Raw genomic sequence first — 69,320 nt, 5'->3', positions numbered from 1 at the left:
GAAAAAGACTCCTGGGTCTGGCCTCAGCTCCCTCTCGTTGGCTGTGCCTGTGTTTCTCACTCAACTGGCCAACCCACAGAAGTGGGCAGAGCTGGGTCTGTGCCGGGCTCTGGGGAGCATCTGAGGAGTTACTGCAGAAGCAGCACTTTCAGCAGGAAGAACAGAAGTGTCTGCCTGTCTCTCACTTCCTTTTTGGGGCCTGGGAGGGTTGGCCTGTGAGTGGCCAGCTGCTATTTATGGGACTTGGCGGCTCTGTGTGAAACCCCAGTCTCTCTCGAGAGGGAAGAGTAGTGGGAAAGGGTGGTGCCAGGTGACATTGCCCCTGGTCTGGGGTACAATCAGCCCAGGTGCAGCGGTCACAACGTCAGAGTAGGGGGTGTAGCTCAGGGGTAGAGCATTTGACTGCACAACGTCAGAGTGAAACCCATCTAGGTCAAGATGGGCCTGATGGGTTTCCTAACAAAGCGATTCTGTGTACCTTGTGTTTGTAGAAGCTTGGTGTATAGAGTGGGCTTTTTGTTGGGTGACCACATCCAACCCCCCTGATTTGGACAGAAGGGGAAACTGAGGTCCACGGAGGCTAAGTGCCTAGTCTGAGGTCACACACTGAGCCTGGGACATGAAGAGGACTAGAGTCGAGAGTCTGGACTCTCATTCTAGTGCTCTTCCTTTTCATGGGGGTGGCAGGGTCGCCCGTTTGGAGCAAAAATGAGCTGAGTTTCAAGGGCCACTGAGCGTCTTCCCCAGCCCCAGCCATTCCCAGGGTCCTGAGAGAAGGACAGCTGTCTCCTGTATTGCCTTGAACCCTTGGTGGATGGGTGGGGCAGGGGGTAGGAAGGGGCAGAGAAGGGGCTGGCCAGATGTGACACATCTGGAGTCTCCACATCTGCCCCAGGGCTGATGAGCAGAGCTGCCCTCTCCCGCCCATTCATGGTGGCCTTTGGTCATCTTTAATTTTGTACCGCCCGGGTTGCTTTTGGGTGTTCCTTGTAACCCGTTTTCACTGGAATGAAATGGCCTGTGCATTCTTCCCTTCCTCCTCCTCCCCCTCCCCCTCTTCCTTCCTCCTCCCCCATACGCGTACTGAGCCCACACTCTGTGCCCCTTGCCTTCGAGATGAATGGCCAGGGCTATCCTAACTGAGGAGCCAAGATCTGAGCAAGCTTCCTAGGAGGCGAGCAGTCACCCAAGCACACGTCGGGGCAGAGAGCATTCCAGGCAGCGGAACGGCACAGAGGGCAGTTGTCAGCCTTGGCCTGGTGTAAGCAGGGGAGAGCAGCAGACGGCTCAGGGAGAGAAGGCCCAGGTTCAAGGCCCAGGGCCATTATAAGGATCCAGTGCCCAGTCAGAGCAGCTGGGGAGTGGCAGAGGGTCCTGGGCAGTGGAGGGCTCAGCTGTAGCTCAGGTACTAACAGGCACCTGGGGGCGGAGGGCCACTGAGGAGGGGCCGGTGGGGGATGGCTTGAAGCAGGCATGAAGGTGGTGAGAAGTGCTCAGATGACTGGGCTTATTTGAAAGTAAAGCCAAAGGTGTTTGCTAATGGATTGGTGGAAGGGAAGGAGACAGGGAGAGAAAGAGAAGTCAAGGATGACTCCAGGAATTTAGGGCCTGTCTTAGTCTTAGGCCCAACTCCACAATTCTGGTGGGCATTGCCCTAATGGGGGCTATCCCTCTGTGGCATTCTTTGAATTCAGGTGGAGGCAACGATACCCCTAAAGCTCTTGCACTCTGTGTGCCTGCAGAATTAGCACCACATGCACGCTGCCAAGGCTCACAGCTTGCACCTTCTGGAGCAGCAGCCCAAGCCACACCTGGGCCCACCTGAGCCACAGCTAGGGTGGCCAAGGAGCATTGTGCCAAAACACAGGGAGCAGAGACCCAAGGCAGCCATTCCCCCAAATCATTCTGCCCTCAAGCTCCAAGGGTTCTGGGCTTATGATGAGATGAGTCATCCAGATCTCTCAAATCCCTTCAGAGTCTATCTTGATGAACAGCACCTGGCTTCTTTCTAGCCATACTCATCTCCTTATCACATGGGCACTTGATCGTACCCTTGGTATTTTCTCCTAAACACACCTTTTTATTCTTTACACTGCCAGGTTGAGAATTTTCCAAATCTTTGTGTTCTGCTTCGTTTGTGGTTATAAATTCCATCTTTAAATCATTTGTTCTCTCGCATTTTACCATGAGCAGCTAAGAGAGGATGTATAGCATCCTGCACACTTTCTTGCTTAGAGATTTTTTTCTGCCACATATCTAGTTCATTACTTTTTCAATTATTATTATTATTATTTTTTGAGACAGGATCTCACTCTGTCACCCAGGCTGGAGTGCAGTGGCGTGATCATAGCTCACTATAGCCTTGAACCCTTGGGTTCAAGTGATCCTCCTGCCTCAGCCTCCTGAGTAGCTGGGTCTACAGACATACTCCACCATGCCTGCTAATTTTAAAAAAATTTTGTAGAGACAGAATCTTGTTATGTTGTCCAGGTTGGCCCTGAACTCCTAGCCTCAAATGATCCTCCTGTCTTGGCCTCCCAAAGAGATGGGATTACAGGCATGAGCCACTGTGCCTAGTCATATATCACTCTTAAGTTCTGCCTTCCATGAAGTCCTAGCACATGGACATAATTCAGCCAAGTTCTTTTCCACTCTGGAACAAGTATCACTTTCCCTCCTGTTTTTAATACACTATTCCTCATTTCCATCTGAGACTTCATCAGAATGGCCTGTACTGTCCATATTTCTACCAGCATTCTCTTCATGAGCACTCAAGTAATCTCTAAGGAGATTCGGGCTTTTCCTACAGCTGTCCCCTTCTGAGCCCTCACTAGGATTACCCTCAATGGGCTGTTCATGGCAATACAGGCTTTTCCTGGCATGCACTTCCATTCTGTCCCAGACTTTGCCCATTACTCAGTTCCAAAGCTGCTTTCACACTTTTAAGCGTTTGTTACAGCAGCCACATTCCTGGTACCGATATTTGCCTTGGTCCGTTTTGTGCTGCTGTAACAGAATTCCTGAGATTGGGTAATTTATATAGAATAGGAATTTATTTCTTACTGTTCTAGAGGCTGGAAGTCCAAGATCAAGGTGCCAACATTTGGTGTGGACCGTCTTGCTGGCTCCTCACATGACAGAAGGTGGAAGGACAAAAAGGGATGAACGAGTCCTTACATGGTGGAAGAGCAGGAGAATGGAGAGCCCGTTCCCACAAGACTCTTTATAGCAGCATTAGTCCATTCCTGAGGGTAGTGCCCTCGTGACCTGACACCTCCCCAAAGACCCCACCTCCTAACACTTTTGCATTGGGGATTAGGTTTCCAACACATGGATTTCGGGGGACACATTCAGACCACAGCCGGGCCTGGGCCACCAGAAGAATGGTGCCAGCTCCTGAGACCAGGATGGCTGAGACACAGCAGGTCGTGGAGCTGAAGTCAGGCGCTCACTTTGGTGAAGCTGTGCTAAGACTGAGATGCCCGCTAGGAATCCTAGAGGAGACACAGAGGAGGCCAATGAATCCTCAGTTCTGAAGCCCAGAAGGAGGCCCAGACTGCAGATAGGAATTTGGGTGCTGTCACTGAACACAGGCCAAGTGTATCAGGGTTCTCCTGAGAAATAGAACCAGTTGGGGGTGTGTGTGTGTGTGTGTGCATGTGTGTGTGATAGAGAGAGAGAGAGATTGATTTTAAGGAATTGGCTCAGGTGACTGTGGGGCTAGTGGATCTGAAATCTGCAGGACAGACCATCAGGCTGGATACCCAGGATAGAGCTGATATCGCAACTCGAGCCTGAAGGTGTTCTGGAGACAGAATTTCCTCTTCCCCAGGAGAACCATAGGTCTTTTCTTGTAAAACCTTTTAATGGCTGGATGAGGCCCACCCACATTTTGGGGGCAATCTGCTTTTCTTTCTCTTTTCTTTTTCTTTTTCTTTCTTTCTTTTTTTTTTTTGAGATAGAGTTTCGCTCTTATTGCCCAGGCTGGAGTGCAATGGCATGATCTCGGCTCACCACAACCTCCCCTCCTGGGTTCAAGCAATTCTCCTGCCTCAGCCTCCTGAGTAGCTGGGATTACAGGCATGTGCCACCACGCCCAGCTAATTTTGTGTTTTTAGTAGAGATGGGTTTCTCCATGTTGGTCAGGCTGGTCTTGAACTCCTGACCTCGGCCTCCCAAAGCGCTCCATCCGCCTCGGCCTCCCAAAGTGCTGGGATTACAGGCACGAGCCACCACGCCCACCCTAATCTGCTTTTCTTAAAGTTGACTGATTTAAATGTTAACCTCATCTAAAAAATACCTTCACTGGGATATTTAAACTGGTATTTAACCAAATAGCTGGATACTGTGGCCTAGCTGAGTTGACATATAAAATTAATAATCATATCAGGAGAGGCAGAGGGCAGAAACATGGCACCAGGGAAGTAGGGAGCCCAAAGGTCAGAGATCCAGGTATAATCCCTAAGAAGAAGTAAAAGTAAAGAGGAAGATGACATAAATTATTTCAACCATTTTTCCTATTAAATGTCTATCCTCACAAGAATACAATACCTGACCACAATTCAGAGGGAAAAACACAAACAAACAACAAAAACAGGTCCAAGGGGATCCAGATAGCAGAATTATCAGACACAGACTTTGAAATAGCTGTGAGTATGTGTGGAATATTTGTAAGTAAATGAAAGACATCGAGTCATGGGTTTGAGAAGGACTGTGAACACTTAGCAGCATACATAGAAAGAAAATCACCCGGCTGGGCACGGTGGCTCACGTCTGTAATCCCAGCACTTTGGGAGGCCGAGGTGGGTGGATCACGAGGTCAGGAGATCGAGACCATCCTGGCTAACACAGTGAAACCCCGTCTCTACTAAAAATACAAAAAATTAGCTGGGCGTGGTGGCGGACAACTGTAGTCCCAGTTACTCGGGAGGCTGAGGTAGGAGAACGGCGTGAACCCGGGAGGCGGAGCTTGCAGTGAGCCGAGATCACGCCACTGCACTCCAGCCTGGGGTACAGAGTAAGACTCCGTCTCAAAAAAAAGAAAATCACCCCTAGGCACAGTATAACATTACAGGAAATCAAAGACAAAGAAAAAAATCTTACAACTAGACAGAGAAAAAAATAAAGGCAATGAGAAGCCATTAGAGAGTTTTCAGTAAGGGCTGACACGGCATCTGACTTAGGTTTTAAAAAGATCACCTGCCACTGCTGGAGGAGAATGGGTGGTAGTCGTAGGGCAGTTAGTGGCTCAGCAGAGAGCAGAGGGTGGGTACAGTGATGGCGACAGCAGGGAGGAATGGAAGAGCAATAGCCACGTTGAGGACATCCTGTGTTTTGGAAGATAGAACAGATAAATTGGTGATGGGTAAGATGTGGGGGTGAGGCAAAGAAAGAATCAAGGGTCACCCCCAGATTTCTGGTATGAGCAATTTAGTACAGTAAGGGGTGGTGTCATTGACTGAAATTGGAAAGACTCGGGAAGGAAGCGGTTTGGGATGTCTTTTTTTTTTTTTTGAGACGGAGTCTCGCTCTGCCGCCCAGGCTGGAGTGCAGTGGCCGGATCTCAGCTCACTGCAAGCTCCGCCTCCCGGGTTCACGCCATTCTCCTGCCTCAGCCTCCCGAGTAGTTGGGACTACAGGCGCCCGCCACCTCGCCCGGCTAGTTTTTTGTATTTTTTAGTAGAGACGGGGTTTCACCGTGTTAGCCAGGATGGTCTCGATCTCCTGACCTCGTGATCCGCCCGTCTCGGCCTCCCAAAGTGCTGGGATTACAGGCTTGAGCCACCGCGCCCGGCCAGGATGTCTTACATTTAGTAGGTAATTTACTCTCTCTGAGCCACATTTTCCTCATCTCTGGGTGGGGCCATACTTATACTCACCTCATAGCTTTATTAAGATGATTAGATGTTAGCTCCTGTTATTATATATAGTTAAGTCAATGATTCTGGCAGGCAGCTGGAAGCAGGATCTTACCATTCCCACCCCCGGGCTCCTGCATCCTTGGCCAGTTTGAATCCAGAGCTGAAGCAACTAGGCCAGCCCAGCCATTAGGGATCCCAAAGCTGGTTTAGTTCTTGTACCAGAGACAACTCCTCATTTATCTGCAAAAAGGGAAAAATAGATAAACCTTCAATAGCAATGGGAGATTAAGCTCAAATCCTGCAACATAGAAGGTCTTAAGTGGGGCCAGGTGCAGTGGCTCACGCCTGTAATCCCAGCACTTTGGGAGGCCAAGGCAGTGGATCATTTGAGGTCAAGAGTTTGAGACCAGTCTGAGCAACAGGATGAAACCCCATCTCTACTAAAAATACAAAAAAAAAAAAATTGGTTAGACACGATGGTAGGTACCTGTAATCCCAGCTACTCGAGAGGCTGAGGCAGGAGAATTGCTGGAACCCAGGAGGCAGAGGTTGCAGATCATGCCACTGCACTCCAGCCTGGGTGACAGAATGAGACTCCATCTCAAAAAGAAAAAAAAAAAGAAGGAAAAAAAAGATCTTAAGTGGATTTTTGTTTTTTTACCCAAAATGTTTAAATTCTGCCTCTGCAACCTGCAACCTGAGAATTGCTAATCTGCCTTATTCCATCTGAATTTATTGTTTTGGTTTGCGAAAACCAGAAGGTTCACCTTCATCCTCCTCCCTGAAGGAAATTTTTATGTGAGACAGGCTGCACCAGAAATTGTTTTTTTGTGTTTTTGCCAAGTGGGGCACTGACCTGATCCAATTCCATTCATTGCAGACATTTCTGGAGGGGCTTCTCTGTGCCAGGCACTGGGGGAACCCAAGATGATATTTCAATATTTGTTAGCTCAGTAACCGTTTCCACCTTGCTCCCCACCCCTGCCCCCACGGGCCTTCTTTTCTTCTCCACTAGTGTGCTAGGTCCACTCTCTCCTAAGTGCACCGGCTGCTGGGCAGCCCCTCACCTGGGCTGCTGCAAGCTGGCTTCTCCTCTGCAGAGAGGCTGCCTGACTCCCCACACCCAGGTCCCCAGCCCCAGCTCTCCTGGTCCTGTCCCCTGACTGTCCCAGTTCAGACCAGTATCTGCTGCCCACTCCTTTGCCTACTTCTTTGTTATGCCCCCTGCAGACTGTGAGTTCCACCAGTGCGTGAGCTTTCACTTAAGCCCTGCTGGATCCCCGCACCCCTGCACACTGTAGGTGTTTAATACGTGTTTGTGGACTGAGTGAGTGGACACTCTGTTTCTGGGCCTGTCTTCTCTCTGCTCTGAGAGGGTAGGGGGTCCCTGGGCAGAAAGAACAGCAAGATCAGCGGGAAGTTAAGCTGCTATTCAGGACCTGATGAAAATTGGTAACAACCTCAGCTATTCATTGCCCACTAGAAAGAACCTGGGCTCTGGGGTCAGGTGTTTGTGGGAGTACATCTCATCTCCCCACACCCCAGGCTGGATGCAAAACGCTCAGTCTCTCTGGGCTTGGACTCCCTTGTCTGTGAGAAGGAGGTCACGGCAGCATCTGCCTTATTCTGAGGATAGGCTGATTTAAAAATCAAGTTCGTGTCTGGCACATAGTAGGTGTTCAGCTAACTGTGGCCACTTATTGTTAGTCTAACACCTGCCGTGCACACACATGCATCATCATCATCACCTTCATCATGAGCCACGTGGCCTTTTCCAGCTGGGGCTCCTCACTGCTCAGAGATAAAGGTTGCCAGAGGCATCAGCATGGCGCTTAGCCCCAGCCTCTTTTTCTTTCATTCTTGCACCAGCTGTCTGTTGAGTGCCTGCCACATGCCAGGCGCAGCCTCAGATGCCGGGGACATAGTGATATTCAGATGAGGGAAGCAGATAGCCCAACAGCGAGCACAGGAACGTGCCAGGTCAGTCTAAGCAGGAGCAAGTTCTCAGGGAATAAACCAGATGGGAGTGGTTGGGGGTGGTCAGGGTGGGAACTCTGGCCAGGATTTCCAGGAAGGCCTCTTTAAGGAGGTGCTGTTGGAACCAGGACTCAGTCCTTCAAAGAGCCATGGGCTGAGCACTCCTGGCAGGGCAGCAGCAGGGGCAAGGCCCCGGAGCGGAGAATGGGCCTGGCTTGTCTCAAGACCGAGATGGCTGTGGCTGCAGCAGAGTGAATGGGGAGAGGTGGGAGAGAAGAGCAGGAAGGCAGGGGCCAGGCAGCCTGGGGCCTCATCCAGACTCTCAGCTTCTGTACTTCTCCCCGGGGACATCTGTGAGTCGCTGAGCTGTGGACAGGGAGTGCTCACTGAGTCACCCAGGGCCTCACGGCAGGACCTGGCCCCATCTTCTCACGAAGGACCCGGTTCATTGATTCTCCTTCCTCAAATAGGTCCCCTCCACCCATCAGAACCCAAAGGAATCAAAAGCTTGGGGGTTTTGTGCAATTGTTTTAAGTTTCCAAACTTCTTGTCCTTTATTTATTTATTTATTTATTTATTTATTTATTTATTTGAGACAGATTTCGCTCTTGTCACCCAGGCTGGAGTGCAATGGTACGATCTCATGTCACGGCAACCTCCGCCTCCCAGGTTCAAGCAATTCTCCCGCCTCAGCCTCCCAAGTAGCTGGGACTACAGGTGCCTGCTACCACGCCCAGCTAATTTTTGTATCTTTAGTAGAGACGGGGGTTTCACTATGTTGGCCAGGCTGATCTTGAACACCTGACCTCAAGTGATCCGCCCACCTAGACTTCCCAAAGTGCTGGGATTACAGACGTGAGCCACTGCGTCTGGCCTTGTTGTCCATTTATTTATTCATTCAACAAATATTCATGAAATGTATGTTGTAAGCTGAATACTTTGCTAGGCTCTGAGGACCAGTCAGGAACTTTGATGTCCTTAAGCAGCCCAGGACCTAGAGGTTTCAATGCCTCTGCTTTCCTATTTATAAATGGTCAGACTGGACCTGAAGTCCTGAAGGCTCATCCACCTGGAAGCCACCGCTCCTCTGGAGTTCTGATGACGCCAGAGAAGCCTGTACATATCTCTACCCAATACCATATGTACAACAGAGGACTTTAACTAAAGCGAGTGAGAGAGAGATTCTTTTTTCCCAACTTAGGATCTAAAAGTTTCTTGAATGTTCAGTTCTGTGGCTCCATTGCACACCCAGATCACCCCCCCCCCCGCCGCCCCAGGCAACAACCAATCCAAAAACTAGAAGAGATTGAGTTTACCAACCCACTTTCCTTCCTAACCTGGAGTGAGAAAGAAGCACAGTTGTCCCTCAGTGTCCACAGGGGATCTATCTGGTCCAGGTCCTTAAGAATATCAGAATATGCAGATGCTCAAGTCTCTGATATAAAATGGGTAGTATTTGCACATAACCTATGCACATCCTTCCATACAGTTTAAATCTCTAGATTACTTATAACACCTAATACAATGTAAACGCTATATAGATGGTTATACTATATTATTTTCATTTGCATTATTTTCTGTTTCTTTTACTTTTCTTTTTTCTTTTTTTTTTTTTTGAGATGGAGTCTTGCTCTGTCACCCAGGCTGGAGTGCAACGACGCAATCTCTGCTCACTGCAACCTCTGCCTCCTGGGTTCAAGCAGTTCTCGTGACTCAGCCTCCCGAGTAGCTGATATTACAGGTGTCCGCCACCACGCCCGGCTAATTTTTGTATTTTTAGTAAAGAAAGGGTTTCACCATTTTAACCAGACTGGTCTTGAACTCCTGACCTCAAGCAGTCTACCCACCTCAGCCTCCCAAAGTGCTGAGTTTACAGGCATGAGCCACCGTGCCTGGCCATTATTTTCTATTTTCTACTTGTGGTTAGTGGTTGAATCTGTGGAGGCAGAAACTGCAGATATGAAGGGCCGGCTATACTATAACTGCCTGCTCTGCTTATCTCCTACCCAGAAACCTGGGCAAATGGGCTGGGAGTTATTTGCAAGGCTATAATTTTTGGTTAACAAACAACTTCTCTGCTCATAGCCATAGGAACCAGGTAAGGAGACCAGAAAACCAGAACAAATCTTATTCTTTCAGTGTGAAACCATCTTTTATTCTCCCTGGGAACTGTCTGGGCATCTGGGAGGAGTGTGGAGGAGCAATACTGTAGAGGGAAGGGTTTGGGCTCTGGAAGCAGATCGCTTACCAGCTCTCTGACCTTAGGCAAGTCACTGTCCCTCTCTGACCCTCTGTCTCCTTTTCAGAAAAATAGAAATAATAAATCAATTCCTAGGCCTGGCAAGGTGACTCACGTGTATAATCCCAGCACTTTGGGAGGCCGAGCTGGGAGGATCACCCGAGCACAGGAGTTCAAATCCAGCCTCAGCAACAAGTGAGACTGTCTCTCTACTAAAAAGTAATTTAAAAGTTAGGCAGGCATGATGGTTCACACCTGTCGTCCCAGCTACTCAGAAGGCTGAGGTGGGAGGATTGTTTGAGCCCAGGAGGTTGAGGCTGCAGTGAGCTGTGATTGTGCCACTGCTCTCCAGCCTGGGTGGCAGAGTGAGACCCTATCTGAAAATAAATACATAAATTTCTGAGAGGATCAAATAAAGTGAGTAAAGTGATAAAGCCTGGCACATAGAAAGCGGGTGATAAGTACTAGGTGACAATATTATTCATGCAAATATAAGGGCAATGACAATGGAGAATAATTTCATTCCCTTCATGATAGCCACCTGATTGTTAGTGCCTCGATTGGCTGAGAGTGGGCTTTCTAGGGGAGAGACCGAGTATTCACTAGCAGCTCAGATCCACAGAGCAGAGCATCACCACATGTTTGTTTGTTTGTTTGTTTGTTTGTTTCTCTCTCTCTCTCTCTCTCTTTTTTTTTTTGAGACGGAGTCTTGCTCTGTCGCCCAGGCTGGAGTGCAGTGGCCGGATCTCAGCTCACTGCAAGCTCCGCCTCTTGGGTTTACGCCGTTCTCCTGCCTCAGCCTCCCTGAGTAGCTGGGACTACAGGCGCCCGCCACCTCGCCCGGCTAGTTTTTTGTATTTTTTTAGTAGAGATGGAGTTTCACCGGGTTAGACAGGATGGTCTCGATATCCTGACCTCGTGATACGCCTGTCTCGGCCTCCCATAGTGCTGGGATTACAGGCTTGAGCCACCATGCTTGGCCCTTTCTTTCTTATAAGAAAAAATGGAAGGTGAATATGCCAAAATTCTAACACAAATTCTGGGTGGTGAAAATATGGATGTTGGTTATATTTTTCATGGTTATTTTCTGTATATTTTTTTCAAAGGGGAAAATAAAAAGAAAGCTCTATTTACAGAAAAGCACCAGCTAAAAAATGTAGAAGGAATCTAAAAGGTTTAGAAAGTTACCATCAACAGAAGGGTCGTCCTTTCTGTTGGGAACCAGAACGCTCACAAGGCATTGCCCACAGGGGACACTAATTGCAAAAGGGACAGTGTGCCTCCACAGGGGGCAGCTGGTGTCACCATCTTAACAAGGGATCTGACAGCATCACTGTTGGGAGAAAAAGCCAACATCATGCACCTCCAGGAGCTCTCAGAGGATAGAGGAACACGTGAACCAACGCCAGGAGGACGCAGCCTGAGACATCAGTCATGGGACATTTCACAAGACCACGGCCAAGTCTCTTCACAAAGTCAATGTCAAACACACCAAACAAAGGAAAAGAAGATAAAAGAGAAGAAAAAGAGCAAAAGGGAAGGGACTGCTCTAGCCAAAAAAGGACTACACACATACAATGACCAAATGCAATATGTGACCCCCAGTGGGATTCCAATTCAAAAGATATAGCCATGGAAAACTTCTTATAACCACCAGGGCCATTTAAATGTGGACTAGACATCAGATGATCTTATTGAACTGTGATTGACTTTCTTAGATGTGATCATGACAGTCTATATGAGAGAATGTCCATTTTCTTAAGAAGTGTCTGTGGACACACTTAGGACTGCAGTGTCGGGATGTCTGCAAATTGCCTTCGGGGTCTCAGCAGGAAGGCAGGAAGGAAGAGACAGAGATGGATGGAGCCATGCAGACACCAAGGTGAAGAGCTGTTGAATCTCAGTGGAAGGTCCCTGAGTCTTCATTATATTTTTAACTTTCTTGAAGTTTTGAATTTTTCATAATAAAAAGTTAGGAAGGAAACATTTTAAAGTAGAGAAACTAGATCTTCCCACAGAACACTGGGGACCCTTATTATCATTTTTTAAACCCTGCTTGCTTTTTCAAAGTGAGTTTTGCTAAAGTAATGATATCTAGCATTTCTGAGAAATTAACCCAAAGGAACAGCTACATTAGCAACAGGAAATTCAGCACATCTGAGTCATCTATGTAAATGGCAATAATGAAAATGAGGGCTTTCGCTGCATGTCTAAGAAATGTCCTCTTTTGGAGACTCTTCCTTTTGTCTTACACCCAGAATTGTCTCAGAGGAGGTTCAACAGCAGGGCCTCAAGGGACCAGGAGTAGGTGGCAGACATGAGGGAGCTCAGAGAGACCACAGCACCTGCACATGGGTCTTTAGGGCCAAAATGCCACGGACATGTGAGTGCAGAGTGGAATCATCTCCCTGGGAAATATTGATCGACAGAATAGTGTTCCCTTTCATCAAACAATTTCACTTAAGGAGCTCATGCCCTTCAAGGTGACACAAAAACGGTAAAATGTGAATTAAATGAGCAGATGTTACGTGTTTAGAATAGTGCCCTAAGTTTTCCCTATTGTTACTCCCAATGACCACTGTAGGAGTTCATTTAAAAAGTTAAGAACTGTCTGGCAGGCTATACTAAATGGAAAAGGTAGCATGATAAACAGCGAGCTTGATCTGTATAAGCCAGCAGTTATGTAAAAGAAAAAAAAAAGGTATGAAGGGGGAAAGGGAGGGGAAGTACATCCTCTAGCGACACACACGTGCTCAGAAATGCCTGGGCTTTGCTGATGGGCCTAGGATAACTAGATAGGAGAGAAATTTACTTCTGCCACATTCTTTTACACTGCTTGAATTTTTTTCTTTACTATGTGTGCATTTTAACTCATTAATTATACATATATAAATGAACCAGATCCAAAACCTTAAGGTATATAAGTTAGCTCTACTCTGGGTTCTAAATCTCTTTTGTCACCTTGGCTGTGGGGCTTAAAATTAGAATCCTGCATCCTCTTGGGAGACAGCTCAAAAAAAGGCTGGTCTCAGAATGAGGTTTAGAAACCTCCAGCACCTGTTCAGTCTTCTGGGGGAGCCAGTGCAGAGGGGGAATCTATTTTTGTGTTTCATGAAATGATTCCATTTGTATGTTTCCATTTATACAAAGTTCGGGGAACAAGCAAAATGAATCTGTGGTGGTGGGAGTCAGAATCGTGGCTCTTTTGGGGATGGAGTCGGGTGTGCTGGCTGGAAGAAGGCAGTGAGGGGCCTTCTGGGGACTGTGCATGCTCTAAGTCGTGATCTGGGTTGTGGTTGCCTGGGTGTGCATGTACGTGAACACTTACTGAACTTCCCATTTTAAAAGGGTGCATTTCACTGTCTGTAAATTACCCCATCTAATTAAAGAAAATAGAAAGCAAATTAAATCCATTCTCTGTAAACTGCATTTGAGCAAAAGCATTAACAAGCTGTGATTGGCAATGAGACATTAGGGAACCCTGCCATTCAATTCTCAGCCACTCCCCAAATCAGGCTGGATTTTGTTTTTCATTTCATGCATAACAGGTATTGGCTTTAAAACTCCAAAGTGCTGTAGATTGACCAGGACAATGTGTGTGGCTGCAGAGAGCGGCAGTCAGTCCCATGGAAGCACAGTCTGGAAGCGCAGTCTGCTCACTGGACAAAGCTGAACTTGCTGTATTTCCTTCTTCTCCTTCCTTCTCCTCTTTCTCCTTCTCCTTCTTCCTCCTCCTCCTCCTTTTTTACAACAGGGTCTCCTTCTGTAGCCCAGGTTGGAGTGCAGTGGTGTGATTGTAGCTCACTGTGGCCTTGAACTCCTGAGCTCCAGCCCAGGGTTGCAATCCTCCAGCCTCCCAAGTTGCTAGGACTATGGGTGCACACCACCACACCCAGCTAATTAAAAAAAAATTAGGTCTGGTGCAGTGGCTAACGCCTCTAATCCCAGCACTTTGGGAGGCCAAGATGGGTGGATCACCGAGGTCAGGAGTTCGAGACCAGCCTGGCCAATATGGTGAAACCCCATCTCTACTAAAAATGCAAAAATTAGCCATGAGTGGTGGCTCACACCTCTAGTCCCAGCTACTCAGGAGGCTGAGGCATAAGAATCGCTTGAACCCAGGAGGTGGAGGTTGCAGTGAGCTGAGATCACGCCATTGCACTCCAGCCTGGGCAACAGAGTGAGACTCAGTCTCAAAAGAAAAAAAAAAAAAAGTAAATTATAGAGACAGGGTCGCTATGTTGCCCAGGCTAGAGCTGAGCTTTCTAACCATCAATGCTAACCCCCAGCGAGCCAGCTGCTCCGTGAGGTGGTGAGAGCCCTGACCCTGGGGGTGTGCAAACAGGAGGTGATGGGGGACACAATGAGGACATCCTGTAGTGACTTTGGGCTTACTCATTTCAACAGGCAGAAAGTTCCTGGCAATAGGATCTCTTTCTTACCTCTCTCTTAGAAATCCACCTGCCAGAGCCCAGCTATGGTTTTGTTACTGTTCATTGACACAAGTAATTAAATGTAAAAGTTACAAATAGGGCTAAATTCCCCTTTGACGGTCACCCCCAGTCCTGGTTCCCTCTTGCCCCAACCGATGAGAGCCAGAGTCGTCATGCATGTCCTTGCAGACTTCTTATGCTTCACAGTTATGTGTGCGTGATCACGGACAACACGGTGCTGTACTGTGTGTGTATCTGTGTGTGTGTTGTTTGTTTTTGTTTTACTAAAGGCATCATGCTGTAAGGCTCATGCTATAAGCTACTTTTATTTACTCAGCGTCTGTCCCGACAGCTTTGAGATGTCTCATTCTTTTAACTGTGGCATTGACTCCTGGCTCTGCCCTGTGCACCCTGCTTATTCAGGCATCCTCTGCTGTGTGGACATTTACATGGTTTCCAGTGTCTCACTGTCGTTAGGAGGCTCACTGAGGAGGAGAATTTCTGGGGAGTGGGTAAGGTCTGTGTTCTGCATTTAACTGACCCTGGCCAGTTGCCCTCCAGAACGCTGCTGCCAGCTCCCTCCCTCCAGCGGGACGTGAGGTTATGTTCTGTAGATCACCCCCTGCTCTTGATGTTATCAAACATTAAAACTTCGCAACCTGGTGGGTGAAAGTTAGTTTTTCATTGTTCAGTTGTGTTTTTCTGATTTTTGGGAGACTGGACATTTTCCGTGTTTGCTGACCGTTTGCATCTCCTCTCCTGCTCTGTGCTCCATCACCCTGCTCCAGCTGCTTCCCGGAGCCTCCCTCTTTACTCTCCACCTGCCCGCGTCCTCCTCGTCTTTCAGTTTCTTCCTAAGGGCCCATGGGCTTTCTTTGGTTTTTACGTTCCTCTCACTCTGCCTTTGGCTGTTTCTGGGCCTCCCATCTCCTGGGAGGTTTCAGAGGATGGGGAAGACACAGGAGTGTAGTCGCCATGCAGTGCAATATGGGCTGTAGTGTTCATCCTCCATGGCCTTTATTGAGGACTTACTGTGTGCCAAGAACCTGCTCTAAGAACGTAACTGTGCTCCCTCACTTCATGCTCATAACCACTTGTGAGATGGGCAATGTTCTCATCCTTTTTTTTTTTTTTTTTTTTTTTGGAGATGGAGTCTCTGTTGCCCAGGCTGGAGTGCAATGGCACGATCTCGGCTCATTGCAACCTCCGCCTCGCAGGTTCAAGCCATTCCCCTGCCTCAGCCTCCCAAATAGCTGGGACTACAGGCACAGACTGGGACTACAGGCCACCACACCTGGCTAATTTTTTTGTTTTTTGTTTTTTGTTTTTTAGTAGAGATGGAATTTCATCATGTTGCCCAGGGTGGTCTCGAATTCTTGAGCTCAGACAATCCACTCACCTTGGCCTCCCAAAGTGCTAGGATTACAGGTGTGAGCCATCAGGCCCGACCTCATCCTTGTTTTACACAGAGAACATGGAGGCACAGAGGAGTTCCATAAATTGCCACCAAGGCCTTCCACTGGTGTGCAGCAGAGTCAAGATTCAAACCCAGGCTGTCTGGCCCTGGGGTCCAGCCTCTCCAGTGCTCTGCTAGGTGCTGGACAGGGTCAACGAGACACAGAGAATGAGCACCACCTGACAGACTGGGACAGTCAGGGACGGCTTCCTGGAGGAGGTGACACCTCAATGGAGCCTTGAGGGAAGAGCAGGAGGGGCTGACCAGGCAATGAATAGAATAAGTATAACCAGGAAGAGGGAAAAGCCTGAGTGTTGCTGGGAGGCTGGAGAGCTGGCCTGGCTTGGGGTGTGCGCCAGGGGGGCAGGACCAAGGGATGGCCAGGGCCAGATCTAGAAAAGCCTGGGCCATCCCATAGTCAATACCTCATCGCAAGGCCCGGCAGGCCTTCCACTGCTCTGTGTGTACCCCATGGGACGCCAGGAGCCTGGGCTGCAGCCACCCACCTGGGCTCCTTAGACCCAGTGCACAGGCATGGGGGCGGGAGTGGGTGTGGCTGATTTACATCCAACAGGTTGAGGGGAAAACCCAGGAAGTGCAGCCCAGGCACTAATCAAATCTAAGACTAATAATAAGCATCCTGAGTAATGAGTGGCCTGGGCCGGAGCAGGCGAGGTGGCCGGAGCCGTGTGGACCAGGAGGAGCGGTGTGAGTAGCCGGGCAGGAGGGCAGGAGGGCAGGTGTGAGGTGTGAGGAGGGTTGGGCCTCAGTGCTGTGGGGGTTGGCAGTGTCTGGTGGGTGCAAGGCCCACAGCAGATCCACACACTGGGGCAGTCCCAGCCTCCCAAGCCCCGGCACATGGAGAGCCCTGGATCTGGATGCCTCTGGGGTGTGGGGCTTGCCTTCCGGGAGAGAAGCCATCGAGGCTGCAGGGTTGGCCACACCAGCAGGAATTCCCTTTGTCACCACGGCCCTCTGGACACCCCCTATTTTCCCCCTTACATGCCCGCTGGATCATTTTAATGCTAATCTCAAACACCAGATTGTTTGATTTGTAGAGACCACAGGATCTATTCCTTAAGAACACAAACTCTAAAACCAAAACAAAAAACGAAGCATCATACCATCACCCCTGCTGAAACAACAATTCCTGAACATCATCACATAGCCCGCCAGGGTTCAAACTGCCCCGACTATCTCATCTATGTCTTTCTCAGTTGATTTGTTCAAATCAGCCTGGCCCACATTAGACTTTTGGCTATGTTTTAATCTATAACAGTTTCCACCCATTTTTTCCTCGGTTATTTATTTGTTGACAAAATTGGACTATTTATCCTATAGTTTTTTTTTTGTTTTTTTGAGACAGAGTCTTGCTCTGTCACCCAGGCTGGAGTCAATGGCCTGATCTTGGCTTGCTACAACCTCCACCTCCAGGGTTCAAGCTATTCTCCTGCCTCAGCCTCCCAAGTGACTGAGATTATAGGTGCTCACCACCACGCCCGGTTAATTTTTTGTATTTTTAGTAGAGATAGGCTTTCGCCATGTTGGCCAGTCTGGTCTCAAACTCCTGACCTCAGGTAATCTACCTGCCTCAGCCTCCCAAAGTGCTGGGATTACAGGCGTGAGCCACGGTGCCCGGCCCTTATAGCATTTTTATCAGAGTGAGTTTCTAAGGTTTTATGAAAGGGCCCCAGGTCCGTCACTGTGCAGACAGAACCCATGGCCAGATGGAACGGGGCACAGCCTAGATTCACAGCCTCTCCCTGCTGCTCTGTCCTACACCCCAGGCAGGGAGCAAATCTGTTCCTCCATCCTCTTTTGTGTCCAGCCACCATGTCCCCAGAATCTACCAAGTCAGGGGCTCAAATACATAAAGTTTCTGAGAGACTTGGACAAGGCAGTGACCAGAGGCTGCCTTGACACAGGATGAAATTGCCCAGGCCTCTGGCACCACGAGTCAGGACGCAGCTAGAACTGTGACCTGGCAGTGGCAGCAGCTGTCTGGTGCTGCCGAATCAGCCCTGAGCCACTCTGGGACCTTGGCTGAGCCGCTTCCCCTCAGTGTAAAATGAAGTAGACTGTCTTTCCTACCAGACATCCCTCAAAAACACAACAGTGCTTTGATGAAACTACCAGACCCCCTCTTGGGGAGTCACAAGGAAAGGCTCTGAGAAGCCCTGCAGTTAAAAGAAATGCCTTGACTTTCTTTAACACAGTGTTTTTCAAACTAATTTGATCACAGAGATCTTTCTTGGTATAGCACCTGTTAACCAGCCAAGCATGTGAGGAGGGACAAGCAGAGGGCTCTGAGAATCACCCTCCTTGGCTGCTGTCTGGTCTCGGGATGCAGGAGAGAGTTTCCATCTTGCATCCAAATTTGTAGCGGCCCAGAGTGTGAGCCCAGCCCACAGAGCTAGTGTCAGATAGGAGTTCCCTTTCTTCCCTTTCCGTCAATGGAGCTTCTCTCTCAAGCTTCTATTCTGCCTGGCTGGTGTCAGTCATGGGGTTTTCCCACCCTCCTTTGGCACTTGATGATGGTTCTGGGATTTTATGTAGGTCCATATGGTGGTAGAGGAGGGGGCAGGGACAGGCCCACTGGTCAGCTTGGCATCTGCCATCTGGTCAGTCAGGCTCCATCTCTCCTTCAGGTCCAGTGGCTTTGGTGGCTTCCAGGCAATGAATGGGTCTTGGAACCTCTCCAAAGCTGCCCTTGTCACATAGAACCTCCTGCCCACCTTCCACTCAACCAACCCTTCACAGTGATATGCGGTGGGTGGCGGCTTTCTCCCTCTTTGCTCCTCCACCCAAATATGGGGAGAATCAGGGGTCTGTCTTTAATTTTGTTTGATCCTTTGATTTTAGATTTGCTTTTGAATAGATAGTATAGTCAGATGGTTTGAAACCCAGAAAGTATTGAAAGATATATAATAGAAAGTCTTTTTTTCTCCTTGTCCTCCATCTGCCAAGTTCCCACCTCCCCTAGAATAAGTAGCTTTATTTACATATAACTTACATGCCGTGAAATTCACCTGTGTAAAGTGTACAAGTCTGTGTTTTTAGTATATTTACAGAGTTGTGCAACCATCCCCGTAAGCTAATTTTAGAACATTTCGATGACCCCAAAAAGAAACTTTGTCAGTCTTCATTCCTCCCTAGCCCCAGGCTAATCTACTCTCTGTCTCTATAGATTTGCCTATTTTGGACATTTTCCATAAATGTAATCATATGTGGTGTATTGTGACTAGCTGTTTCCACTTGGCATAATGTTTTCAAGGGCCGTCCAAGTTGTAGCAGGTATCGGTACTTCCTTCAGTTTTGTGGCTAAATCACATTCCATTTTATGGATATATCATGTGGCTTATCCAGTCATCGGTGGATGGACATTTGGGATGTTTCTACTTTTTGTCACTGTGATTATTAACAATGCTTCTATGAACTTTTGGGTTTAAGTTTTAAGTGAACATGTCTTCTTTTCTCTTAAGTAGACGGATACCTACAAGTGGAATTGCTGGGTCATATGATACATTCTATGTTTAACATTTAAAGGAACTGCCAAATGCTTTCCAAAGTGGCTGCACTATTTTATAATTCACTTCAGGCACGAGGGTTCTGATTTCTCCACGTCTTCACTGACACTTGTCATTGACCGTCTTTCTCATTCTAGCCATCCCAGGGGGTGTGAGGTGGTATCTCACTGTGGTTTGGATTTGCATTTCCCTAGTGACAAATGATGTTGAGCATCTTTTGCATGTGCTTTTTGGCCATTTATATGTTTTTTGGGGGAAAATGTCTATGGAAATAGTCCATATAAAAATTGGGTTATTTGTCTTTTCATTATTCTGTTATAAGCATTCTTTATATATTTTGGATACAAGCTCCTTATCAGGTATAAGATTTGTAACTATTTTCTCCAAGTTTGTGGATTGTCTTTTTACTTTCTTCATGATTTTCTTTGGAGCACAAAAGTTTTCATTTTGATTAAGTTCAATTTTGATCAATCTTCTCTTCTATCACATGCAAATTTGGTGTCATTGCCTAGCCCCAAATCATGAAGATTTAATTCTATGTTTCCTTCTATGAGTTCTGTGGTTTTAGCTCTTACATGTAAGTCTATGATCTACTTGGATTTAATGTTTGTGTGTGGTGTGAGATAAGAGTCCAAATTCATTCTTTTGTACGTGAATACCCAGTTGACCCAGCAATATTTTTGAAAACACTATTCTTTCTTCCATTGAATTGTCTGGGTATCCTTGTTGAAAATCCATTGATCATAACTGTTAGGCTTTATTTTTGAACTCGCAATTTCATTCTATTGATTTATACCTGTCTTGATGCCAGTACCACCCTATCTTTTTTTTTTGTTTTTTTGAGACGGAGTCTCGCTGTGTGGCCCAGGCTGGAGTGCAGTGGCGCGATCTCGGCTCACTGCAAGCTCCACCTCCCGGGTTCACGCCATTCTCCCGCCTCAGCCTCCGAGTAGCTGGGACTACAGGCGCCCGCCACCATGCCCGGCTAGTTTTTTGTATTTTTGGTAGAGACGGGATTTCACCATGTTAGCCAGGATGGTCTCGATCTCCTGACCTTGTGATCCACCCGCCTCGGCCTCCCAAAGTGCTGGGATTACAGGCTTGAGCCACTGCGCCCGGCCCACCCTATCTTAATTAGCATTGTATTGCAATAAGTTTTGAAGTAGGGAACCATGAGTCTTCCAACTATGCTTTGTTTTCTTTCAATCCATGAGCATGGGATGGCTTTCCATTTATTTAAATCTTTAATTTCTTTCAGCAATGTTTTTTAGTTTTCATGTATGTCTCTCATTTCTTTTATTAATTTTTTTCTTAAATATTTTCTTTAAAATAGTGTTTTTGGTTTCTTATTTATTTATTTTTTTTATTTTTTTTTGGAGACAGAGTTGCCCAGGCTGGAGTGCAGAGGCACCATCTCTGCTCACTGCAAGCTCTGCCTCCCAGGTTTGCGCCATTCTCCTGCCTCAGCCTCTCGAATAGCTGAGACCACAGCACCCGCCACCACACCTGGATAATTTTTTTTTTTTTTTTTTTTTGTAGAGACGGGTTTCGCTGTGTTAGCCAGGATGGTCTCGATCTCCTGACCTCGTGATCTGCCAGCTTCAGCCTCCCAAAGTGCTGGGATTACAGGTGTGAGCCACTGTGCCCGGCCTGGTTTCTTATTTGTAACAGAATTTTTTTATGCATACATGACCATTTACAAATATGATTAGAACTTTCCCCTTTTTTCAAAAATAACCTCCAAAACAAAAACAGGGCCTATGAGCCATGCCATTATATACCTTGTTTTGTTTTTGTTTTTTTAGTTAATATGTCTTGCTGTTCTTTCCATAGCAACATACAGAGAGCTTCCTCATTACTTTTGTTGATAGCTATATAACAATCTAGTGTATAAATGTACTGTAATTTACTCAGTCAATCCCTGCTGATGGATATTGGGTTACTTTTAATCTTCTGCTATTACAAATGTTGCTGCAATTGGCCAGATGTGGTGGCTCACACCTGTAATTCCAGCACTTTGAAAGTCTGAGGCAGGCAGATCACCTGAGGTCAGGAGTTCCAGACCAGCCTGGCCAACATGGTGAAACCCTATCTCTACTAAAAATACAAAAATTAGCCAGGCATGCTGGTAGGTGCCTGTAATCCCAGCTACTCGGGAGACTGAGGTAGGAGAATTGCTTGAACCCAGGAGGCAGAAGTTTCAGTGAGCTGAGATCACACCACTGCACTCCAGCCTAGGAGACGGAATGAGACTCCATCTCAAAAGAAAAAAAAAAAAAGAAAGAAAGAGGAAAAAAAACACACAAAAAGCAAATGTTGTGCTCACCTTGGCAGCACATATACTAAAAAAAAATATTACTGCAGTAAATTTATAATTTCACACTTCAGGATAAATTTCAAAGTTTAATCACTGGGTCAGTGGGTAAATCCATCAGTAATTTTGACAAATGTTGTCAAATTACCCTCCATGGGGGTTATTTCTATTTACTCTCCTTCCGTAATGAATAAGAATGCCACTCTCCCCACAGGCTCTGCCAATAGAAGGTTCTATTAAGCTTTTGGAGTTTTACCAATCTCAGGGTGAAGATGGTATCAGTGTAGTTTGAATTTGCCTGTCCCTTTTGAATGAGACATCCTTATGTTGTATTTCCCTGTCTGTAAACTGTCTATTCATGTCCTTTGCCCGTTTTTCTCATGGGTAGCTGATCTTTATTTTTCTGTTTATTCTTTAGATCTTTAGATCTGAGTTGCAAAGGTTTTGTGCCTGTTTTTCATATGTCTTTGGACTTGGGTGTTTGTTGTCATAAAGAAGTTTTGTTGTTGTTGTTGTTTTTGTTTGTTTGTTTGTTTGCTTGCTTTGTTTTGTTTTTGAGATGGAGTTTCACTCTGTCGTTCAGGCTGGAGTGCAATGGTGCAATCTCAGCTCACTGCAACTTCCCCCTCCTGGGTTCAAGCAATTCTCCTGCCTCAGCCTCCTGAGTAGCTGGGATTACAGGTGCACACCACCATGCCCAGCTAATTTTTGTATTTCTAGTAAAGACAAGGTTTCACCATATAGGTTAAATTGACCTGGAACTCCTGACCTCAGGTGATCCACCCACCTCGGGCTCCAAAGTGCTGGGATTACAGGCATGAGCTGCTGTGTCCAGCCGAAAAAGTTTTTTTGTTTGCCTGTTGTTTTGTGGATTCTATGTTATGCATCTTTTCTTTTATGGATTTTGGGTCATAGAAAGGCCTTTCACAATTTGATGATGGAAAACAGTTATGAAATGGTTTCTTCTCTATTAAATTTACATATTTTTATTCTTTTTCACATTTAAATATTTTATTGGGTTGCTTTTTGATATGAGGGAAATTATTTCCCGTGCTCCTTTCTGGCCCAGTCACTTTGTGCCAAGAATCTTTTCTTCTGAGGGTTGAAAGCAACAGCTAGGACTTTCCCTTTTCCTCATCAAGGCACCTCTCCTTGCGTCCTCCCTGGATGGAGGAGATGCAGGCAGGGAGGGAGCTGCTGCTGAAACTCAATACGATCCCTGCCCAGCTGTCTATCAGGCACAGTGCAAGCATGCGGCTTGCTTTTCCTTCCACAGGTCTTTACTGAGGACAACTATATACAAGGAATCCAGCTACTGATTAGCATTTATCCAGCACCTGCTGTGTGCCTGCTGTCATGGAAGGCACTGGATTCAGAGACGAATGAGATAGTAGGGGGAGGCAGAATGGCTACACCCTAAAATGTCACATTACCAACAATAAATGTCACCCAGCAGTGGGTGCTGGGAGTTCAGGTTCTGGGAGTAGTTCTCCTGGCCCAGAGTACTAATTTGATGCTACTGTCATTATTAATGATTATCATTGGCTGGGCACAGGGGATCACACCTGTTGTCTTAGCTACTTGGGAAACTGAGGGGAGGGAATCACTTGAACCCAGGAGTTCAAGGCTGCAGTGAGCTATGATTGCACCACTGTAATTTTGTAGAGACAGAGCAAGACCCTGTCTCTATAAAAGAAAATTTAATTATCACTAATATTAAAATTATTTTATATTATCATAAAATGATAACTATTAACCCATTATATTTCACACTATTTATATTTATACTAGCAGCCATATCTTGGGCCAGTTACATGCTTGTCATGTACACACCCTTGAAAAGATCTACAAAAGAAAGCCTAGAATCCCCATTTGACAGGTCAGGAAAACTGAGGTTGTGCACAGCCTGAGTCCTTCCCAAGATGACACAGCCGTGCTTTCCCCACCGTGGGCACTTCACTCCGGCACACTCTGGGTCACCGAACCATGGCGAATCTGTTTTCAACATGAGCTGACAGGAGGTGAAAATTATGATGGGTGGAAGTGGCTGTCCCCATTTCACAAACAGAAAACTGAGAAGGTGACTTGACCAGTTCTCCCAGGACCTAACTAAGTTCTTCTTCCTTTAGAACCAGCATGGGAGCCTGGGCGTGGTGGCTCATGCCTGTCATCCCAGCGCTTTGGGAGGCCGAGGCAGGCAGATCACCTGAGGTCAGGGGTTCGAGATCAGTCTGACCAACATGGCGAAACCCCATCTACTAAAAATACAAAAATTAGCTGGGTGTGGTGGCACACACCTGTAATCCCAGCTACTTGGGAGGCTGAGGCAGGAGAATCGCTTGAACTCAGGAGGCAGAGGTTGCAGTGAGCTGAGATCTCACCACTGCACTCCAGCCTGGGGAACAAGAGTGAAACTCCATCTCAAAAAAGAAAAAAACAAACAAACAAAAAGCATGGGGATGGTGGACTCCCAACCCTGAACATCTCTGAAGGTTCATTCTGAGTGGAGATGGAAGCAGCCACGGTGGTCTATTGCAAAATACAACTCACAGAAACCAAAAGCCATCTTTTCCTCCTCCTCCTTCCTTCTCCTCCCCTTCTCTTCCCTGTCTTCTTCATCTCTCTTCTTTTTCCCTTCTTCTCCTCTTCTGCCTCCTCTTCCTCATTCTTCTTTTCCTGCTCCATTTCTTCTTCCTCCTCCTTCCTGGTTAGCAGAAGCCAGGTTGTAAGGTCACCATCCATTCCCATGCACGTCCCTCAGGTCTCAGGCTGCAGCCTCATCGGGGCACACACCCTGTCTCTGCATGCTGGAATCCTCTCCTGTCCCCACCCCACTGGTGAGCTCAACTCATAGCCCCCAGCCCTAGTTTGCAATCAGTGTTTGCTTGAAAGACTGCATGAGAAAGGCCGGGTGCTGTGGCTCACGCCTGTAACCCCAGCACTTTGGGAGGCCGAGGCAGGTGGATCACGAGGTCAGGAGATCGAGACCATCCTGGCCAACACGGTGAAACCCCGTCTCTACTAAAAATACAAAAAAATTAGCCAGGCGTGGTGGCGGGCGTCTGTAGTCCCAGCTACTCGGGAGGCTGAGAAAGGAGAATGGCATGAATCCGGGAGGCAGAACTTGCAGTGAGCAGAGATGGCGCCACTGCATGCCAGCCTGGGCAACAGAGCGAGACTCTGTCTCAAAAAAAAAAAAGCAAAAACAAAACCAAAAAAAAACTAGATAAGAAATTCCTCCTATCTGCCAAGCTTTTACTGTTCCTTCTCTTCTAGCCACATCTACAGGTTTTCTTGGTGAAATTGTAAAGGGCAAGAACGAGGAGCTGACCCCTCCCCTCAACCCTGTTCCTTCACTCCTGCACAGAACCCTCCCCACCAAGGAGGAAAAGATGGAGTTGGCCCACGCAAACAGGAATTGGCCCCTAAAAGTTTTGTTTTCTCGATCCAGGTGTGGGCCTTGTCCAGTACAATACTCCTTATCACAGGAAGCGGCAATATTAACAAGGGCAGCAGCTCAGGGGGTTGCCTTTACTATCATGCTCAGTACTGTACTAGGGACCTGCCATGCATATGCTGCTCGCGGTGATTCTGTGAGTAACAACAGCATCCTCATTTTACAGGGGAGGACACTGGGTCTCCAAGAGGGGAAGTTGTGCCCGAGGTCACACAGCGAGGAGTACCAGCCCCATGACTCACAGCCCAGGGTTCCCAAGCAGGGCTGCCCCGTGGCTTTCCCCAGGCTCATCCCCAAAGTGGCTCAGAATCTGGTCCACTCCCCCTGCTGGTCCTTGACTTGTCCATTTTAGACGCTCTGGATTGATTTCCCACTTTCTGAGGTGAGAACTTAACTTGGACGTCACTATCTGTGTGCACGCAGCCTCCCCTCCCCAGGCCCCCAGTGAAGTAGGGGTGCGTGTTCAGTTGGAGTCAAGATAGACCTGCTGGCTGCCGGCTCTGCCCCAGAAAGTCAACTCCTCTGCAGTTCTGTTCTCCCCGCTCTCCTTCCTCTCTCCTAGAAAGCCTGTTTTTGCCTTTGTTCGCTGACAATGGTCTAATGGCTCTCACAGTGAGTAAACTCTTTTACAGAAGGAATAATTCCAAGTCTCCACCTTATTCATTGACTCGGATGGTTCATTTATTTATGACAATGTAAATATTGCCCACAGCTGAGCTGCTATTCATGTCCCATGATTACCTTTCTTTTCTTTCTTTCTTTCTTTTTTTTGTGGGGGGAGACCGAGTCTCACTCTGTGGCCCAGGCTGGAGTGCAGTGGCATAATCTTAGCTCACTGCAACCTCTGTCTCCTGGTTTCAAGTGATTCTCCTGCCTCAGCTTGTCAAGTAGCTGAGATTACAGGCATGCACCACCACAAGCAGCTAATTTTTGTATTTTCAGTGAAGACGGGGTTTCACCATATTGGCCAGGCTGGTCTCGAACTCCTGACCTCAAATGATCCACCTGCCTCAGCCTCCCAAAGTGATTGGATAACAGGCATGAGCCACCATACCTGGCTTACTTTTCTTTTCTTAGTGATGTCTTCTGTTTCCCTGGAGTTGGTAACTCCTCTGTTTTCTATGCATGTAGTTCATCTCCAGCTCTGGGACAAATCCACCCTGTCAGTTGGTCAGACATCCTCACTTACCTATCACTTCTGTGTTTTCACTGGTGACGTTTACCCTTCTTCCATTTTAGCTGGAATAGAGTACCCTCTAGACCTCCAAGCAGCTGTCACTGGGGAAGTCCTTCACCATCATTCCGAGAATGCCCACCTCCCCCTCTCCGCTGAGAGGGGTCCTGTTCTTCACCACCCCTGATTTTTTTTTTGTCCGCTCCCCAGATTCAGTGGCGCACGTCCTCCAGTAGCTTCCAAGATCTTGCATGTCTGAGAAAGTCTTTATTCTACCTCGCACTTGATAGATAACAATGTTCTAGACTGAAAATAACTTTCTATCATAAACTTTAAGGCATTGCTCCATTTTCTGCTTACTTTCTGCTTTCTACTTCCACTTTTTGCTGGTAAAATATATATAATGAAACTGTGACCATTTTAATCATGATGACGTATTCAATTAAGTGGCACTACGTACATGCACAAGCACCACTATCTATATCCAAAACCTTTTTACGGCCCCAGACAGAAATTCTGAACCCATTAATCAATTAGCCTGCCTGTGCTAACCTCTATTTTACTCTCTAACTCTATGAATTTGCCTCTTCTACTTCCCTCAGGTAAGGGGAATTGTACAATATTTTTCTCTATATGACTGTCTTATTTCACTTAGCATAATATCTTCAAAGTTTATCCATGTTGTAGCATGTATAAGTATTCCATTCATTTTAATATCATCATGGTATCCCGCTGTGTACCTGTAACATATTTTCTTCATCCATTCATATGCTGATAAATGATTGGACTGTTTCCACCTTTGGCTGTTGCAAATATGCTGTTCTGAATGTTGGGGTACAAGTACCTGTTTGCATCCCTGTTTCAGTTCTTTTGGATATTTACTTAGGAGTGGAATTACTGGGTCATGTGGTAGTTTTATGTTTGTCTTTTGAAGAAACTGCCAGACTTTTCCACAGCTGTTGCTCTGTTATACATTCCCATGAGCAGTGCCTTCACATCCACATTCTTCACGTCTCCAACGCTGCTTATTTTCCATTTTTAAATAATAGCCATCCTAATGGGTGTGAAATGATATCTTATTGTGGTTTTGATTTGCATTTCCCTAATGACTAATGATGTTGAGCATCTTTTCTTGTGCTTATTGACCACTTGAATGTTTTATTTGGAGAAATGCTGATTCAAGCCTTTTGCTCAGCTTTGACTTGAGTTGTTTGGTTTTTTGTTGTTGAGTTTTAGGAGTTCTTTATATATTCTGGATATTACTCCCACATCAGATATATGATTTGAAGATATTTTCTCCCATCCTGTGAGTTGTCTTTTCACTCTCTCAATAGTGTCCTTTGGTGCACAAAAGTTTTAAATTTTGATGAAGTCCAATTTATCTAGTTTTTTCCTTTCATTGCCTATGCCTTTGGTGCTGTATCCAAGATATCATTGTCAAATTTAGTGCATGGAGATTTCCCGCTATGTTTTCTTCCGAAAGTTTTATAGTTTTAGCCCTTAGTCCGTTTTGAGTTATTTTTTGTATGTGGTGTTAGGGAAGCATTCAACTTCATTCTCTTGTATGTGATTATCAAATTTTTCCAGTATCATTTGTGGAAGACTGTCCTTTTCCCCACTGAATAGAATTGTTAGGGTTTTCTACATATAACATTGGGTTACCTGTGATAAGAGATAATCTTATGCTCTCCTTTCCACTGTGGATACTTTTATTTCTTTTTCTTGTCTAAGTGCTCTGGCTAGTGCTCCTGGTGCTATGTTGAAGAGAAGTGGCAAATATGTGTATCCTGGCCTTGCTCTGATCTTAGGGGAAAGCTTTCTCTTTCACCATTGAGAATGTGGGATTCTCAAATATGGCCTTTATCATGATAGGAAAGTTACTTTGTATTCCTAGTTTCTTGAGTGTTTTTATCATTAAAAAAATTTGGATTTAGTCAAGCACTTTTTCTGCATCAATTGAGATGATCATTTAGTTTTACTATTCATTTCTTTAGTGTGGTGCATTTTACTAGTTGATAAAATGTATGTTGAACTACCATTGCACTCCAGAAATAAATCCCACTTGGTTATGGTGAATAAACTTTTAATGTGCCATTGAGTTCAATTTGCATACATAAGGCATATTGGTGTGTAATTTTCTCTCCTTGTGACATCTTTATTGTGACTTTGTATTAGTGTAATCCTGACCTCGTGAATGAGTTAGGAAGTGTTCTTTCCTCTTTGATTTTTGGGAAGAGTTTCAGAAGAATTGGTGTTCATTCCTTTTTAAATGTTTTGGTAGAATTCGAAAGCAATCTTGTCCTGAGCTTGTCACTGATAGGTTTCTGATTACTGATTCAATCTTGTTATAAGTGTATCCACATTTTCTATTTCTTCATTTGTCAGTTTTGGTAGACTGTGTGTTTCTAAGAATATGTCCATTTTTATCTATGTTATCAAATTTGGTGTACCATTGTGCATAGCATTCTTTTTTTTTTTTTTTTTTTTTTGAGACAGAGTCTTGCTCTGTCGCCCAGGCTGGGGTGCAGTGGCCGGATCTCAGCTCACTGCAAGCTCCGCCTCCCGGGTTTAGACCATTCTCCTGCCTCAGCCTCCCGAGTAGCTGGGACTACAGGCGCCCGCCACCTCGCCCGGCTAGTTTTTTGTATTTTTTAGTAGAGACAGGGTTTCACCGTGTTAGCCAGGATGGTCTCGATCTCCTGACCTCGTGATCCGCCCGTCTCGGCCTCCCAAAGTGCTGGGATTACAGGCTTGAGCCACCGCGCCCGGCCGATAGCATTCTTTTATAATCCTTTTTATTTCTGTAAAATAAGTAATAAAGTTCTTAATGTCATTTCTGATTTTAATAATATGAGTCATCTCTCTTTTTCATAGTCAATCTACCTAAAGGTTTGTCAATTTTGTTGATCTTTGCAAAGAGCCAGCTTTTGTTTTGTTGATTTTCTCTACTGTTTTTTCATTCTCTGTTATTGATCTCTGCTCTAGTCTTCATTATTTCTTTCCTTATGCTGTTTTTAGATTTGGTTTGTTCTTCTATTTTTATTTCCTCAAGGTATATAATTAGGTTATGATTTAGTCATGATCAGGTTATGATTCTTCTTTTTCAGTGTATGTATTTGCATTATTTTCCCTCTTTGCATTGCTTTTGTTGTATTTCACAACTTTTGGTATGTTGTATTTTCATTTTCATTTGTCTCAAGATATTTTATAATTTCCCTTGTCATTTCTTCTTCGACCAATTTGTCGTTGAAGAGTGTGTTGTTTAATTTACACATATTTGTGAATTTTCCAGTTTTCCTTCTGCTATTGATCTGTAGTTTTATACCATTATGATCAGAAAAGAAACTTTGAATAATTTTAGTTTTAAAAAATTAAAAGTTTTTAAATTTTAGCATTGTTTTGTGGCTGAACATAAGGTCTATCCTGGAGAATGTTCCATGTGCACTTGAAAAGAATGTGTATTCTGCTGTTGTTGCATTGAGCATTGTCTATATGTCCGTGATGTCTAATTGGTTTATAGTGTTCTTGATGTCCTCTATTTTCTTATTTAATCTGTCTAGTTGTTCTGTCTTATTACTGAAAGTGAGGTACTGAAATATCCCAATATTAGTGTAGGACTATCTATTTCTCCGTTCAATTCCGTCAATTTTTGTTTCATATATTTTGGAATCCTGTCATTAGGTGTGTATATATTTATAATTGTTACATCTTTATGCTGTATCCCCTTTATTAATATATATTGTCCTTTGTCTTTTGTAAACTTTTTGTGATTTAAAGTCTGTTTTGTCCGACAGTAGTATAGCTGCCCCAGCTCTCTTCTGGTTACTATTTTCATGAAATACCTTTTCCCATTCTTTTACTTTCAACTTCTATTTTACCACTATTTTACTCATTGTCTATTAAATCATATAGGAAAAAAATTGGAGTTACAAACCATGCAAAATGTAAAGTAATTCTGGCTTTGTATTATTTTTTTTTAATCTAAAATAAGTCTCTTATACACAGAATATACATAAAGCCTGTGGGTTTTTAAATCCAATCTGCCAATTTTTTTTTTTTTTGAGATGGAGTCTTGCTCTGTCGCCCAGGCTGGAGTGCAGTGGCGCAATCTCGGCTCACTGCAAGCTCCGCCTCCCTGGTTCACGTCATTCTCCGGCCTCAGCCTCCTGAGTAGCTGGGACTACAGGCGCCCGCCACCACGCCTGGCTAATTTTGTTTTTGTATTTTTAGTAGAGACGGGGTTTCACCGTGTTAGCCAGGATGGTCTTGATCTCCTGACCTTGTGATCCACCCCCCTCAACCTCCCAAAGTGCTGGGATTACAGGCGTCAGCCACTGCGCCCGGCCCAATTTTGTTTTTACTAGCAGAGTTTAGTTCATTTACATTTAACATGATTACTGATAAAGATTTACTTCAGTCATTTATATATTTGTTTTATGTATGTCTTATATGTTTTTGTTTCTTCAATTACTTCATTTTTGTATTTTGTTGATTTTTTTTGTAGTGGGCCACTTTGAGTCCCCTTTTCTTTCTTTTTCTATACATATTTTAGTTATTGGGGATTACAATTAATATCTTAAACTTATGACACCCTAGTTTGAATAATATCAACTTAGTTTCAGTGGGTCATAAGAGCTTTGTTCCTATATTTCTCTGCCTTTCCCTTTATATTGTTATTGTCACATATTGCATCTTTGTACATTCTATTGTCACTAACATAGGTTTGTAATCACTGTTTTACTCATTACCTATTAAATCATATAGGAAAAAAGTAGGAATTACAAACCATGCAAATGTAAAATAATTCTAGCTTTTATATTTATTTATTTACCTTTATATTTACTTCACTTTTTCTTATGGCTTCAAGGTACCATCGAGAGTACTTTTATTTCAGCATGAAAGACTCCCTTTAGCATTTCTTGTAGTGCAGTCCTCAGATTTTGTTTATCTGGAAATGTCTTAATTTCTCCTTCATTATTGAAAGGTGATTTAAAAGCATATACAATTCCTGGTTGACAGCTTATTGTTTTCTTTCAGGACTTTAAATATATCATTACACTACCTTCTGGCTGGTTTCTTAGGAGAAATCAGCTGTTACCGTATTGAGGATCCTTTGTACACAAGAAGTTGCTTCTCTCTTGCTGCCTTCGCAATTCTGTCTGGCCTTGGGTTTCCTCAATTTTATTGTAATATGTCTTGGTGTGGGTTTCTTTGAGGTTTTCATGCATCAAATTTATTGAGATTCCTGAATGAGTATATTCACATGTTTTTTCAGATTTGGGATGTTTGGGGCCATTATTCCTTCAAATACTTTTTCTGCCGTTTTGTCTCTTCTCCTTCTGTAACTTCTATGAGCATATGTTAGTACATTTGGCTCTGTTCAATTTTCCTCAATCTTTTTTCATTCTTGTTACACAGACAATTACTTCAATTGTTTTCTCTAAAGATAAACTTAAAAGTTCACCGATCCCTTTTTCTGCTTGCTTAAATTTGCTGATAAACCCCGTCCATTAAGGTTCGTATTTCACTTTTTGGACTTTTCCATTCCAGAACTTCTGTATTTTTTTTTAAACTACTTTTAGAGCATTTTTAGGCTCATGGAAAAATTTAGCAAAAGCACAGAGAGTTCCCACATCCCTGTCCACATCGCCCGGCACAGTCTCCTCAACTATCAACATCCTAAACCAGATGGTGCATTTGTTACAATCAGTGAGCTTATACTGACACATCATTATCATTTGAAGTCTGAAGTTTATGTTGGGGTTCACTCTCAGTGTGGTACATGGCTTTGAACAAATGTACATGGACATGTGTCCACCATTGGAGTAGCTTACAGAGTAGCTTCACTGCCCTAAAAATCCTCTGTGCTCCACCTACTCATCCCTCCTGTCCTCCAACCCCTGGGAATCACTGATCTTTTTATTGTCTCCATAGTTTTTGACTTTTCCAGAATGTCATGGAGTTGAAATCATACAGTAGACTTTTTAGCTTTGTTTCTCTCACTTAGTAATATGCATTTAAGGTTACTCCATGTCTGTTAATGCCCTGATAGCTCATTTTTAAGTATTGAATAACAGTCCATTGTTTGAATATACCACACTTGATTCATACATTTACGGACTGAAGGACATTTTGGTTGCTTTCCAAGTTTTGGTTCCTTTTTTACCACTTCTGTCTCTTTACCACGCACTCATTGTGTTCATACAACATTTTCCTGACTTCCGTTAGTTCTTTGTCTATGGTTTCCTTAAGCTCATTGAACATACTTAGCACAAATCTTGATTTCACACGTTTGACTAGTAATCCCAATATATAGACTTTCCTGGAAATGGTTTCTGTCAGAGTCTGTATTTCCTGTAAATGTGGCAAAACTGCTGCTGCTTTGTATGCTTTGTAATTTTTTTTTGAGACCTGGACATTTTGAGTGTTGTGTTGTGGTGACTGGAAATCTAACTTTACCAAACTCCTCAAGGATTCTGAACCTTGCCTGTTAAGGGCTGAAGCTATCTGCTTGCGACTTTTCCAAACTTTTAGTTTTAAGCTTTGTTTTTTCCCAACTTTAATTTGCATTTTTGCACAGTATGTATTCCTTGTTGTGTGTAGTCACTGAAGTTTCTGTTCTTTTATCTCTGCAGTCAACCAGTGACCTGAAAAAGATTTCCTTAAATGCTTGGCTCCCAGACCAGAGAAGGATACTTTCTCTTTAAATCCTCTGGAAGCCACTTCAGTCTTTGGTGGTTGAAACAATGTCCTTTGTGCTGGCCCCTCAGTGGTCACAGGCGGTCATCAGCAATCAGAACCCACAACCCTAATATTTGGAGGACAAGGGTCCTTCTTGCTTATCCTGGTTCCAGCAAGCGGCACTGCTGTGGAATAGTAGCCACTACCATGTGATAGGCTGACATTCCTAAAATTTACCATCAAGCTCTCCCCTGGACAACTCCAGAGTTCCCAAATAGTGACTTCAGACAGTGGCTGGCAGCTCCGTAGTCGTTTAGCAGGAGGCACAGATTCCCAGAGCTTGCCACTCTACTGCTTTCCTCCATGTCACTCCTCACATCCCAGGATTGCTTTTGAGATGTCGGGACTTTGTAACTAACAGAGTTTTATGGGTAGCCTGCTTGTTCTCAAGAAGGTTTAAAAAAAAAAAAAAAGAACAAATACATGTCTTGCAAAATGCTTTTAAACATTTTTTTTTTTTTTTTTTTGAGACAGAGTCTCGCTCTGTCACCCAGGCTGGAGCGCAGTGGCGTGATCTCGGCTTCCTGCAAGCTCCGCCTCCTGGGTTCACGCCATTCTGCCTCAGTCTCCCGAGTAGCTGGGACTACAGGTGCCTGCTACCACACCCGGCTAATTTTTCATATTATTATTATTATTTTTAGTAAAGACAGGGTTTCACCATGTTAGCCAGGATGGTCTCGATCTCCTGACGTCGTGATCCGCCCGCCTCGGCCTCCCAAAGTGCTGGGATTACAGGCATGAGCCACCTTGCCCGGCCGCTTTTAAACATTTTTAAGGAGAAGTTATTGGGGGAAGCAAATGTCATGAAATCAGGAAAGGGTAGAGAAGGTGATGCTTGCACACAGTGGAAGACTCACAGTAACACAAAACCAGACACACAGAGAGCACCCACATGGATGAGTCTCAGGCACCACGTGGGGGGACAAAACCAGACATGGAAGTTCCAGAAGGGGCAATATTAGCCTATGGGGGTAACAACAGAACAGTAGCTGCCTCTAGAAGTGAGCATTGGGTGGGAGGGGACCCCAGGGAGTCTTCAGGGGTGCAGGAAATATTCTACATCTCAATGTGGGCTGTAATGACACAGGTGCATACATACATCAAATGTCACCAAGCTGTATTCTTCCACTTTTTGCACACTTTACACACACACATCATTGTAGTTGTTTCATACTTCAGTTAAAAAAGAAAATGGAAAGGAAATTGACATTTCTTGGTTCTTGCTGTGTGCTAGGCACTGACTTGGTCTGCTTTTAATTAATCATTCATTTCATGAGCATGTACTATGTCCGAAGTATTGTCTAGGTTCTGAGGACTCAGCAATTAACAAGAAAAATTAGGCACAGCCCCTGCCAGATGGTGCTCACAGTTAGTGTAGGAGCCAGCATCAAATAAGGAAAGTGGCCACAGCAACAAGTAAAGGGCTGTGCGAGTGAGTGGAAGAAGGACTGCGTCCTAGTCTGGGGGCGAGTCAGAAAGCCTTCCCTGGGAGATCAGGTTTAGACAGAGGTCTCAGTCTGAGAAGGAATAAGCCTGAGAAGGAATAAGCAGCTGAGGGGCAGGGGCTGGGGAGAAGGGCACGTCATGTGAGGGAATAGTATGTGCAAAGACCTTGTGGCAGGGAGAGGCATGACACATTAAGGAGGGCAGGGATTAGGGCCCAGCAGGGTACTGCTCATGTCAGAGAGCAGTGGTCCTGAAAACAGCCATGTGCAGATGGGGAAACTGAGGCTGGAGAGGGGAGGTGGCTGCCCCAGGCCTCCAGCAAGTGCAGTGGGGGTTGTCTGCCCTGTCTGCTCCTGAGACAGAAAGGTTGTCTGTGGGAATGTGGGCAGGAGAGGCTGTCTGGGTTCCCGTCAGGGACAAGAGGCTGGGCTGTGGCCGCCTGCCAGCTGCCCTCACTCTCCTGGTCTCTCAGCTCCACAGGGCCTGTGGACAGGGGTGGCTATGAGATCCTGCCCCGAAGAGCAGTACTGGGATCCCCTGCTGGGCACCTGCATGTCCTGCAAAGCCATTTGCAACCATCAGAGCCAGCGCACCTGTGCAACCTTCTGCAGTGAGTTCTGGGGTCTGAGCCCAGGGGACAGTGCAATCACCCTCCTCCTTCTTCCCTAGAGCACCCTCTGGCCCCACAGTCAGGTGGCTGAGGAAAGGGTGGCAGGAGGAGATGTACAGTGCAGCACCTCTTACCTCTCCACCTTCCTGCTTTGGTCACACAACTTTCTTTCAGTGTCTCAAACATAGTACATTCTTTCCTGTCTCAGGTCCTTTGCACATGCTGTTCCCACTGCCTGGAATGCATTCCCTCTATCATCTTCCCTCAGCTCCCTCCTACTCAACGTTCAGGTCTCAGCCCAAACATCAGGGGTCTCTCTGATCACCCAGTAGAACTAGGCCCTCCCCTGTCACTGTCTGTTGTTACATTCTTTTGAAACTTTTTTTTTTTTTTTTTTTTTTTTTGAGACGGAGTCATGCTCTGTCGCCCAGGCTGGAGTGCAGTGGCCGGATCTCAGCTCACTGCAAGCTCCGCCTCCCGGGTACACGCCATTCTCCTGCCTCAGCCTCCCAAGTAGCTGGGACTACAGGCGCCCGCCACTTCGCCTGGCTAGTTTTTTGTATTTTTTAGTAGAGACAGGGTTTCACCGTGTTAGCCAGGATGGTCTCGATCTCCTGACCTCATGATCCGCCCGTCTCGGCCTCCCAAAGTGCTGGGATTACAGGCTTGAGCCACCGCGCCCGGCCTGAAACTTTTTATTACAGAACTTATCACACATGTACATAGACAGGATAGCACAATGACGCCCTCTGCACCCATCACCAGCTTCACAAATTGTTTAAATTCTGCCTTGTACTTTCCCAACCAATTTTTTTGGCTAGTGAATTTAATTTAATTTAATTTATTTTTTATTTTTTATTTTTTTTGAGATGAAGTTTTGCTCTTTTTGCTCAGGCTGGAGTGCTATGGTGCGATCTCCGCTCACTGCAACCTCCACCTCCCGGGTTCAAGTGATTCTCCCTCCTCAGCCTCCCGAGTAGCTGGGATTACAGGCATGTGCCACCATGCCCAGCTAATTTTGTATTTTTAGTGGAGATGGGGTTTCTCCATGTGACCTTAGGTGATCCACCCACCTCAGCCTCCCAAAGTGCTGGGATTACAGATGTGAACCACTGCGCCCAGCCTGCCTTGTGTATTTTAAAGCACAGCCAAGATCTCATATAATTTTACCTGCAGATACTGGACCACAAAGACCTGTAAAACATAACCCAAATATCCTATCACTACCAGCAGTACTTTATTGACATCATCTAATACTCAGGCCATATTCAGTTTTCCCTGATTGTCTTGAAAACTATTCATTGCTTGCTGTTCTTTTTCATAACCTGTCCTTTTCCTTGATAGAACTTACCACGATTTGCTGTTTTGTTCTTTCGTGTGTATGTGTTTTATGTCTGACTCAACCACTAGGCTGGGAGCTCCCTGGGGGGAGGAACCATGTCTGACTTGAGCCTAACACAGTGCCTGACACATAGTAAGTCCTTCATGAATACTTGTTGAGGAGAACTCAGAGAGGATGAGTGACTTACCCAAGATCACCCAGTTTAAAACTGGAGATGTCACAGCGACATCCTGGTTTGAACCCAGGACTCCCACTCCTAAATCATGACTGAACCACTACCCATTAATGAATTAGAATATTCATTGGTTCATCCCACGAACATAGATGGAGTGCTCCAGCCCCATGGAAACAGGAATCTGGCATGGCCCTTGAAAGACAGTGTCATCTAATGGGAGAAATGACTATGTGTCAAGTTAGAAAGCTGCAGTTGGGAGAGACCACTTTCAGCTGAAGGGCTGCAGGGTGGGGAGGTGTCCCTACAGGAAGCACCATCAGAGGCAGATTGTTAAGAGGCCACAGAATGGGGAAATCAGATGGATGTCTGGAAAAGAGGGCAGTATGCGCAGAGGTGCAGAGGTGGGAAACACAGTAGGGAGGACCGAGTCCTGGGGTGGGGTGGCGGGACAGGGTGTGAGGTCAGGCAGGGAAGGTCAGTGGTCTGGGGTGCTCAGGCACCACCTGCAACAGGGGAAGAGGTCACAGAAAGCCCCAAGGACACCAATGCTGGACTAACCCTGTGTGACACCGAGTGGAGGTGTCAGTTTTGGTGCGGTTCAGGGGAGCCCTGGGCATAGGGCAGGGCCAGAACAGGGGAGGTCACTGGCCCCATGTGGGCCATCTGAGTTTTCCCCAAGGTCCCAATTCTGTGATCTTTTAGTTCCTTCCTTTACTCTGTCAAAGACACAAGAACGGGTGTGTGTTTGCTTTGTGAAGAGGCTCAAATGAATACTCAAGCCTTCCATTAAGTGAGCATTTAGTATGCGCCAGGCACTGTGTTGGGTCCTACAACTCTGCCACCAACCCTAAGAAGAAGTCAGTACTGTTATTTTCCCTATGTTGGAAATGAGGAAACTGGGGCATGGAAAGGCTGAGACCACACTGCCTGCAAGTGGTACAGCCGGGGATGACCCCAATTGAAATTTGGTTCTGAAATTTGGGTTCTTATCCACTATCCTGCACTGCCTCTGAAATGTGTCCTTAAAATATATGTGTGAGCCACATTTTCACATAAATACCTTATTCTAAAGACAAACGAAACTTGCCTTTTTCACGTAAAAACTTTCATGTAGAAATATTCTGAGGCTAGACAGGTGCGGTGGTTCATGCCGCCTGTAATCCCAGTACTTTGGGAGGCCGAGGCAGGCAGATCACCTGAGGTCAGGAGTTCACGACCAGCCTGGCCAACATGGTGAAACCCCATCTCTACTAAAAATACAAAAATTAGCCGGGTGTTGTGATGGTCGCCTGTAATCCCAGCTACTACTCAGGAGGCTGAGGCAAGAGAATTTCTTTTTTTTTTTTTTTTTTGAGATGGAGTCTCACTCTGTCGCCCAAACTGGAGTGCAGTGGCCGGATCTCAGCTCACTGCAAGCTCCGCCTTTCGGGTTCACGCCATTCTCCTGCCTCAGCCTCCCGAGTAGCTGGGACTACAGGCACCCGCCACCTCGCCCAGCTAGTTTTTTGTATTTTTTTAGTAGAGACGGGGTTTCACCGTGTTAGCCAGGATGGTCTCGATCTCCTGACCTCGTGATCCGCCCGTCTCGGCCTCCCAAAGTGCTGGGATTACAGGCTTGAGCCACCGCGCCCAGCCAAGAGAATTTCTTGAACCTGGGAGGCAGAGGTTGCAGTGAGCTGAGATCGTGCCACTGCACTCCACTGGGCAGCAAGAGCGAAACTCCATCTCAAGGAAAAAAAAAATTAGAAAGAAATATTCTGAGGCTTTAGATAAGATAATTGATTGTTCCAAATAGATTTGTTTATGCATTCAAAGTTGAGTCCACTGTGCTCTCTTAAGGCAAGTATGATTGGGCTTCAGTTTCCTTGGCTTCTGTGCCTTGGCACTGATACTTGTGTAAGCTGCTGTAATTCTTATTTAGTAGTAAGAGAGAAGAAACACTATTCATGTGAACTTTTCCACCTTCCTTCCAGCCCCCTGCCCCAACTTGCCAAAGAGGATTCTGGCCTTTCCCCTTTATTCCTTATTGAAATATTTTGAAATACATTTGAAATAATTTGAAATATATTTCAAATTATTTGAATATTTGAAATAATTTGAAATATTTGATAATCAAAATATTTGAAATAATTTGAAATACATTTCTCCTTGATGAGGCTTGAAAAATGCAAGTAAAGGTCTTATGTAACAATGTAATCTAGATCTCAATTTTAAATGATAACAGAAAATCTTCATATGTTTGGAAACTAAGAAATGCACTTGTAAATAACCCATTGGTCAAAGAAGAAATAATAATGAAAAATAAGTACATTTTGAACTAGGTAGAGGAAAAATAATACACATCAAAATGCAATGCAGCTAAAATAGTACTTAGAGGACAATGCACAGTCTTCAATGTGTATATTGTAAAAGTACTTGCCTTACTCTGGAATTGCTTGCTGGAATTTTACCGTAATTTTTTTTTTTAACTTTGATGTCTTTTGTGGTCAAACCTACAACTCCTGCTAGTCTGTTACCCAGCAGTATTACGCATTTCTGTCTCCCAGGGTCACTCAACTGCCGCAAGGAGCAAGGCAGGTTCTATGACCATCTCCTGAGGGACTGCATCAGCTGTGCCTCCATCTGTGGACAGCACCCTAAGCAATGTGCATACTTCTGTGAGAACAAGCTCAGGAGCCCAGTGAACCTCCCACCAGAGCTCAGGAGACAGCAGAGTGGAGAAGTTGAAAACAATTCAGACAACTCGGGAAGGTACCAAGGATCAGAGCACAGAGGCTCAGAAGCAAGTCCAGGTAAGCCACCCCACGTGAATCTGTATGGTGTCACGCAGGGTCAGAAAGGGTAGGAGGCCTGATGCCAGGCCTAGAACAGGAGAGTCAACTATGCACAGGCAAATGGGCAGAAGCCAGGGAGATCATCCCAGGATTAAAAAAACAATGTACACAACATTGCCAGAAGTCTGTGGACAAGAAGAAAGCAGGAGAAAGGACCTGCCATGTGAGGAAGAGCCTTGTACTGGGGGCTGCTGAAGCTGTGCCAGTTCTCGAAGCACAAGCATGAGTAAGCAGCAGACCCACCTGTGTGAGCACCTAAGCAGAGCCACCACCTGCCCTCCACCAATGCTGCAGACTCCATTTATTTCTATTATTATTTTATTGATAATTTAACTTTTATTTTAGATCTGGGGGTACATGTATTGGTTTGTTACATGGGTATGTTGCTTGATGCTGAGGTTTGGGGTACAAATGGTCTTGTCACCCAGGTGGTGAGCATAGCACCCAGTAGGTAGTTTTTCAGCCCTTACCCCTTCTAGTAGGCCCCAGTGTCTGTTGTTCCTGTCTTTATGTCCATCTGTATGCAGTGCTTAACATTTCACTTTTAAGTGAGAACATGTGGTATTTTCTGTTTCTGCGTTAATTCACTTAGGATAATGGTCTCCGCTGCATGCATGTTGCTGCAAAAAACATGATTTTTTGGCCGGGCGCGGTGGCTCAAGCCTGTAATCCCAGCACTTTGGGAGGCCGAGGCGGGTGGATCACGAGGTCAGGAGATCGAGACTATCCTGGCTAACATGGTGAAACCCCGTCTCTACTAAAAATACAAAAAAAACTAGCAGGGCGTGGTGGCGGGCGCCTGTAGTCTCAGCTACTTGGGAGGCTGAGGCGGGAGAATGGCGTGAACCCGGGAGGCGGAGCTTGCAGTGAGCCGAGATCACGCCACTGCACTCCAGCCTGGGAGACACAGCGAGACTCCGTCTCAAAAAAAAAAAAAAAAAAAAAAAAACAAAAAAAAAAAACATGATTTTTTTTCTCTTTGTGGCTGTGTAGTATTTCATTGTGTATATGTACCACATTTTCTTTATCCAATCCACCATTGATGGGCACCTAGACTGATTCCATGTCTTTGCTATTGTGAATAGTGCTGTGATGAACACACGTGTGTATGTGTCTTTTTGGCAGAATGGTTTATTTTCCTTTGGATATATACCCAGTAATGGGATGGCTGTGCTGAATGGTAACTCTGTTTTAAGTTCTCTGAGAAATCTCCAAACTGCTTTCTACAGTGGCTGAACTAATTTACATTCCACCAACAGTGTATAAGTGTTCCCTTTTCTCTGTAGCCTCACCATCATCTGTTGTTTTTTGACTTTCTAACAATAGCTATTCTTACTGGTGTGAGATGGTCCCTCATTGTGGTTTTCATTTGCATTTCTCTGATGATCAGTGATGTTGAGCATTTTTTCATGTTTCTTGGCTGCTTGCATGTCTTCTTTTGAAAAGTGTCTGTTCATGTCTTTTGCCCACTTTTTAATGTGGTTGTTGTTTGATTTTTGAATTGTTTAACTTCCTCATAGATTATGGATATTAAACTTTTGTTGGGTGCATAGTTTGCAAACATTTTCTCCCATTCTATAGGTTGCCTGTTTACACTGATAGTTTATTTTGCAGTGCAGAAGCTCTTGCGTTTAATTAGGTCCCACTTGTCAACTTTTGTTTTTGTTGCAATTGCTTTTGAGGACTTAGTCATAAATTCGTTCCCAGGGCCAATGTCCAGGTTGGTATTTTCCAGGATTTCTCTAAGATTCTTATAGTTTAGGGTCTTACATTTAAATCTCTAATTGCATCTTGCATCTATGTTCCTCAGGGATATTGGCCTGTAGTTTTCTTTTTTTTCGTTGTGTCTTTGCCAGGTTTTGGAACCAGAGTGAAGCTGGCTTTCCAGAATGAGTTAAAAGAATCCCTCCTTGATTTTTTGGAATAGTTTCAGTAAAATTTGTACCAGCTCTTCTTTGTGCTTCTGGTAGAATCTGACTGTGAATCCGTCAGATTCCATTTAGAGGCAAAAGAGGCTTCCTAAGAATGAGAAGGGAAAGGTATTATTAAAAAAGTTTTTGTGGTTCATTAGCCATTGCCAGAGGGAAAAAAAATTGTACAAAGAAAAGGCTGGACATGGTGACTCATACCTATAATCCTACCACTTTGGGAGGCAGAGGCAGGTGGATCACTTGTGGTCAGGAGTTCAAGACCAGCCTGATCAACAAGGGGAAACCCTATCTCTACCAAAAATACAAAAATTAGTGGGATGTGGCGGTGCACACCTGTAGTCCCAGCTACTTGGGAGGCTGAGGCAGGAGAAATGTTTGAACCCAAGAGGTGAAGGTTGCAGTGAGCCAAGATTGTGCCACTGCACTCCAGCCTGAGGGACAGAGTGAGACTGTGTCTCAAAATAAATAAATAAATAAATAAATAAATAAATAAATAAATAAATAAAAAAAAATAATAAAAAATAAAGAAAGAAAATGAAAAAACTTATGGCTGGAGATGGCCACTTTGGACATGGGAAGAAGGGTCCTGTTGAGCTGGGCATCTGCTAAGTGCCAGGCATCAGAAATGATCTAATTAGTCCTCCCAGCAACCACCTCTTGGTGCACCTGCCCTGCTCTGTGGCATCAGAAAGGACAGAAGAGGGATGCTGTGTGGATCCATAAACACTAGTGATGGAGTTTGCCCTGCTCTCAGCCTGTCCTAGAGAGACAGCAGGCCTGTTCTTCTCGAGGCTGATTGGTTCCTTTCCTTTGCAGTGACTTTCCTGTGATAACCTCATTTCCATGAGGCCAGTCCCCAGGGCCAAGGTCCCATGGGCAGAGCCTGTGTGCCTGATGATGGAGGTTGCCCAGCACCCCGTTGTCCCTGCTTAGCCTGGCATCTCCTGCTCTCCTGCCAGTTAGCTGCTGCTGCCTAACAAGCCATCCCCAAATGTGGAGGTGTGGGCTTCCTCCAGAGTCAGGGATTTGGCTGGGCTCAGCTATGCCAGGCTGGATCTGTTCCATGTGCCTCTCATCCCCGTCCTGGGACCAGTGGGCTGCCCAGGTGCATCCATCTCATGATGATACAGGACAGCAGCAGACAGGAGCACACAGGCCTCTTGCCACCTAGGCTGGGAACTTGCATTTCATCACCACCACTGCATTTCTTTCCATTCACAGTGCCAGCAGATTCAGGAGAGGGGAAACAGACACCACCTCTTGGTGGAAGGAGCAAGCGGGGGGTGGGGGGAAACTTGTAGTCATGGTGAATTCAAGGCCATTTTTAATCTAGCACAGCCTCTTCTGAGGGGAAGTGCAGATTCACATGGAGGGGGTGTGGATACAGAGGGGCTGAAGAGCCCAGCCACCGATGCAAGTGGCCATGCCTGCCCCCCTGGTGTCTGGCCACCTGCATTCCTTCCCTGCATCCAGTGATGCATTTGAAACTTCCGGCAAACCTGGAACATTGCCCATCTCTGATGTAATAGATTTCCCTGTGGGTCATTCCTACCCACCTCACAGATTGAGAGACAGTCTCAAATTTGGAGTGACTCGCTGACAGTCACTCATCGAGTGCATGGCTGAGCTGGGATTTGAGCACAGTCTGGGGGTTCCAAAGTTTGTCCCCTCTGCAACAGCAAAATGACCCAAAGTGGTGTCCACAGGGCTATTGCTCCTTGGGGGTGAACTGTTGTCCCTGGGACAAGGTTAGCCACTTATTGTGTGTGACCATCAGCCAAGCCCCCTTCCCAGAGGCCACTGGGCAGAACCTTGGAGCCTCATCTTGGCTCCAGGGATGGAGCCCCAGGCTGTGAGCATTGGGGGCTGTGTGAGGACGTGTTGGTGCCAGTGGGGTCGGCATTACCACGCCTCACCCTGCATCAGTTGCCACACTTGTGCCATGGCGTGGCTTTTGGTGACTGTGTGACTGTCGCTGTGCATTGCCCTGCCCTGTATTTCTCCAGGGGCCCAGGGCTAAGGTCTATTCTGTTCTGACCTCCGATGCCTGCATGGGCTGGTGGGGCAGGAGGGGAGCTTGCTGTGGATTGCAAACAGGAAGTACAGAGCCACATGGCCAGGGGAGGGACCCAGAGATGGACCTATTTAAGGGCAGGGAGCAGAGGACACCATGCGACCAAGTTGTCCAGCTGCACACGGTGGAAGGGCTGACCTGTTCTCTGCCCTCTTCATGGGCTCCCCAAAATCTGCTGTCCCCCATCTCCAGCCCTACCAGGCCCTGCCTCACCCTGACTCCAGGTTTCTCTTGCATCCCATTCAGAACTGCCCCTCCTTAGTTGAACCTGGAACTGTGGCAGGCTTGCTGTGCATGGGGAGCGGGGAGAATGAGGCAGTTCCTGTCCCAGACCCATGGAGTTTACCGTCTTGTGGAAGGCCAGGCAGTGGACAAGCCATGCAGATGACACATTCCTTTCAGTGCATGGGGGCCACGTAACCCAGCTGCAGGTGACATGGGGACAAGGAAGGTTTCCCAGAGGAGGAGCCTTTAGGGCAGGCTGGGGCAGGGGTGTGGAATATGGAGCCAAACCCCTAGTTATGTCCCTCACAAGCTGTGTGATCTGGAGCAAGCTACCGACCCTCTCTGAGCCTTAGTTCTGTGAAGCTGGAGTTGTTCACCTTCATAGAGTTGCTGTGAGGGTAATTTGGGAGAATACGTTTTTTGGGGAGCACGTGCTCTGTGCGCTGGAACTGCTCATTCAAAAAGCAACTATGTTGAAGCCACACGGTGGGGACAGGGTTCCAGGCAGAGGCAACAGCACATACAGGTGCTGCTAGGAGCAGCGAACTGGGCTGTTGGGAGGCTGTGAGGGGCTCTGTGCTGGAGAATGGGCTAAATCCCTTCCTCTCAGGCTTCCAGCCTGCAGGAGTGTGGTGGCCACTCCACGGAAGCAGGAGGAACCCCACCCCAGATCTGCTTTGAAGGTGGAGACTGACCACTCCACATGCTCACCAAGAGGGCACAGAAGGCCCTGCTGCTCACACGTGGGGCTTCGTGGGGAGAGCAGGGCAGGCCCCCAAGCTGGACTGAAAATGGCTTGAGATGTTGAGCAGGAGAGGAGTCTGGTGTGGGGTTCTGTTGCGACAACTCCAGGCCGATGCAAGGAGCTCCCTGCCTAGGCTCTGGGGCAGGTGCGTATGTAGTGTCTGTGTCTCCCTGAGGGGAACAGGTGGCCCAGGGAGCCTGCCCCAGTGGGTGGGACTGCTCATCTGTCCAGCAGAGAAGGAGGAAAAGCACCAAGGGCAGGACCTTGTCCCCCAGTGTGGGGGCTGCAGAGGACTGAGCTGGGAAGAGCAAGCATTCAGGGGTGGTTGGAGATGGCACCAGGAGGGACCAGATGCCAGATGACAGTGGGCCCCATGTGCCAGACTGGGAGGCCGATGTCTTGCTGGGGACAGGGGCAGCCATGGGACAAGGGGTCAGAGCACAGCTGTGGGAGAGCGCCCTGTTGCCTCTGGATGGTGGTGATGGCAGCAGGGGCCCTGTGAGAAGCTATTTCTGGCAATAATAGGAACCAGAGATGACAAGGACCTGGGAAGGGACAGAGGGACAGTGCATTGGCATGAGATTAGAACTGGAGGGAGAGGCCAGGCGCGGTGGCTCACGCCTGTAATCCCAGCACTTTGGGAGGCCGAGGTAGGTGGATCACAAGGTCAGGAGATCAAGACCATCCTGGCTAACAAGGTGAAACCCCGTCTCTATTAAAAATACAAAAAATGAGATGGGCATGGTGGCGGGCGCCTGTAGTCCCAGCAACTCGGGAGGCTGAGGCAGGAGAATGGTGTGAACCCAGGAGGCGGAGCTTGCAGTGAACCGAGATGGCGCCACTGCACTCCAGCCTGGGCGACAGAGCAAGACTCTGTCTCAAAAAAAAAAAAAAAAAAAGAACTGGAAGTAGTCAGTCATGGAACTGCTCAGCCTCTGGGTCCTGCAGACATTGGGGGTGCCCGTGACCCCTTCTGGGAATAAGGTTCTGGAATGCATCAAAGCACATAAGGTTAGGAAAAAAACCCTAGTGCTGAAATCTAAATATTGAACAAATTGCGACATCAGAATTAACCTACGTGCATCTGGGCTACTTGTGCCTTGCTGTCCCCACCTAAATTGGTCATAATGACTCTGACCTCCCAGGGCTTTTGTGGGGCCTCAGTGACTTGGGGTTTGCTGAGCATTCAGAACCCTGCCCAGGACTGAAGGGGTTGTCACCCTGGCTGGGTGCGTTCTGTCCTAGGATAGGCTGTACTTCCTGGGGCTGCTATGACAGTGTGCACATGTTAGGTTCTTAAAACAACACAAACTGATCCTCTGTCTTCTGGTCTGGAGCCCAGAAGTCTGAGATCCAAGCAGCAGCAGAGCCCTGCTCCCTTTGAAAGCTCCAGGGCAGGATTCTTCCCTGCCTTCTCCGGCTTCTGGTGGCTGCCCCAGGCCTCCTGGGCTTGTGGCCTCATCACTCCCATCTCCGCCTCTTCCACATGGCTTCTTTCCCATGCCTGTGTCTCCTCCCTTCTCTTCTTGTATAAGGACACTTGTCACTGGATCTGGACACTCGTCCCCAGATTCTTATCTTCATGTTGTGACCTTGTGTGGCTCTGTGGGGAGGCAGGGCTCAGCTGGGCGGGTCTTCTGCTGCTCTTGCTTGGGGTTTGTTATGCAGATGGTGCTGGGGATGGAGCTATTGAAGGCTGGACTCTGATGCTGGGATATTCAGGTCTTGCTTCTCCTCCAGCTGATCTCAGGGCCTGTCCCTCTCCACTGGGACTCTCCAGCTGGACTTCTTGAGTGGTGGCTCAGGCCCAAGGGAGCAAACACTGAGGCTGTCAGGTCTTCTTGAGGTGGAGGCCCAGAGTGGCACAGCCTTGCCCCCATGGCACTCTCCTGGATAGAATGAGGCCCAGCCCAGCCCAGATGGTCCACACGATGTCAGGTGACCATGCTGTAAGCATGGTCTCTGAACACTTGCATGGTTTCTGAACAGTTGGGTTTCAGAACCTCATGTTGAAATGTTTGAAATATGCACAAATATTTTGTTTTCCTCCTTGAATCAATGCAGTTCATTTCCGCTTAGTAACAAATTGTAGCCCGGCATTCTGTCTGTGCTCTGAGGGCTGGCAGGGTCTCACCTGCTCATGCCTCCAGGGCACTGTTTGCATTTGATTCGAGAGGCAAGTAGGAGCAGGTAAGCCTTGGATATGTGGCACCAAGTTTGCAGGTCCTGGGGTCTTGTTTTCCTCCGTTAGGCCTCTTTGAGATCTGGGCACTGGACAGGAAGGACAGCCACTGACTGGTGGAGTGACACCAGCTCACCCCAAGTTCCCATCTCCCCCTGTAAATGTCAGAGTGGCACTGATGACCCCTAAGAGTCCTGGCAGCTCTGTCACTTTATGAGATTCCTAAATCTAAGAGTGGGAAGAGGAGAAGGCACTGCAGAGAGGGGTCTCACGCTGTCTTGCAGCTCTCCCGGGGCTGAAACTGAGTGCAGATCAGCTGGCCCTGGTCTACAGCACGCTGGGGCTCTGCCTGTGTGCCGTCCTCTGCTGCTTCCTGGTGACAGTGGCCTGCTTCCTCAAGAAGAGGGGGGATCCCTGCTCCTGCCAGCCCCGCTCAAGGTCCTGTCAAAATCCGGCCAAGTCTTCCCAGGGTGAGTTCATGAAACTGGGGTCCTCGCCCTTCTCAATGCTTGGGTGACAAGCCTCGGGCCATCCCTCCATCCTGTCACTGCCCCTGCTTCTAAGTGGAGAGGCCCAGGGCTCATCCCTGTTATTTGCTGTAGCTTGATAAAATCAATTTAAGACATCCTGGCAGGCAGATACCCAAGAGAGTGGCACCCAGGAAGGGTGGGTGTGGGGTGCTGGCCTTCAGATTTGCCTGGGCCCAGGATTCTCAGGATGCAGAGCCTTTAGGGCTAAGCCTGGGAGGAGGTGTCCCTTTGGGGGGTTTGGCAGGCTTGGTGCTGGACTGAAGTGAGAGTCAAGATTTGCCTGCCCACCCCTGCCCAGGCACAGGTTCTGGTTGGCAACTGGGGGACACTGACACTGGCCTGGGTGATTGCCCTTAGCTCCTGGGTCGGAGAATAGTGCAGCTGCCCACACCGTCACCCCTACCCTGGTGCAGGGCCAGGCCTGGCCCACACACTGCACTCTTGCCTCTGCAGATCACGCGATGGAAGCTGGCAGCCCTGTGGGCACATCCCCTGAGCCAGTGGAGACCTGCAGCTTCTGCTTCCCTGAGTGCAGGGCGCCCACCCAGGAGAGTGCAGTCATGCCTGGGACCCCCGACCCCACTTGTGCTGGAAGGTGGGGGTGCCACACCAGGACCACAGTCCTGCAGCCTTGCCCCCACATCCCAGACAGTGGTCTTGGCATTATGTGTGTGCCTGCCCAGGAAGGGGGCCCAGGTGCATAAATGGGGGTCAGGGAGGGAAAGGAGGAGGGAGAGAGATGGAGAGAAGGGGAGAGAGAAAGAGAGGTGGGGAGAGGGGAGAGAGATGGGGAGAGAGAGACAGAGGAGGCAGAGAGAGAGAGAGAGACAGAGGGAGAGACAGAGAGGGAGAGAGAGGAAGAGAGGCAGAGAGGGAAAGAGACAGAGGGACAGAGAGGGAGAGAGGCAGAAAGGGAGAGAGGCAGAGAGGGAGAGAGGGAGAGAGGGAGAAAGGGAGAGAGGCAGAGAGACAGAGGAGGCAGAGAGGGAGAGAGAGACAGAGCAGGAGGTCAGGACACTCTGATTCCCAGTTCCCAGTGCAGCCATCACCTAACCACATGTGCAATAAAGTCCTCGTGCCTCCTGCTCACAGACCCTGAGAGCCCCTCTTCCTGGAGAATAAAACCTTTGGCGGCTGCCCTTCCTCACTGCATTGTGGTTGGGTCTTTGATGAACCAAGACGTCCCGTCTATCACCTTCCTGGGCACAAGGCTCCACTGAACCCTGCCCCCTCGGTTTGGGAGGACCTGTGATGCCCCTATCTCACCAGGCTCCCGAGGAAGCTTGTGACTTTGGGTTGAGCGCTAGGCAGCTGGGTACCCACTCGGGTTCTACTTCTCTCTCATTAAGAGAGAGAAAGAGACCAAAGAATGGTCTGCAGGAGGGTGCCTGTGCAAACACCCAGGGAACCAGGGGCTTGAGCTGTCTTCATTTCCTTACAGACACACATTCCCTTCCATGCCTCCTTAGTGAGGGCATGAAGCACAGTGTGTGTATATGTGCAGGTGTGTGCATGCATATGGGTGTGCATGTATGTGTGTGCATGCGTGTATATGTATGTCCATGTGTGTGTCTGTGCATGCATTTAGGTACGTGTGTGTGTTGTGGGGGTGTGCAGTGGACACGAAGGGGAGGGCAGCTCTAGCTGAAAGCTGCGAGTCTCTGAAAAAAACATTGAGATTCCCTGGACCACAGCAAGAGAATGTTTTCATCTGCATCCACTTTTTGTTAGCATTTAAAGCTATATCTTGAGTAGCATGTAAACCTTAAGTAAACTATAGAAGCGTTTTCACAGTAAGATAAATCCATAATAATGTACATTGAAATTATGCACCCTGCACCTCCCAAAATTATCTTGCAAACCTGCACACACCAAAGGATCCCTTAGTGCACTTTGGGAGGTGTAGACAGGAAGCCTGGGCCTCCGTAGCTCATTCCATCTTTTCACCATCTGTGGGCTACCAGGCTGCGTTGGTTTGCTAGGGCTCCCTTAAAGTACCACAGACTGGGCAGCTTCAGCAACAGAATCTCGCTGTCTCGCAGTCCTGCAGGCTGCAGGTCCAAGATCAAAGTGTCGGCAGGGAAGGTCCTTTTCCAGGGTGGTCCAGGAAGGTTCTGTTCCAGGCCTCTCTCCTGTCATGTAGGTGGCCTTCCCTGTGTCTCCTCACTTTGTCTTCCCTCTGTGTGTCTCTGTCCACATTTCCTTTTCTTATAGTAAGGACACCAGTGGTTAGATTGGGTACCCCCTACTGACCTCATTTTTCATTTTAACTTATTTCTATAAGATGATGTCTCTAAATAAGATCACATTCTCAGGCACTGGGGCTAAGGACATCAACATAGGAATTTCAGGGGACAAGTTCAACCCATCACACAGGCCCTCCCCATGGCCACCTCTGCATCATCTTTGTCTACAGGCAAGTTGGCATCTAAAAAGTGTCTGCCCAAGACATGCGTCTGGCCCATGGTACAGCCAGCCTTCACGGCCATTGGTGAGATCCGGGTGGCATTGTTTCCTCACTGTCATGCCTCAAGCAAGCAGCTGCCTTCTTATAACAGGGTGAACACAAATCCCAGCACTGGTGCAATCACTTGTTGGCTGTGCATGAAGTAGCCCCACATCAGTGTGCTGCAAAGATGCGGCTTAGAATGTTATGGCTTGTGTGAAAGATGCGCAGATTTCTATTCCTTCCGATCTATGGTTTCAAGTTCAGCTTGTCTGAACCCAAGGGGCTTTGTAGGGTGCCTCTGGAACAGCCGGGGTGTTAGGGGGGCTGAAAGCACAAGGTACCCAGGCTCAACCCCAGCTCCAATCACACAAATAATCTTGTGGTGGTGTTTCTTTCGTCAGATTTTTTTTTTTTTTTTTTTTTTTTGAGACGGAGTCTCGCTCTGTCGCCCAGGCTGGAGTGCAGTGGCCGGATCTTAGCTCACTGCAAGCTCTGCCTCCTGGGTTCACGCCATTCTCCTGCCTCAGCCTCCCAAGTAGCTGGGACTACAGGCGCCCGCCACCTTGCCTGGCTAGTTTTTTGTTTTTTTTTTTAGTAGAGACGGGGTTTCACCATGTTAGCCAGGATGGTCTCAATCTCCTGACCTCGTGATCCGCCCGTCTCGGCCTCCCAAAGTGCTGGGATTACAGGCTTGAGCCACCGCGCCCGGCCTCTTTGGTCAGATTTTTAAATTGATCTTTTGTACTTTTTTTTCTTAGAAAGGGGTCCTTTGGTAGAAAGAAAATCTGAAACTCTAAACACCTAAATACTGTCCATTTTATCCATGTATTTTTGGTCCTATCCCCAAAGTACATCATGATTCCAGCCACTTGTCATGATCGCTTTAATCTGAGCTCCCATCATTTTTCGCCTGGATTACTGTACCAGCCTCCCCAGTGGCCTCCCCGCTGCCACCTGGCCCCCTCCCCAGGGCTCAGCAAGATTTTTCTGAAAAGGACCTGGCAGTAAACATCTTGGGCTTCGTGGACCCTGTGGTCTTTGTTGCACCTACTCAACAATTACTCAGCTCTGCCACTGCAGCCCCAAAGCAGTCACAGACAAGAAGTGAACACGGGGGAGGAACCGTGGCTCCAATAAATCTTTATTCACCACGACAGGAGGGGGACTGCATCTGGATTGTGGGCCATAGTTTGCCAACCCCTGCCTGACTTCATGGCAACACTGACCTTCGTATTTATGCTTCTTAAAAACATGTGTAAGCCGAGTGCAGTGGCTCATGCCTGTAATCCCAACACTTTGAGAGGCCGAGGCTGGAGGATTGCTTGGGGCCAGGAGGTCCAGACCAGCCTGGGTAACACAGCAAGATTCCGTCTCTACAAGAAACCATTTCAAAAGCAGCCAGGCATGGGGGCCCACACATGCAGTGTCAGCTACTCAGGAGGCTGAGGTGGGAGGATTGCTTGAGCCTAGGAAGTCAAGGCTGTAGTGAGCTGTGTCTGGGCCACTGCACTTCAGCCTGAGTAATGGAGCAAGACTCTCTGTCTCTCTGTGTGTGTGTGTGTGTGTGTGTGTGTGTGTGTGTATATATATATATATGTATATATAAAATACGGTGTGTGTAATGGTTGTCTACAAGATACACCTTTAATTAATCACAGTCAACCCTCAAATAACACGAATAGTGTAGGACCCTTATAATGCTACACTCCCAACTCTTCTCCCCACCCATCTTTTGTTTTCTTTCTTTCCACGGATTCTGTGACCATCTTCCTCTCCTCATTGACTCTGCATGAGCGGGATTCCTGGTGGGGGAAAGGTAGCTGGTGAGAAATGAAGTACCAAGAAACTAGCAAAGGGTCTTCTGGCTGTCTGGGGACAGTTTTTGTGTGGTCCCCAGCCTAGTCTCAAGGGTTCTGGGCCGGTCACCCTGCAGCCTTTGTGCTGTGTCTCTAGATCCGGGCTTCGAGGGAAGGGCCCTGGGAGACCCAACAGAGCGAGATGCCTGGTCTGACAAACGTCCCCCCATTCCTCTGGCTGTGTGGCTCAGGGATAGGCCCAGACAGTGTGTCCAGGTGGTGCCAGGCCACCTCCCCACTCCCTTTGAGATGGGCCCAGAGGGTCTTGTGGGGTGAGCATGAAGCTGGGCACCCAAAGCCTGGGGCCCAGTGTCCCTCCCTGTGTCCCAGAGGAGGGCCCCTGACCTGAGAAGATACCTAGTGCCTGGCCTATGGGTGCCAATGTGGGGAGGGGTGGCTCTGTGAACTGAGGGTGGTCATTGAAAGAAGACTTTGAGCACCATGGCTCAGAGACTTTGGGCAGGAGAGGCCTGGTCAGCAGAGACTTGGACATTAGGACTTGGTCACAAAAAAATATGATCAGAAAGGACATGGCCATCAGAGACTTGGTCAGGGGGCCTGATCATTGAGGGATTGTCAGTGAGGACCTGGTCATTGGGTGCTTGGTCAATGGATCTTCTTGGTCAGTGGGGACCTGGTCAGTGGAGATCTGATTACTGGGGCTTGGTCATCAAGAGCCTGGTCAGTCAGGATCTGGTCAGTGAAGGCCTTGTGGGGGGGCATTGGTCAACAGGGGCCTTGTTGGGGGGGCTTGGTCAGTGGGGGCCTAGTTAGTGGGGTCCTGGCCAGCTGGCCTCTGGGTGACCTCATGCAGGGGTTTGTCCTTGGAACTAGCTTGCTGCCATCTGTAGTGGAGATGAGTCATGTCACCCCAGAGGGCTACTGGGAGAAGGAGGTGAGCAGATGTGTGGAATCCGGCCCTGTCACACAGACCTAGCACTTTACACCCTAGCTGAGTCCCCTGCTAAAGAGAGGGCCTGCCCTCTGCCCTCCACCCTCAATTCTCTGCTCCCCACCCACAGGACTGCCCCACCGAGGGAGGGCTTAGGTTGGGGAGCACCTGTGGACACTCTGATGCTGGCCACAGGCCCAGGGCCGGGGATGACAGTGACAAGGACCTGAGTGTGTACATGAATGGGGCCACCTGGCCCAGCCATAGAAGCAACACACCATATGCACACGTGTTCACCCACATACGTGTGCACGCTCACGTTCACAAATACACTGCATGCACACATGTTGATGCTTTGGGGGTGGAGGACGCTGACTCTGGGCCCTGCTGACCCAGGCGGGGGCCCATTGTGATGGGTGCCGTGACCCCGCAATGTTACTGGTGCTGAGTCCCCGCCGCCTACCCGGCTGCCTTCTGTGTCTGGGGCTCTTGGAGACAAGACACACAGCGGTGTCTGGTTCTGCGCAGAGGAGGCTTTCCTGAGTGAGAGGCACAGCTGGATCAGCAGACTCAGGTGAGTGTGACCTGCTGTGTTCCCTCCCTGTTGACCTGGGACAGTCGCTACCTGGTGGGCAGTGCCGGCCTCAGGGCAGGTGCCGAGGAGGGTCATCCCTGAGCACTCACCAGGTGCCCGTTCTGCACTGATGGTATAGATGTTTGTCTCGTTTGTCATCACAGTAACTCTGGGGGGTAGGTGCTGTCCCCTAATGTACTCATTCCACAGGTGAGATCTAGGGTCAGAGAGGCAGTGACTGGCTCAGGGACCCAGATGTGACCCTGGGCGGTGCTCTTAGCCCTGCCCTGTGCTGTGCTTGACTAAAGCCCTGACCTCTGTGGCCTCCCTGCCCTGGATTCCAAATCTGCCCGGGGTTCCAGCCCCTGAAGGGTGCAGTCTGGCCCTGGAAGAGCCACTGGGACAGAGCTCCTATGGGTGGGGTGGAGGTGGTGGTCCTCTGTCCAAGTCTGTGCCCTAAGCTGGGACCCCACAGGAGGAGGTCTCACCAACTCAGACTTCACGTGCGGTCACTGATGGCCATTGTGGGAACCACTGGACACATGGGGTCCCTTGTCTGGGAGTGGGGTGAAGAGCCCTCTGCCCTTGGGCAGTTGAGTAGGGGACTTTGAGCACTGCTGCTCTGGGACCTGGGCAGTGGGGACCTGGTCAGCAGAGTCCTGGCCAGGGAGGCGTGGTCAGTGGGGGCCTGGTCATCGAGAACATGGTCAGTGGGGGATTTGGTCGTCATGGGTCGGGTTAGTGGGGGCCTGGTCAGCAGAGACTTGGACACTGGGGCTTAGTGAAAGTATGATCAGTGGGGAAATAGTCAAGGGGCCTGCTCAGCAGGGCCTGGCTAGCAGAGGCCTGGCCAGCTGGCCGCTGGATGACCTCAGACAGAGGGTTTGTCCTTGGAGCCTCTTTGCCTCTATTCATAGTGGGGATGAGTCATGGCATCCCTGAGCACTCGCCAGGTGCAGGTTCTGCACTGACCTTGTGGACGGTCTTTTCCTTCATCCTCACAGCAACTCCGTGGGTGGATGCTGTTCCCAAATGTAGCCATTCCACAGATGAGATGTTTAGAGTCAGAGAGGTAATGACTGACCCAGAGACCCAGATGTGACCCTGGGCTGTGCTCTCAGCCCTGCCCTGTGCCATGCTGGACTCAAGCCCTGACCTCTGCAGCCTCCCTCCCTTAGATCCCAGCCTCCCTCCCTTAGATCCCAGCCTCCCTCCCTTAGATTTCCCTGGGGTTCTGGACCTTCATGGGGTGGAGGGGGTGATTCTCAGTCTAAGTCTGTGTCCGAAGCTGAGTCCCCACAGGAGGAGGTCTCACCAACTCAGACTTCAGGTGCGGTCACTGATGGTCCCCATGAGCCCCACTGGACACATGGGGTCCTTCATCTGGGAGTGGGGTGGGGAGCCCTCTGCCCTCAGGCAGTTGTGGAAAATGAAGGAGCTCTAGAGGGCTGCCTGGAGGGTGACGATTGTCTCTCCTGGTCAAAGGGGCTTGGGGACTGGAACCTTCTCTGTCTGATCCTCTGGAGACCTTGTCCTCCCTTTGTCCCAGGTATTCTCAAGGAGGATGGTCCCCCTGGGTGTTCTCCAGGACCAAGGCCCCAGAGTTCTGTTGTTTTTTTCTTGGTGATCCAGGAAAACGAAGCCCCCTCCTGTACTGACAGCTGGGAATTGCGGAGTCCGCCGTCCTCCACCTCAGACGGGGTTTCCACAAGCAAAGAGGCTGCTTTGGACTCGATAGGTCATTTTTCCCCCAAACTAAACACCCTCCTGCTTAGCTGGCGTTGTTCCTGAAGCGGCTTCACTGGCCAGAGTGAGTGAGAACTGGAGTAGAACGGAGCAGTCACCAGATGTCTTGCTTCGTACAGAAAACTGGGCATCTTCATGGTCCCAGAAGGATCCCAGGAGGCTGATCCTAAAGAGACGTCTGGTTCCTGACCCCAACTGCCTCCAGGTGCCCGGAAGAGCCCATCGTGGACCCTTTACCCTCAGCAGGTGGACACTGTTTGTCCTGCCAGGGCAGGTGTGTGCCTGTCTCAGAGCATTTGGGAACAATGGGCCTCTCTGTCCAGGTCTCCCTATGTTCAAATCCTCAGGAAGGAGCCCACTCCTGGTCCAGGGCAGGGACTCTAGAGACTAGGGCAGGGGTGGGACCACTGGGCTTAGCCTCTTGTCTCAGGGAGCAATGGTGGAATGGGGCTTACCTGTCTGGCCAGCATTTGGGGGTCTGGTGGGAGCCGTTCGGGTGTGCTCTGGAGCTCTCGGGTGCAGCACAGCCTTTGGATGACTTTGTCTTGCAGGATGGAGATGGATGAGGACCCGGATATCCTGCGCACCCAGGGGCAAGGCAACATCATCATTACTAAGTATGAGCAGGTACAGGTCAGGCCGCTCCCTTGAGGAAGGTGGGGCCTCAGTTCCTCTACTGGTCAGAGCCTGGTCAGAGGGTCCTGGGCTCCCCAGGATCAGAGGGTGGAGATAGGCTGTCCATGCCCTCAGGACCCCAAGCCCCTCACCTTGCCCTTGTCTCCCTGGCCCTTGCTGGGTCACAGGGACGCTGAGCTGGGGCAGCAGTGGACATGGAGCATGAGCATGTTGACATCTGGAAATTCACCGGTCGCCTCTGGGTTATGTGGTGAGTCCTCTGTCCCCCCACCCACCAGTCTCACCTCAGGCATGGGTTTTGTTTTTAGAAAGGTCTCTGAGTTAGGGCAGGTTTCCCCGGCTCAGGCCAATCTCCTCTCTAGGGTCTCAGAACTCCTCCCTGCCTCTCCTACAGGTCCAGCCCGTGGTCAGGGTTAGGGCAGAGCCTCAAGGCCCATCTAGGGAGCTGGGGAGAGTGAGTGGGTCAGAGAGGGGCTGGGTCAGCCCCCGGGCTCTCAGCACTGAGGTCTCCACATGAGCAGGAGAGGAGGGGGCAGCCTCAGGGTCTGGCCCTGTCCCCTTGGGGCCTGCCCTGGTGAGATCTGAGGGTGGTGGCCACAGGGCAAGGGGACACCTGGCCAGGTCTGTGGGCAGTTGTGTAGCAGGTCTCCAAGGGCTCAGGGGGCCCAGCTGAGGCATCCTATAGGGAGGGGCATGGGGACAGCAAGGGCTGTGACCCTGGGAGGCAGGGGGAGAAGAAGGGTAGGACCTGGCCTGGGCATCTCATAGTGAGGCCAGGGGAACAACACAGCGTGCAGCTGAAGGCCCCAGGAGTGGTGCTGGGATAGGACCTGGGCCTGGTAAGGGGAGCCCAGCCTGGAGCCGACCCCTCAGGACTCACAGGATGGAGAGAGGGAGGAGCCTGGGGCAGGGGGGCGGGGTGAGCCCGTGAGAACTGCCACTTCTGGAAGGCACCTAAACCAAGATGGCCTAGGGTGGAGGTGATAGTCTGGGGAGGAAAACAGGTGGGGTGGTCAGGGAACAGTGGCTCACCTGGGACCCCTCAGTGAGGGGACTCGGTCAGTCCCCAAGGCTCTGCGTGGCCCTCCAGAGACTCTGCTTCCCGCTGGCTCAGTCAGCACTGTGCAGGGTGGATGGGGGGCTGAGTTGGGGTAGGTAGGACAGTAGGGGGAGGACAGGCAGGCATCCCACGTCCTGGTTTTTGCAGTGGCTGGGAGGAGGCTGAGGGCTGAAAGTCAATGACCCTGAGAGCTCACTGAGGCTGTAGGTGGGGTGGTGGGGCCAGCTCCACTGCCTGCAGGGCCCTTGGTCACCCTTGTCACCCCAGGCTTCTCCCCAGCAGCGCTGAGCAGCCCAGTTAGAGACCTGGGGGTCTCATGCCTAGGCTCTGACAGGAAGAGAGTCCGGGAAGGGCCAGGGTGGCTGGAGATAGGGTCACAGTCTCTGGGTCAGGCAGGATGGGCGACGATGGGGAACAGGTAGGGTCAGCGGCCAGGGCGCAGGCAGAGGCAGGTGCACGCTAGGAGGTCAGACCCTGCAAGGCCTGTGGGGAGTGTCGGGTGGGATGGGTTCCAGGTGCATCCTCAGGGCGCTGGGCAGCTCTCAGGCCAGGCTCCCTGGACTCCGGTGGGTGATGTGGTCACTCCCGAGGCACTGCTGTCAGTCAGGGCTCGGCCACCCGCCCTAGGCGGCACCTATCCTGTCTCAGAACTGGACTTTCTCAGCTCCCGCAGAGGGTGTTGCGTCCAGCCCAGGAGGAGCAGTCCCACTGTGTGGGCCGAGGTACCCCACGGGCCCCAAGTGGCCCCTGCCAGGCCAGCCTCGAGCTCCCTCTTCTCCAGGGTCCTTGTGTCTCATGGACGTCAGCTCTACAGGGAGGCCCTTGCCTTCCTTCCCTGTGCCTTGTCCCGGGATGAGACTTAGGGTGGATGGGGAGGGCCAGGGCCCTTTCATGGACAAGGATGGCTCCTGGCCCGGGCAAGTCCTCAGCTCTGCCTGGGTTGCCTTACAGTGAGACAGAGTTGCCCATGTCAATGCCCTGAAGGTGCATGTAAGAGCCAGTGCCTGCTGCGTGGGAGGCTGGTCCAGGGACCAGGAATCAGGAGTGGTCGGTGAGACAGAGGGGGTGGCCCGTGGGCCCAGGCAGTGGTGAGTAGGCCATGGCTGTCCCTGGGACGGGAAGCCTTTCCTGATGGACTCTGTTCCCATGAGCGTTTGACCAAAACCCAAACCAAGAACCACAATCTTGGCTCAGAGGCCATTGCCTGTTTGCACCAAGTCCCCAGCTAAAGGCCAGGGCCCGACCAAAACTTGGGGTGTTTGTGGCCTGAGGATTGCATGTCCTGGGATCACCAGTCCAGATCACCAGCTCCAGTTAGTTCAGAGAGTCTCAGCTCCCAGGGTCTGCTCTGTCCTGGCTCCTTCAGGGCCTGGAAGCCCAGGACGCAGCATCCATGGGCCGCTGCTGGAGGCCAGGCAGCTCCACTAACTCCATCCTGGTTCATTTGACAGCAAAGATGTCAGGAAATAAAACGCACTGCCAAGTGGCTGAAAATACTCAGAGACTGGACAAAATATAAGAACAGCAGGAAGGTAACAGAACAGCTGGGACTGGTGGCTCAGACCTGTAATCTCAGCACTTCAGGAGGCCGAGGTGGGCGGATCACCTGAGGTCAGGAGTTTGAGACCATCCTGGCCAACATGCGAAACCCTGTCTGTACTAAAAATGCAAAAATTAGCTGGGCATGGTGGCGGGCGCCTGTAATCCCAGCTACTCAGAAGGCTGAAGCACGAGAATTGCTTGAACCCAGGAAGTGGAGGTTACAGTGAGCCAAGATCACGCCACTGTACTCCAGCCTGGGCGACAAGAGTGAGACTTCATCTCAAAAAGAAGGTAACATGGGGAGGGAGTGGCCTCTGTGACTGCTCTCTGCAGTCAGGAGACAGGCGCCCATGGCCATGACATGGCACCATCTGCCTCTCAGCGGGTGGGTGGCACCCAATCCTCACCATAGGACAGCAGGACTGTTTGCTGGCTTTCCTCCCCCAGTCACCACACGTCCTGTCTCACTAGAGGGTTCTTTTGTCTGTAGCTGTCTCAAAGCGTGTACAAAGGCATTCCCCTGGCGGTGTGAGGCTGGGCGTGGTCACTTCTGCTAGACATTGACAAAGTCAAGTCTCAGAACCCGGGAAATACAAGGTAAGGCCCTCCCACACTCGGCCAGGGCAGGACAAATAGGCCAGACTGTGTCAGGAGCCCAGGACTCCAGCTGGAGGGAACATTGAGCCCGGGTTGGGGGTGGGGGCTATGGTCAGACGCACATGCTGGGCACAGATGGTGACACAGGCACCACAGGTGCCTGTGACCTCCCTGGCTTCAGAAACAAGGCAAAAAAGGAGCTTTCTGCAGAAGGAAACCTTCTTCCCTTCCTTCCAGAAGTGCTGACTGTGGGAGGACTGCCGTTTGGGGCAGGAAGTCTTTTGTCTGTTCTGAGGCTGCTTCCTCCTCTCGGCCCTACCCTACAGGTCATGAAGGAGAAAGGCAAGAGGTCCTCCAGGATCACCCACCGCATCAAGGTAGATGCCAGCTGTACCCTGCAGAACCACACGATGTTTAGAGAAGGATTCAGAGTCAAGTAAGGCCTATGGGGGCTGCAGGGGTCCCGGGAAATATGGGGTGATCCAGAGGGATAAGGGCTTCCCCAGGGCAGAGGCCAACGGTCACCCAGGAAAAGTGACAGAGCTGCCAAGGGCTCTCCTGGCCCAGGCAACAGCCAGCATTACGGACTGAGCACCTCCCGGGCTCTAAGCCCTGGGCCGGGCTGGGACATGTGGGGCCAGAACCCAGGTGGCTTCCAAGGAAATGGAAGGCAGCAAAAAAAAGTTATGCAAAATGGTGAAAAGTGCCCTCCATGACCCACAACTACCCAGGAAGGTGGCAGGGTGGTGGGACTTGGGAGCCTTCCCAGGCAACACTGACAGCCCAGAATACTAGGGAGGATGTGGGGCCCCGGAAACTCTCACCCATGACTGATGGGAACACGACAGGGCACAGCCACTTTGGAGGTCAGATGGGCCGTGGCTCACAAAGTTCGGTGGCCTTATACCACACATCCCCAAAGTGTCACAGATATTGACCACACTGATTTGAAAACTGACGTCCAAATAAAAGCTGCACGCCACGTTCACTGCTTGATTGATTGTCACTCACACCCGGAGGCTACCGAGATGATCTTCAACATGGGTACTTAAGAGGAAGGAGGTTCCACTCCAGACAAAGACGACTCAGTGAGGAAAAGGAACGAATCCCTGATGCCCGCAGGAACATAGGTGGAACTTAGATGCATATTGCTGAGGGAATGACGCCAGACCCCACAGGCTACCACCGCAGGATTCCAATTCATCGGCCATTCTGGGAAAGGGCAAAGCATAGAGACAGAGAACGGGTCAGGATGGCCAGGCGCTGACGGAGCTGGGAGATGTTGACTGCAAAGGGGACACGCTGGGGACTTGAAGGATGAAGGAGCCGCTCTGGGAGGGGCGGCAGTGGTGGACGGAAGGGTCTGCACATTGGTTCAGAACCGTAGAACTGCACGTCCCAAAGACTGGACTTCTGTGTTTGCAACCCGAGCAAAAGGAGAAGAAAAAAATCAACCAGAGTGAAAATGATTACTGATCTAACTGTACACCTGTGATATTTGCATTGCAAGGAATGTGGATTTTACTGAAAAAACTCCTAAAAACTCAGGTGTCCTGAAGAGCTCACTGCTTATTTGGGAGAACATCTGAACCCAGAATTGTGTTTGTTGTCCGGGTTTGTAGACAAAATGAAACTGACAGCATCTGCACAAAACAAAACAAAAAAACCCTCTTTTCCCTCTTTTCTAGGCAGCAGGAATTATGTGACATCCTCGTGGCCTATTCTGCATATAACCCTGTGAGTATTCCGGGCAGCGATATTCCTGGGCCCTGTGCCCATATTCACAGGCATGGGTGTCTCTTGGGGGTGTCAGCACTTCTGGAAAATTCAGTGTTCGTGACCCACCAGCACGTAGTAGGCAGGACTCAAGCTCACTTGCTGGCGTGGACACCCAAGCAAGGGTTGGCTGAGGGGGTCAAACTGAGATGGAAAATGGTTGAGGTCCAGACTCTTGGTGTCATCTTGACCCGATCCCCACGTCTCAGATGAAGAAATGACCTTCCCTTCCTGGTGTTGCCCCGAAGCCCAGGAGCTTGGCAGGGTCGCATGCAGATGGTCCTCACAGGAGACAGGTTTGACAAGTTGCTGAGGTGCCTGATGGACCAGGCTTTTGTCATTAAATGAGTTTGCATCCTGAGGAAGCCTTTTCTTCACCAGAAACCAGGCAAAGATCCAATTTTCCCTTTCCCTGAATGCCATACGAGTGCAACAGACAGGCAGGGTGTCACCCAGGTGGCTGCTCCTGCGCCACTCCCACTTTCCAGACCATTCCAGGCAGGGAGAGCCGCTGAGCTGACTCCATGGGCTGCCCACATGGGGTCTGGACCCAGCCGCCCTCCTGTGCCTGGCAGGCAGCCCCTGAGCTGTTGCAGGACCCTTTGTGTGGTGGTCAGTCCCCGCTGCCTGCCCTTAAGGTGGGTGCAGTTCACAGGTGCTGCTCCAGGCCTGGCACAGTGGCCTCCCTAGCCTGGCCCAGGGGAAGGGGCATGAACAATCCCTGCCTGTGCCCTTTAGGGCCATGTGAGCTTAGACACTCGCTGCAGGAGTCCCCCCAGGATCCTTGTCAGCTGAGTCATATGTGACCTGCTCAGTCCTCATGCCCACCCCAAATCCCTGGAGGCCTGTGGCAGGTGTCCCCAAGGACCTCTGCCATCTCTGGTGACATGAGTCCTCCCAGGTGGCCTCAGCCCTCCCAGGTGACATCCTTCCATGGTGACTCTGGCTCTTGCAGGAGGTGGGCTACCACAGGGACCTGAGCCACGTCACCGCCATCCTCCTCCTGTATCTGCTGGAGGAAAATGCTTTCTGGGTGCTGGCCCAGCTGCTGGTCGGTGAGGGGCACTCCCTGCAGGGTAGGTGGACAGCTGCCCCCAGGGCCTTACACAGCCATGCCAGGGGACGGCCACCCTGGCTGATGATCCTGACTTCCAGGCAAGGCGCCTTCCTTGCATCCCAGCTTGTTTGGAGTCTCCAGGATGTCCCTGCTGAGGGTCCCACAGCAGCCTGGGTCTGGACAGGGACCCTCTTACCTCAAGTCAGATGCCTTTCACCCCCAACAGCAGAGGGCATTGATACCTCCCCCTGGCTGCCCTTTGTTCCCCAAAGCCAGACCCAATTTTGTGCAGGCACCGCTCACCTCCCTGAGTGTCCTCCTGCCTCCCAGCTGGCTGCACTCCCAGCCACTCTCCCTGCCCATGAATGGGCCAATGAAGCCCAGATGGCAATGTTCCCCATGCATCCCATGTCCCCCAGCCTGACATCACATCCAGGAGATGGCCACACAGCCCCCAGCACCCACCCCGTTCTCCCCACTGGCACCTGCCTGCCTCTGCCCTGCCTCAAAACATCAAAGGCAGGCCTGCCCTCCTGGCACCTCGACCCATGATGCTGCTGGGCAGCACCTCCAGCTAGGGCCCTCCTCCCTAGGGCTGAGGCCGCATGATGGGGTCACCAGATAGGAGGGAGGGAGGCCTCAGGGCCCAGGGTCCTCTGCCACTACCCAGCTCTTGGGAGTGGACTCTGATGGGGTGATGGGTCAGGGGCTTCTCAGTATTCTACAGTCCGAATACTGCCTGGCTCTGGAGGCTCCTATCACACCAGGAGCAGGTGTTGCCCAAGTCCTTCCCAAAGATCATGAGACACCTGGTGAGTGGACAACACCCCCAGCTCCTCCCCAGAGGCCCTGGGTTCCACGAGCCAGGGGCGGCTCAAGTCCCTCATGGAGCTGACAAGAGGCCAAGTCCCAGCCACAGCCTGACCTGGGATGGGGATTCTCCGTGGGTTTGGAGTTGGGTTTCCTTTTCTTGCCCTGGGGGAAGCAGAGGCGCTGGGACCAGAGCCAAGCTCTGGCTGAGCAGGGCTGAGGGAAGTGTGTCCATCGGGCATCTGGGTATGGGGCAGGGGTTGGGGGACCCCTGGCCACTGCCCTGGGTTCTGCTCCTCGGAGGAGGGTCTGTAGAGGGGACTGGAAGTGGGAGGACTTCAGGGTAGCCCAGGGGGCCCTGAGCACCTCTGCTCCTCCCTTCAGGGCAAGGAAGGGCTGTGCACTGAGGATTCCATGTTGATGAGGCTCCTCCGGTGTTTCATGGGTGGGATAAGGAGGCACAGGGAGACCCCAGCCCAGGGGTGCAGTGCCCGGCTCCCTCAGCCCAGGGGTCCAGCTCCTCCAGGAGGACCTGGTTCACCCCCAGCTCGCAGGAGGCACAGGCAGGTCCCTGCAGGGCTCACAAGCCAGGCCCTGCCCAAGAGGGGCATCCCATAGCAGAGGCCAAGGCTCGGCCCAGCCTCGCGGGAAGACTGGGGCAGGACCCGACTTGGGAGGGCCCAGGGAAGCCCCAAGTCCTCAGGAAACCCCTCCTTCCGGAAGCCGCAGCACTGCTGAGATAAGCCCCCCATGAGGAGCTACAGGACCTTGTCTGACTCAGTGTTATGGGGGATCTCATCCCATGGAAAGGGGGTCCCCAGCACTCCAGGGTGGGCCCTGCTCAGGCCATCAGCCCCAGCCTGGAAAGGCCAGGTCCTCCCACACCTGCTGATCCCCACAGAAATCCTTTGGGCTCACCCCGCAACTGTGGGATGTGTTTATCTTGGAGGGTGAGCAGGTAGTGACGGTCGAGGAGCATGAATCATCCAAAATACACAGGAATACGTCCTGTGTGCCCAAGGGTGCCTGGGGGAGGGAACACGCAGAACAGATCCCAGCTGGCCTGAGGGAAGTGTCCTCACACTGTCCCCATGACTCTTTCCTCTATCCTGATAGGGGGGTCTGGCCTGGTGGGCTGGGCAAGGCATGATGACACTGAGTCCACCCCCACATGACCCAGATGAAAGTCAGGAGTGTGGTGAGCACTTCCCTGCCTGGCCTTCCCCAGCTGTCGCCTCCTGTGCACAGCTGGATCCCCGGGTGGCCAAGAAGGAACAGGCACCACCCAGTGGGAGGTGGGCCTGGTGGAAATGGGGTGCAGGCACAGATCTCCCCCAAGGAATCCTCCTGACCTGATACCCGCCCTGTCCCTAGAGTACCTCATGAAGCTTTCCTGGAGCACCATCTGGGAGTTTCAGGAGCAACTGTCTCAGAGCTGGGCCCTGGAGGACAACGCAGTCCTCAGGAACCTTCAAACCTCCATGAAGGAATTCACAAGGAAACACTGGGACCTGCCACCCCCAGGTGAGCTCCAGCACCAGGTCCCGTCCCGAGTTACCCTCTGGGACAGTCAGTAGTGGGGAGTGCCCTGGCCCCATCAGCCCTCCTACCTGGCCTTCCTCCTGCACCTCTTCTTCCTCCTCTTCCTCCTCTACTCTAAGAAACTCAAATGGGTCTGCCGGTCCTCAGGGCAGGCTCTGAGAGCATGTGTGTGTGTGCTGGACATGCTGTGTGGACAGGCAGGGGTCATGGGCAGGACCCCACAACACCCCTCCCCGACTTTCCACATTGTCTCCCTCACCCCCTCAAAGGGCCCTGAAGGGCACTGGGGCAGTCAGACCGAGCTGTGGAAGCCCCCACCCCCACCTCCAAGCAACCTCAGAGAGCAGCAAGGGCCCCTCACTCCTGAGTGCCCCTCCAAGGGTATCAAGACAACAAGCCAGGGGGACAAGAGAATCAGTGTCCCTGACCCAGAGAGGATTTGGGCAGAGGGGATGGGGGAAGCCCTGACCCAGAGCCATAACCAAGAGTTCAGCTGGGCGTGGGATCGGTCCAGCCCTGGCATGGGGTGGACGGACTGGAGGGCAGAGGGGAAGCTGTGCCCATTCACTTCTCACCTGCTATGGAGACAGTCCCCCATGCGAGGTGCTGGGTGACAGTGAAGGTTTCTTCCACCTGAGTTCTGAGTCAGGGCTGCCGAACAGCCCTGAGGTGAGGGTGTGAGGCAGGAAGCCCTGAGCCAACCTGAACCCAGGGGGCCATTCTGGGAGTGACCTGAGGTTCTCTGAAAGCTCCCCCACCCCAGGCTCCACACAGCCCTCGCCCTGGGATCAGCAGCCTGCAAGGGCATCCTCAGTGTCAGGCCAGGGGGCCACACAGGGACCCCGAGGACTCCAGAGGCCCCGGTCTCTGGGGCCCGCCCTAAAGGGACCCAACGCGTTCAGTGAAGATGTTTCTTTTTTTCCGCCAAGATGGAGTGAGGGTCCTCAAGGGTGTCCCCTGGCATTGGGCCCCTCTGTCAGGGGGACAGACTGGCCCTCCCCACCCCACCAGCTCAGCTCCAGGAGCTCATGCCATTAGTCCCCCTGGAACAAAAGCCCTGTCACCCCCAGCCTGGCCGGATAGGACTGTCCCCAAGGCCGAGGCTGAGGCCCAGCAGCACAAGGGGCTTCCCCAGAACCCAGGGCAGCAAGCCACTCTTTGAGGGGCCCAGAAGCTCAAGATGAGGGCAGCCTGTCCCCCGGTGAGGTCAGGCTTTGTATTACACTAACACTTGTCCGGGAACTCTATGCCACAGCTCCACACAGACCCGCATGTCGGGGGTCCGTGTTTCCTGTGCTGCCATTTTGAACACGGCTCCTGGGACTCTGTCATTTCTCCATCTTCTGTGGACAGCAGCCCTGGAACAAAAAGACAGACCCCACCCAGTGAGCCCACTGGGACCCCGACACCAGGCCCTGCCCTGGCTTATAACAGAGAAGAGGCCGGTCAAGAGATACCCCAGCAGCAAGGTGGCACCTGCCTGTGACTCCCCTCGGTAGAAGAAGAACTTGGAATGGAAGGAGCCCAGGCAGTACCTGCCCAGCTGCCTTACAGCCCCAGATGGCTGCTGGACCTTGGTTTTTACTGCTATTTTATTTTTATTTTATATTTTTGGCTTGTGGGCCTTGAGAAATCCCATTCAATGGGGGACTTGGTCCCATCAAGGCCTCAGGAGGGAAGGCTGAGCATGGGGTTCCCACAGCCCCAGCCAGCCAGCAGCGTGCCCTGGGGCCCCTGACTCCACCTGTGGGTCAGAGTCCCTCCCCCAGGGCCCAAGTCCCAGTCCAGAGGGACCTGGCTTCAACCCGAGTCCTAGGAGGAGAGGGGCACCGCAGGCCTCCAGGTGACCACGCAAGGGACCAGGGCATTGCAAGCCCTGATGCTGTAAGGATTAACATCAGAGAACCTGGGTAAGCCAGGCCAGAGACGCTGAGCCCGTGCAGTGATGAGGATGTGGGGGGCTGGCTCAAGGGGGTCAACAGCTGTGAACACTGCTGCCTCTTCCTGACCTCATTGCTGCAGTGCAGGCAGTCTGCATCCCGGAGACTGGCCCACCAGCGCCCCAAGTGCCCTAGTCCGCTATGCCAACGTGGCACCCAGAGACTTCGCAGCCCTGCCTGCCGCACCACCCCCCTCCTGGAAGCCTTGTCCTGCAGCCTAGTCCCTGTTACAGCCACAGCAGGCACCACTGCCAAGCGCCTTCCAGCCCGGCTTCCCAGAGGGCAGAGGCGCCCTGCAGTCATTGCCTCAGCAGCTCACACTGTGAAGATAGTTTCATTTACATTCCCATGTTCCCACCAAAGAGAATCGCTGCAGAGGATGCTTTTGATCCTGAGGTGGGGAAAACGGCACGCCAGGTGAATGGAGTCAGCTCCTTTCCCCAGCCACCACAACTGCTGGATGGACCCACGGACAAAGTGGCCATCAGACAGGAATGAGACACAAGAGGCTCAGCATCCTGCTTGTACCCTGACCAGGATGACCAGGCCGACACCACTGCCGAGTGCCCCATCTGCTGAGAGACTTGGTGTCGATCCCTGGGCTGGCACTGTTTCCCAGGAGGACCGGTTGGCCACCTGTGGGCAGGCTACCCACACTGTGGAGAGGGTTGAGATCGGCTTTCACTGCAGAGAGCTCCTACCTGGACACAGACTCGCCGGCCCTGCCTGTTGCCATCACAGCAGCCCACAGGGCATTGCTTGCGACCAGGGTACCCCATTCACAGTGAGGGACATGGAGCCATGGCCCCGATCAGGGAACTAACTGTTCTCACTACGTCAGCCACCACCTGGAAGCATCGCTCAGTTACACTGAAGTGATGGTTTGTCTTACAAGATAAATGTTATGCTTTCTACTGGAAACCAGTATACGGTGCTGACTCTCCGACAGCCAGAAGGTGTAGTTCTGAGAGAGTGAAGGTGTGAAAGTGGGTGATGTTCAGTATTGCATGGAATGTCTCAGTCACAAAGTTTTCCTATGCCTGTCCTGGAGAAATGGAGCTTTGCTGGTTGGAAGGTCTGAGGACCCAGGCAGAGTGAAGCTTCCCCCAGGGGAACACAACAATGGCTCTATTTAATATGAGAAGACAGGACTAAGTCTGAAACCCAGGGTGTTCTCTGGTGTTCTTGGTGTTTTCATGCAAAGGAAGTCAAATAACAAAGGTTTGCCACAGAGGCATCTGAAAAAGGAGGGGGCAGAACTATTCAGATCTCAGAGGCTTCAGAATCGAAGATGAGGCCAACCAGGAGACTCCTGACCTGCTGAGGGCAGGGAAGGTATGTGGGGGTGGCTGGGAGACGATGTCATAGCGATCTACCCCCACCTTGTGATCTGTCAGAGAACCGTGCTCTTGAATAGCTGTGTACATCTTCTCTCCACTGATTATAGTATTTCTTTCCATTTGTGACTCTCCAATCAAGCAAGGAACTTGCTACAAAATGCACTTTGCTATACCATAGCCTGGGTCTTGCAATCCAAGGCTGGCAAGGATTCCTGTAGGTCAAGGGCCTCAGGTGACTTTTGTGCACACCCAAGGACAGAGTCCTAGATGACACCTTCCTGCTCTAAAAAGAAGGAACAAGCGTCAACGAACAGCGAGCCAGTCACGGAAAGGGGTGAAATGTGAGTGCGTGACCTTCCTGACACCCAGACAAGACTTTGGGCATGAGGGCAGGCTGCAGCTCTGGCCACTGACTCTGACCAGGGACGCCCCCATGCAGGCCAGTGTGCCCTGGTTGCTCTTCTCCCTCCTGCCACCCTCTCCTCGGCTGTCTGTGTTGGGGAGGGAGAACCTGCCAGTTTTCAGAAGAAAATGTAGCTTTATTATGACATGGGAAATACTCAAGTTATTATGGGAGGAGGAGGAGTCCTGAAACAGCTCCTGAAAATGAGAGGGAAAAGAAAGGTGTAAATATGTTGGTAATAAAGTCTCCAACCACAGCACAGTCATGGGAATGTTTTTGTTACAATTTTTGTTTTCAAAGTTACAGTAAACAAAACAGTCTCCTGAATTGTCAAAAGAACAGCAGTTTTACACAATGAAAAGCATACACACCAAGCCAAAATAAGTCACACTTGGGTCTGTATGTTGCAGTGGTGCTGGTGCAGGAGGGAACATCCAGGGAGGTTCCAGTGCCTGCCAGGCAGCCCAGGTCCACTGAGGGCCCCGGGGCTGGAGGGAGGTCATGTACCACTCTGCTCAAAGTGCTCCCTTCAAGCATCTGAAGAGGGAAAGTCCATTTATCTTCTCTGAAATGCAGGCAATTTTTCATACACTGGTGTGAATGTGTTGGGGTCACCCAGGGGCTCCCTTAGTGGCCAGATGCAGTTTGTCACAAACTGGTTTCCTGAATTTCATATTGGATCGGGAGCTAAAAGAAGAGAGATTCCCAAACCCATCATGTCAATATTTGGTTCTAACAAAGTAAAATCACAAGAGCACATCAAACACAGGACCTAATGCCCACGGCAGTGCCCAGGGCTGCTGTCCCTCTTGGGTGAGAAGTTCTTTAGCAGCAGGCACAGAGGTAATTGCTTAGAAAGGCAATGCCACAGTGAGTAAGGGAGATTAACTTGGATACAAACATTTAGAAAGATGCCTGAAGAAAACTAATGTGGCTCCATCTCTCTTCTGGATTCTAATGTTCCCAGAGCAGCAGCCACCCCTAAATGCAAGTGGAGACAGGATGGAAGCCCAGGGAGACATGGGGGAGGCGGGGCTTGGCCAAACCACAGGCAGCTGCCAGAAAGGCCGACACACCTGCATTCTGCACTCTGTGGTGGACACCCCAGGAAAGCAGGGGTGCCCCTGTAACTGCCAAACAGGTTCACCTTGTCCGCGGCCTAGACAGAGCCGATTTATTGAGACAGGGGAATTGCAGCAGAGAAAGAGTAATTCATGCAAAGCTGGCCGTAGGAGAGACCAGAGTTATACTCCAATCAGTCTCCATTGGCATGATCCATCAGCATTCGGGGATCAGAGTTTGGAAGGATAATTTGGTAGGTGGTGGGGAAGGCCAGTGAGTCGGGAGTGCTGATTGCTTGGGTCAGACATGAAATCACAGGGAGTCAAAGCTGTCTTCTTGAGCTGAGTCAGTTCCTGGGTAAGAGCCACAAAATCAGATGAGGCAGTTTATCAATCTGGGTGGTGCCAGTTGATCCATCAAGAGCAAATCTCTCAAGCACCGATCTTAGGTTTTACAATAGGGACGTAATTCCCAGGAGCAATTTGGGTAGGGGCAGAATCTTGTAGCCTCCAGCTGCATGAGTCCTAAACCATAATTTCTAATCTTGTGGCTCATTTGTTAGTCTTACAAAGGCCGTCTAGTCCCTAGGTGAGAAGGAGGTTTGTTTTGGGAAAGGGCTGTTATCATCTTTGTTTTAAAGTATAAACTATAAACTAATAAATGTGCTTTATCAGTTAGGTGTGGTGGCTCACACCTGTAATCCTAGCACTTTGGGAGGTCAAGATAGGCAGATAACTTGAGCCCAGGAGTTAGAGACCAGCCTGG

General features: G+C 49.6%; 2 protein-coding genes and 3 long non-coding RNA genes across 11 annotated transcripts; 3 read left to right on the top strand and 2 right to left on the bottom strand.

The window, feature by feature from the left end:
• The first annotated feature begins 16,544 nt into the window (after positions 1 to 16,544).
• Positions 16,545 to 48,420, top strand: LOC105491080 (TNF receptor superfamily member 13B). 2 transcript variants are annotated; one of them, XM_011757233.2, is made up of 5 exons: positions 16,546 to 16,674; positions 35,098 to 35,235; positions 39,299 to 39,544; positions 47,028 to 47,213; positions 47,727 to 48,420. In XM_011757233.2, exons 1-5 carry the CDS (start codon positions 16,614 to 16,616, stop codon positions 47,975 to 47,977), a joined length of 882 nt encoding a protein of 293 aa, XP_011755535.2. In that variant the 5' UTR covers positions 16,546 to 16,613; the 3' UTR covers positions 47,978 to 48,420. The 2 variants fall into 2 exon arrangements, with proteins under 2 accessions (XP_011755536.2, XP_011755535.2); XM_011757234.2 differs by lacking the exon at positions 35,098 to 35,235 and having other exon boundaries at positions 16,545 to 16,674.
• Positions 48,421 to 51,315: 2,895 nt separating this feature from the next.
• On the top strand, positions 51,316 to 54,711 carry LOC139359452 (uncharacterized). Its single transcript, XR_011615426.1, has 3 exons — positions 51,316 to 53,044; positions 54,049 to 54,116; positions 54,677 to 54,711. It is a non-coding gene; the product is annotated as an uncharacterized lncRNA (long non-coding RNA).
• LOC139359453 (uncharacterized) lies at positions 51,454 to 54,147 on the bottom strand. The gene is made up of 3 exons (XR_011615427.1): positions 54,017 to 54,147; positions 53,155 to 53,261; positions 51,454 to 51,524 (listed from the first exon to the last, which is right to left on the bottom strand). It is a non-coding gene; the product is annotated as an uncharacterized lncRNA (long non-coding RNA).
• A 128-nt stretch (positions 54,712 to 54,839) lies between the features above and the next one.
• Positions 54,840 to 56,543, bottom strand: LOC139359454 (uncharacterized). Its single transcript, XR_011615428.1, has 3 exons — positions 56,459 to 56,543; positions 55,246 to 55,369; positions 54,840 to 54,956 (listed from the first exon to the last, which is right to left on the bottom strand). It is a non-coding gene; the product is annotated as an uncharacterized lncRNA (long non-coding RNA).
• LOC105491078 (TBC1 domain family member 26-like) lies at positions 55,356 to 68,215 on the top strand. 6 transcript variants are annotated; one of them, XM_071082407.1, is made up of 7 exons: positions 55,594 to 55,676; positions 57,438 to 58,625; positions 58,952 to 59,061; positions 60,314 to 60,362; positions 61,357 to 61,477; positions 63,643 to 63,792; positions 65,066 to 68,215. In XM_071082407.1, the coding sequence occupies exons 3-7, from the start codon at positions 58,955 to 58,957 to the stop codon at positions 65,116 to 65,118; spliced, it is 480 nt and encodes a 159-aa protein (XP_070938508.1). In that variant the 5' UTR covers positions 55,594 to 55,676; positions 57,438 to 58,625; positions 58,952 to 58,954; the 3' UTR covers positions 65,119 to 68,215. The 6 variants fall into 6 exon arrangements, 5 of the variants coding, with proteins under 5 accessions (XP_070938505.1, XP_070938507.1, XP_070938508.1 ...); XR_011615425.1 differs by lacking the exon at positions 65,066 to 68,215 and having other exon boundaries at positions 61,357 to 63,466; positions 63,643 to 63,749; XM_071082405.1 differs by lacking the exon at positions 65,066 to 68,215 and having other exon boundaries at positions 57,438 to 57,537; positions 57,938 to 58,625; positions 61,357 to 63,778.
• The last annotated feature ends 1,105 nt before the right edge of the window (positions 68,216 to 69,320 follow it).

This window comes from Macaca nemestrina, chromosome 17, assembly GCF_043159975.1.
Source record: "Macaca nemestrina isolate mMacNem1 chromosome 17, mMacNem.hap1, whole genome shotgun sequence".
Classification (NCBI taxonomy): Eukaryota; Metazoa; Chordata; class Mammalia; order Primates; family Cercopithecidae; genus Macaca; species Macaca nemestrina.
The sequence above is the reverse complement of the archived record's forward strand: the minus strand, read 5'-3'. Positions and strand labels throughout refer to the sequence as shown.

Coding starts and splice junctions, on each gene's coding strand:
- LOC105491080 (XM_011757233.2), top strand. CDS start 16,614: ATGAGTGGCCTGGGCCGGAGCAGGCGAGGTGGCCGGAGCCGTGTGGAC. Junction 35,236..39,298: donor CACCTGTGCAACCTTCTGCA/GTGAGTTCTGGG, acceptor TCTGTCTCCCAG/GGTCACTCAACTGCCGCAAG. Junction 39,545..47,027: donor AGGCTCAGAAGCAAGTCCAG/GTAAGCCACCCC, acceptor GCTGTCTTGCAG/CTCTCCCGGGGCTGAAACTG.
- LOC105491078 (XM_071082404.1), top strand. CDS start 58,955: ATGAAGGAGAAAGGCAAGAGGTCCTCCAGGATCACCCACCGCATCAAG. Junction 59,062..60,313: donor AGAGAAGGATTCAGAGTCAA/GTAAGGCCTATG, acceptor CCTCTTTTCTAG/GCAGCAGGAATTATGTGACA. Junction 60,363..61,356: donor CCTATTCTGCATATAACCCT/GTGAGTATTCCG, acceptor TGGCTCTTGCAG/GAGGTGGGCTACCACAGGGA.